The sequence below is a fragment of the Brachypodium distachyon genome, chromosome 2 (genome assembly GCF_000005505.3).
Source record: "Brachypodium distachyon strain Bd21 chromosome 2, Brachypodium_distachyon_v3.0, whole genome shotgun sequence".
NCBI classification, from domain to species: domain Eukaryota; kingdom Viridiplantae; phylum Streptophyta; class Magnoliopsida; order Poales; family Poaceae; genus Brachypodium; species Brachypodium distachyon.
The window spans coordinates 41395827-41464922 of NC_016132.3; the positions used below are offsets into that span (position 1 = coordinate 41395827).

The 69096-nt window shown below is 45.6% G+C and overlaps 9 protein-coding genes and 2 long non-coding RNA genes across 14 annotated transcripts in view; 5 read left to right on the plus strand and 6 right to left on the minus strand.

Annotated features, from left to right (window-relative positions):
• Positions 1–1494: 1494 nt before the first annotated feature.
• LOC100831232 lies at positions 1495–3017 on the minus strand. Its single transcript, XM_003566740.4, has one exon. The coding sequence runs from the start codon at positions 2918–2920 to the stop codon at positions 1892–1894; it is 1029 nt and encodes a 342-aa protein (XP_003566788.1). The 5' UTR covers positions 2921–3017; the 3' UTR covers positions 1495–1891.
• A 4023-nt stretch (positions 3018–7040) lies between these two features.
• LOC100831535 (transcription factor APG) lies at positions 7041–9139 on the minus strand. Its single transcript, XM_003566741.4, has 2 exons — positions 8812–9139; positions 7041–8661 (listed from the first exon to the last, which is right to left on the minus strand). Exon 2 carries the CDS (start codon positions 8639–8641, stop codon positions 7274–7276), a length of 1368 nt encoding a protein of 455 aa, XP_003566789.1. The 5' UTR covers positions 8642–8661; positions 8812–9139; the 3' UTR covers positions 7041–7273.
• Positions 9140–12914: 3775 nt separating this feature from the next.
• Positions 12915–13514, minus strand: LOC112270680. The gene is made up of 2 exons (XR_002963081.1): positions 13439–13514; positions 12915–13316 (listed from the first exon to the last, which is right to left on the minus strand). It is a non-coding gene; the product is annotated as an uncharacterized LOC112270680 (long non-coding RNA).
• A 4277-nt stretch (positions 13515–17791) lies between these two features.
• On the minus strand, positions 17792–24794 carry LOC100838477. Its single transcript, XM_003569179.3, has 10 exons — positions 24631–24794; positions 23436–23596; positions 22602–22733; positions 22452–22502; positions 22095–22191; positions 19667–19713; positions 19313–19529; positions 18892–19021; positions 18750–18792; positions 17792–18034 (listed from the first exon to the last, which is right to left on the minus strand). The coding sequence occupies exons 1-10, from the start codon at positions 24674–24676 to the stop codon at positions 17960–17962; spliced, it is 999 nt and encodes a 332-aa protein (XP_003569227.1). The 5' UTR covers positions 24677–24794; the 3' UTR covers positions 17792–17959.
• Positions 24795–29229: 4435 nt separating this feature from the next.
• On the minus strand, positions 29230–33218 carry LOC104582796. Of its 3 annotated transcripts, none has more exons than XR_001405886.2 (5): positions 32882–33218; positions 32428–32657; positions 31783–32309; positions 30694–30802; positions 29230–29503 (listed from the first exon to the last, which is right to left on the minus strand). It is a non-coding gene; the product is annotated as an uncharacterized LOC104582796 (long non-coding RNA). The 3 variants fall into 3 exon arrangements; XR_730806.3 differs by having other exon boundaries at positions 29256–29503; positions 31783–32017; positions 32882–33217; XR_001405882.2 differs by having other exon boundaries at positions 31783–32657.
• Positions 33219–35904: 2686 nt separating this feature from the next.
• LOC100832325 lies at positions 35905–36918 on the plus strand. The gene has a single exon (XM_010235118.1). It carries the CDS (start codon positions 35905–35907, stop codon positions 36916–36918), a length of 1014 nt encoding a protein of 337 aa, XP_010233420.1.
• Positions 36919–43780: 6862 nt separating this feature from the next.
• On the minus strand, positions 43781–45779 carry LOC100832946 (sugar transport protein MST8-like). The gene is made up of 3 exons (XM_003566745.4): positions 45606–45779; positions 45183–45505; positions 43781–45070 (listed from the first exon to the last, which is right to left on the minus strand). Exons 1-3 carry the CDS (start codon positions 45736–45738, stop codon positions 43973–43975), a joined length of 1554 nt encoding a protein of 517 aa, XP_003566793.3. The 5' UTR covers positions 45739–45779; the 3' UTR covers positions 43781–43972.
• A 416-nt stretch (positions 45780–46195) lies between these two features.
• LOC100833258 (kinetochore protein Nuf2) lies at positions 46196–49665 on the plus strand. The gene is made up of 11 exons (XM_024458379.1): positions 46196–46518; positions 46603–46917; positions 47008–47187; positions 47491–47580; positions 47949–48056; positions 48381–48434; positions 48526–48640; positions 48744–48901; positions 49164–49259; positions 49353–49458; positions 49598–49665. The coding sequence occupies exons 1-11, from the start codon at positions 46348–46350 to the stop codon at positions 49663–49665; spliced, it is 1461 nt and encodes a 486-aa protein (XP_024314147.1). The 5' UTR covers positions 46196–46347.
• A 3257-nt stretch (positions 49666–52922) lies between these two features.
• Positions 52923–53788, plus strand: LOC100838787. Its single transcript, XM_003569180.4, has one exon. The coding sequence runs from the start codon at positions 53133–53135 to the stop codon at positions 53496–53498; it is 366 nt and encodes a 121-aa protein (XP_003569228.1). The 5' UTR covers positions 52923–53132; the 3' UTR covers positions 53499–53788.
• Positions 53789–54036: 248 nt separating this feature from the next.
• LOC112271172 lies at positions 54037–57141 on the plus strand. Of its 2 annotated transcripts, XM_024460251.1 has the most exons (3): positions 54037–55664; positions 55742–56157; positions 56329–57141. In XM_024460251.1, the coding sequence occupies exons 1-3, from the start codon at positions 55304–55306 to the stop codon at positions 56938–56940; spliced, it is 1389 nt and encodes a 462-aa protein (XP_024316019.1). In that variant the 5' UTR covers positions 54037–55303; the 3' UTR covers positions 56941–57141. The 2 variants fall into 2 exon arrangements, with proteins under 2 accessions (XP_024316019.1, XP_024316018.1); XM_024460250.1 differs by having other exon boundaries at positions 55742–57141.
• Positions 57142–68931: 11790 nt separating this feature from the next.
• Positions 68932–69096, plus strand: part of LOC100839092 (carbamoyl-phosphate synthase large chain, chloroplastic) — a 5170-nt gene continuing 5005 nt past the window's right edge. The window contains exon 1 of the mRNA XM_003569181.4: positions 68932–69096. This exon is cut by the window's right edge and continues 1356 nt beyond it. The gene's annotated coding sequence lies outside the window, so the exon portion shown is untranslated.

Here is a 69096-nt window from a genome sequence, read left to right on the forward strand (position 1 = left end):
AAATTCATGTTAACCAGGAAGGCACAGCAATTGGTTTTTTTACTGGTATTGCTACCGCCGTTTTTAAATACTATAAGAAATCATATCTTTGTGCCAAGTCCAATTTTTTTCAAGTTTGGAGTGCTTGACCAAGTTTAATCTGAAAATCTAGCAACACCTAGAACTCCAGATTAGTTTTATTAAAACTGTCAATATGTACATTAGTATACCCATTTGATATTGCCTTCTCGTATTGGAGATGGTGTGAAGTTGATGGTCGATGGGAGGAGGGATTGAGTTTCTGTAAACATATGTACAAACATTCTTGTATATTGGACCGTGGGCAACACGACCCATCCCTGTACCCAAAAAACTGTCATTGGATCTCATCATGCGGGCACGAGAAATGAGAGTTGAGACTGGATTGGAAGTTCTAACGGTTAGGGACTAGGTCCAACGTTGGGTCGCGCCACGCTGGGTTGTATAGGATTTTTCTCCGGTTCGGCGCTAGCGTGCGTCGGGTTTGCGAGCAGTGTCCACAACAATTGCCCGGTTTGCGGCCGCGGCGTGCAAAAGCAATCAACGCTACTTAGACAACCGCTGGCTAATGAGACACAAGAACAACACAACACCAGCACAAAGCAGGCCTAGCCTACACCACACACAGGCATTGAACCCAAACAACTGGAGCGAATTCAGATAGTGTCAACCAGGGGATCTAACAGCCGTCAGGGTCTCAGGGACATACCCGACGCATTTATCCGACCAGCATTTTGCTTTCAACAAGTGCGTCCGTTCACACATTTTACATTCAGTCGGGTAATAAATTTACTCAACAATACTTCAGATCATGGTATGAACTGGAACATTCATCGGCACGAAACATTAGCCGGAATCAACACATGCATAGTAATAGCACAATTCCAGGTGTCCCAAGCTAGGTTGAAAACATCAAAAGATAAAGAGAGATAAAGCCTATCCAAAGGCTTCCTCATGGTGAGCCTAATGGCAAGCACTACAACACGAGAAGATGATCGACTTCGTTCAATCGAGACACAAATACTACCCCATATTGCAAGAGCACACCTATTAACTCACACTTCAACACTTAATGCCATTGTATTACTCATTCATCTACAACAATTCATCTTATAATATGCAACAAGTAAAACCGGGTGTTAATCTCAAACCAAGAACGTATAAATTTCAGGCACAATGAAATTTCGCCAACGTTGCTTGCTAAATCCAGTAATTAACCGCACCAATAGTGAAACCATAATTAATCCCAGGGAGTGAACTAAAATAGGTAGGAAAATGCACACCTCCTTTAATGATAATCCTGAATTCTCGCAAAAAATAAAATAATGATAATCCTGAAGCAATCGAGCAATTATGGAATTGCATCATAGATGGACACAGTCACACAATTAAGACTAACTCAGTAAAAGTATCTGAATGTTCCACAGTGGTTGAATGACACTAAAACGAAATTGATAAGAGAGGTAGTATTACATGTACGACTGAAACTGGGAGAAAATGAGCAAGCAAGACTAACAGGATTATAAGAACACAACCTTGTATTTGCAACATAGATCACATATAGAAGAGCTGTAGACTAGTCACATCTCAGATCAAACAGCGTCACCATCCGTTTCAAACAAGTATCACCAACAGTGTTCCATCACAGCAAAGAAACTAGAAAACACCAGCTAATGGAAGACAAGAACAACTCAACGCAGCATCGGTCGGCAGAGAGATTAGCCCAAAGCATTGAACCCAAACAGGTGTAGCCAAAGTTCAGATAGTGCAAAACGAGTACGTGAGATGTAGACCATCGAGTTGCCCACCACGTCAGGAGTCGATCGCGAGAGAGACGGCACGTACTTGCAGGTTGCTGCGGCTTGGAACGATCTCAGGCAACTGGCAGGCCGATCCTCGGGAGGCAGTGGGCGGCGATGTCGAAGCAGAGGTAGGCATCGCGCGTGGCGTACATCCACTTGTCGTCCGCGTCGGGCAGGTCGCGGCCGCCCCAGTCCGCGTCGGCCAACTTGGCAGGCAACGGCGCCAGCCGCATGTCCGGGCCCAGAGCCACCCGTGCCATGTACTCCATGCTCAGCCCCTTGATCGCCTTCGGGATCCACCTCCCCTGCTTGCTCTTCTCCTCGTACTCCTGCAACTCTGTATCATAATGTGCCTGCACCTTGGCCCTCGCCGTGTCGGCCATCTCACGGCTCATCCAGTAGTAGTTCTTCTCCGGCATTACCGGCTTCCCCGGAAGCACCTCGGGTTCCACCCGGATCTCCTTGCCGTAGGCGCGGGCGAACAGATCCGTCAGCTCCGCCGGACTCGCTACGTGCAGCCCCCACTCCTCCGCCAGCTTCTTCGCCACCTCCGCCGCGCCGAGACAGGCCACGAAGACGCGCTTGTCAGTCAGAAACTCGCGGAGCAGCCTCATCTTGTTGTCTTCCCTGAAAGGGAGCGGGCCACCGGTGTAGTTGTAGGAGCAGCAGTCGGGCTGGTAGACGAGCGCGTGGGATCCGCCGACACAGAGCGCGAGGCAGCGGATGGGATTGTCGGGGCTCTGCGGATTGCCGCGCGCGCCCCGGCTGCTCCATGACCATCGCCAGTCCTTGGGCGGGCGGCCGCGGAGCGCGACGAGGCCGACGACGAGGGGAGCGCGGAGACGGCGGCCGCGGAGGAGGGAGGAGACCTCCTTGAGCCACGAGGTGGTGACGTCGTCGCCCTGGGAGTAGGTGGTGTCGACGACGGCGAGGCTGCGCCAGGCTCTCCAGAGGTCGATGCGGAAGACGCCGACATCGCCGTCTTCGAGGTAGTCGTCGTCCGCGCACCACCAGGACCTCCAGCACCGGCGTTCGGGCGTGATCTTCTCCATGGTGAGCCCCGCGGGCGCCTTCTCTCTCTTCACCTTTCCTCTCCTCATCGCAGGGGGGTGGGAGGGGAGGCGGTGGTGGGGTTTGGGGTTTTGGTTGCGACTTGGGGAAGGAGTTGGTGCCTTGGTTCTCGAAAATGCGACGGAGAATTGGAGATGGAAGGCATCAGTGGCAGGGGAGGCGGTTTTATAGCACAGAGTTCTACTGGCTGCAACTGCGGATCTCGCGGTGCGGTGTCCAAAATGGGCCTTGTTAGGCTGCTCTTGTCCAACCTGTTTGGATAACAGCCCATTAGATCCTTCGGCCCATTCAAGACGGCAGAACAAAAGACTACACGTATCGCTTCTTTTCAAAAAAAAAAAAGACTACACATATCGCAGGCTGGCAACTTCCTCATGTTCTCAAAAACAAAATGGCACCTCCTTATATTAGCAGGGAGTACTAAAACTCCATCAATGCTTAATCATGGATGAACTTATAATTATACAGTTAAATTTCAGAATTTAATTTAGTCCGTGGCTGTAAGGCCATTTTGCATACATCTTTGTCCAGGAGGCACTCAGTCACCGCAACTTCCTTTTGCACACAACGGAAAGGTATCCGTGGCACACGCCGATCAGGGCACGAAACTTTTGTCCCTGAATAATGACAAGTACGGAGTACTCTTTTTTTTTTCGGGCAACGAGTACTCAATGATGATCATATCTGCAAGGCAACCTTCACACAGGACCTTGCACTGCAAACTTACAGCAATCGATACGGGGAACTTTGAAAGTGCCGGTATATGCTATACTTGCTCTGTTCCGGTTACGGGACTCCACGCTACCTAGGTCGAAGATTTAACTATTGGTACATGAGTTTTATATAAAAAAATTATATCATTAGAAACTTCAAATGTTCTATTTCTAAGGATATAATTTTTTTATATAAATATCATGTTAAATTAGTTAAATCTTTAACCTAGTGATGCGTTGAGGTCCCGTATACCGGAAAGGAGGTAGCAGAGTTTGTCCTGGGTTCAGGGAGGATGATTGGGGGGGGCACGGCTGTCACGGGTTCAGGAAGGATTATAGTATCATAAGTTTATAATTCATTCTGTTGGCCGCGCGTAGAGCAACCTTGGTCCCGCTCGAGAACATGATGAACGCTCTCCGTTTAGCAGAGTTTGTCGACTAATACAGCAATACTGCGAGTCTGGGACATACAGTACTGGGCGTGTACAACGGGGTGACGTCAGTCTTTTCTTAGCGATGTCACATAGGATAAAATCTGATGTGGAAAAGAGAGAAATGAAGAAGAAAAGGCACAAGCCTTCTCTTAATTAAGAGATGATCTCTTCACAAAAATGATAAGACAAAGATAAGACAAATTTACCGTTGTAATAGATTTCACCTTTTCTTAGCATTTATTTAGTTAATTTTATTCATCTAAACATTAATTCTAAGATAGAACACTAAAAGATAACCCATTGTACAACATGTTTTGTTGTCTTTTCTAATTGACGTAAAATGTCTAAGATAATACAGTCTTATCAAACATTGTACATGACGCGGCGTAGAGAGACCCTGGGTCTAGAAGTCACACCTCCGCAAGCAGGCCGCGGCCCACCAGGAAATGTCAACTTATTAACTACGGAGTACTACACTACGATTCTCAGAAGAAGAAAAAAAGTACTGCACTGCTTTGCCTTGCCGCTAATTCTGTACTTCAGCATGTGAGCGTGACTGCGATCGATGAGAGTGCCGAGGGTCGGTCATCCGAGATTGCCAGGCCGGAAGCGTCGTCGTGGAGCGGAAGTGGCGTCGAACCACTAACCACTCTTGCTAGAATTTGTACGGCTTCTTAGGAAATTTTCCATCCATTCCAACCACTCGGTAGAATTCTTTTGGTGCAATCAAACAAACTTTAAATTTAGGCAAACAAAATTTTATAGGGTTCAAGTGGACATGACAAGCAATCATCCATTTTTCCTATTCCCATGTTCTTCCAATCCTATGAATCAAAGAGGCCCTGGAAGCTTCAATGCATCTACTATCTATCTCTCTCCTCTCTTACTCCATCTAATCTCAAAATTGTTGTATTCTTCCTATGTTAGCATCCAAACACACTTTTCAAACAATTCATATGTTTTTGGTTCACATAGGATTCAAAATGCCATGGCATCCCAATTCTATATTTTCCTATTCCTATTATTTCCAATCCTATGATTCAAAGAAGCCTAAAACATCTTATTACCCTATTTAGGAATGGACAGAGTAGCTAGCAAAGTCCACATTTCTGTCAAAAATGATACATACACATGATTTGTTTGTTATAACCTGCAACTTAAGCGTAAATTAATGTTATCGAATATAATATACTCTCATGAATTCCCAAAAAAATTGTAAGCCACAGTCAAGTAAACAATATCACACGGTGCCAAAATCTAAATTGCCCAAAGAAACTGCAAAGTTGCTACAATACATTTTCAGTCTTACATTTTGTTTTCCATATCAGAGTTCACTCTCAACTAGTTTGTTCTTATTTCTTTCGTCTTTTCAGTTTGCACCATGGTTAACAAATTCCTCGGATCTATTTGACATGGATTGATGTACCTAGGTAGTTCATTAATTTTATACATGAAGTGGGATGATGTTGCTCCCAATTGCAATGCACGGGATCTATAGGTGAATTAAAACCCATTGCTTACGCAGGTAGTGAGTACTCATTGGCATCTTGACATGCATGATGTTTTCTCCTTGCCCAGTACATCATACCCACCTGCCCTACCTCACTCAAAACCATATGTTTTGGTGGTTTTCATGCCATCTTCGTCTAGCCATCAAGCAGAACAATAGGAAAATAGAGAAATAACACGTAGGCTACCTAAGAACGTACAACCATGGGGTGAAAGGCTCGATATTTTATCCTTCACCAAGAAGTGGGGAATTGTTTGGATACGGTTCAGTGAGATGGGGCAAATGGAGAAGCTGGCATGGTGTCTCGGGTGGGGAGAAAACACCGTGCATGTTTAAACTTCAGAGCTGACGTTATATAGTGATCAGGCACATCGGCCCTGATGGGTGGGACCAACTAGTCAAAACCAAACAAAAATAAAATCAGGTAAATTTTGACACGGTGTAAATACGTTACAAAGTTTAAAATAGGTTAAACATGTCACGAATTTACAAACATGGAAGTAAAATATAATTCACTCTTTTTAATACTAATATACTTGCTATTTAGTTTAGTTGTGCATCGGTGTGGATACACAGGGAGTCGAGGGGTAACACGTACGTACCTTGAAATATCATCGAGAAATCTCTCGTCAAGATTCATAGCCATGACACAGCATCTCATCAAGAATTTTCACCACGCAAGTCGAGGAGCAAAAGGTGTGCATTTTTGAATGAAAAGGGAAAGGGAACGATTCCTTTTAGACGCATGCCTTTTGATGCAGCGAGGCCTGCCCCCGGTGCCGGCCGTCTAAAAAGCTCACCCCGCCCAACCCTGCGACCCTGCCTGAGCCGAGTGGGCTCAAACTCCCTCCCCCCCCTCACACTGCACGAACCACGTCGCCATGAGACCACGCACCTCTCCTCCTCCATCGGTCGCACACCATGCACCAATGAATTATATCATTAATTAACCATTTGCTTTCCCTTCCTTCCTCTGCTATAGCTTTGCTTCGCTTCCCTAGCAAAGACGACGACCGGAAAGTAAGCAATGATGAAGCTATGATTTTCGCCGTGTACTCCTTTTTCTCTTCGATCGATCGACGCCCCCTTTTGCGTTTTGCATGCACAAAGAAAGGCTGGCCTTTTTCTCTCTGTTAAAGAGTTTAATTATGCCTTAGAAAGTTGCCATGATGATGTTTGGAGCTGCTGCCTGCTGCTCTGTGCTCTACTCCATTACTCCATATGGATCGCAACTTGACTCAGAAGAACTACACGCGCGCGCTGGGGAAAAAGCTTTGGTAGCTTTTATGCATGTTTATGCATGCTCGCCACATGAAAAGATGGAGACGACGACGACTAATTTAGTCGATCGGAATAAAGAGGCGCAGACTTTCCAACTTGTCACTCCTTTTCTTGTGTGTGCTCGATAGGCTAATAAAGCGTGTGTAATTTCTAAAAGCACGTACTATACAGGCCAGCCGGAGACATGCATCATGCATGCAAATCCTCATACTTCAACATGAAAAGCAATTGAAGAAGAATAAGAAGAACGGATTGACCAACATGATGGTTCATTCCATATATCGATATCATCATCATCCCTAATCAGTAGCTAATCATCATGCGATCGATGCATGCATCAGCATGCATATGCATGGTCTCACTCACATTGGATTGGAGACAAAAATTAACATGAAAGAAGAACACTTGCGTGCAATGCATACATGCATGTCTCAGATTATTAATCTATCTAAACTGGCCGCACATGAACGGCGGCTGATCCTCTCCTCTTCCTCCTCCCCCTAGGGTTCTTGTTTCTGCGGCTGCCGGCGTGAATGCGAAGTTCGGCATGCCATTGTTGTATCCCATCAACGGCGCCGCCGTACAGTTGTTCAAGTGATCGGCGGGGTAATTCCGGCGGTCTAGGGTTTGCAGGTCCCTGATCTGCGCCTTGAGGAAGCGGAGGTAGCTGGCGGCCTCGTCGAGCATGGAGGCCGTGTCCATCTTGGCTCCTCCAGGCACGAGCCTCTGCAGCACGCGCAGGCGCTCGCTGATCCGCTCCCGCCTCTGCCGCGCCGCCACCGTCTGCGGGTCGGATGAGATGCGCACGTTGCGCCTTCCCGGCGCCGGCGCCCGCTCCGTGTCCTCGTCCCCGCCGTTGCAGCCCAGGGTCACGGGCCGCATGGCCGCGGCCCGGTAGATCATCTCCTTCACCTGCGCCAGGGCCTCCGTGTCCGGCTCGTACTGCTGCTGCTGCTCGTTGTTGGCGACCCTGCCGTCGAAGCTGATGCTCGACGACGCGCTGCTGCAGATAGTTACAGGGGACGGCTTTGTCCGCTTGCAGGCGTTGGTGGAAGAAGAAGAACTGAAGGCGATCTGGATGCCGCCGTTGGCGTTGGCGCGGGCGGCGCTGGTGGAGGCCAGGAGGCTGCACAGAGGGTTCTCCAGCTCGTCCGTGCACGGTGGTGGCTCGGCCGTGGCCTTGCGCTTCCTGCTCGACCGGCGTTGCCTTTTGGCAGCAGTACTACTGCCGTTGCCAGCTTCTTCTTCCGCCCACTGGCTCCTCGGAGTCGTTGTTGCCGCTCCTGCTTTTGCCAGCGCGCGCTTCGGCGCCGCATCGTTGCCGGAGAAGACATCGGCATCGACGCGGTCAAAGGCAGTAGTACTAGTAATATTGGCGTTTGCGAAGGAAGGTGCAGTAGCGGCCAACGTGACAGCCCGTACTGCAGCTGGTGCTGGTACGAGGTCGTAGTCAGCGGCTGCAGGCATCCCCATCGCTCCCTGATGGCGATGCTGCTGTACTCGCTGCACGACAACCCCGTCAGCGTCTCCGTAGGCAGCAGCCGCAGGCATACCGCCGAACGCCTCGACGACGCCGCCGGCCATCATCGCCGGGAGGGAATGGGCCGCCTTGCACGGCACCTGGATGCCCTGCAGCTCCAGGATGGCCGCCGCCAGGGCCTCGTCCAGCACCAGCCTCTCCAGCACCGTCATCCCGCTGCCCCCGTCCACCACATCCACAAGGTCACCTGCCGCCCCGCCCCCGGCGCCGCCGTCGCCGCTGTTCCACGCGCTCTCGCTTAAGATCATGTCGTTGCAGAACCCATGTTCCATCTTTCTTTCTTTCTTGCCACCTAACAACAAATCAAACAGGTATACCGCTTGGACGGATTAGCTATACATATATAGCCTCTGATCTATCTTAGGCCAATCTGATGACGATGCACATCCAACTATCAATGGTTGCAGGAAGATAAGTTAATGAAGAAAGACAAAATGGGTACCTTGATTTTACTGCGACGCAAGTAAGCTGAGGACTGAGGTAGAGCTGCACCCTCCTCCTGCTGCTATGTGCTAGAGATAGTGTGGATTGCAGCAACGACAGAAGGAGCATTCGCGCATTAAACACTTGCCGCTCGAGGCAGAGGGGAGGGAAGAAGATGCTAATGGCGCAATAAGACAAGACACGCCTGCAGTGTTGAGGCTGCTTTTAGGGCCCTGCGCGCAGTGTGTCTAGTGTGCTCTACCAAAAGGCTGCAGGCCGCGGGAGGGAAAGCAAGCAGGCTCTTATAAAGAGGCAAAGCCAAAGAATAGTCCCAGACAGGAGAGAGATGGATAGGTAATATGCATATGGTTGCATGTATCATATACGATCGATGGTGTACATACATAGTACACTTGTGGAGTGGTGCACTACTGGTCCTCACACTCGATCGATACTGCAGAGCGTGCACAGTGCAGTGATGCAAACATGTAGCTATAGCCTCTCATAACTGCTAGCTAAGCTACTGGCTATTATCACTCACTTTGGTATGCCTATCTAATTAATGCTCATGATTGTGTGGGTTCTGAAAGATAATCTTGCTAACATGCCTAGGGCTTTTACTCGATCGGCAGCGAGAGTAGGGGTACTGGTCTCATTCCTAGCTCTAGCTAGGGGCAAGGCTCAATTATACAAGTATATATTGGTGCATCAATGTTGGTATGATAGTTTCTGTGTTCCCATCCGGATCCTATCATGTAGGGCGAGAGATTTATTTTGGATTACTTTAATTTTTTCTCCTATTTCTTTATATTAATTTAATTCCTGTCTAGAAATACCTCCACCCTATTTTCTACGTACAAAGGCTGACGAATTTGATTTCGTTACGACAATGCTTTGACCAAAATATGTTGCTTTATCAATATGAGTTTCTTAAAATATGAAATTTATATCAATAGATCGTTTTCAAAACTTCTTGTTGATAATTGTGCTTTCCTATCATATAAATTACATATTAATAAAGTTATTACCTTTGTGAAAAGGAGGAAGTATGCACATACATGCCCACCACCCCTATTTGGCTTCAACTACGTGTGGTTGGAAAAAAAAACTTTTTTGGATCTCCATCCATAGATCCTTTACTCATATTTCTAAAATATGGAATATACTTAATCTAGTACAAAATTATGCTTCGTGACTATGTACTCATAATCACTAACATGGTGCCTATCCTAAGACTGGCAGAGCTTGGACATTGATGGTACCATTAGTCCACATCATCACCTTGTAATCGATTGGTATGTGCATCATCTACCGTTAAAAATAAGAGTGGCTATGACTTAGCACCTGATTTTTATACAAAAGGCTCAAATCTCAATCGGCGTACCAGAATTGTCAGATTAGTATCTGGACGTATTGTTCGTTCCAAATCTTAAAGCACAAACCAGATCCGAACAGCTCAGCAATCGGTTAATCTGTAACTAAAAATGACTTGGGTATAACAAAACCTTAAAAATAATCCAACTCGATAGGCACACATGACGTTAAATACGGGGTTTGGTCCCTAGTAAGGCCGAGAGTACAACCACTCCTAGCTCCTCTAACCCTCTAAGCAACATGGAGGAAGTTTTCTTCGGATACTTTAGTTGACGTCTGAGGAGGGGGCAAACTAAAAAAGGGCTGCCTCTAATTACTTAGCTAGCTGCATCCGTGGTGCTGGCTATGATTTGATTATGATCAAGTGTGAGAAAGAGATAGAGGAGATCTCAAAGACAGGGCTGGCTTTGAGCTCATGAGCACCACTGCCCTTTGTCGTCTCACATACTCCGTATATAAACAATACATGCATGTGTGCATATATGTGTGTAGTGCATGCATTCCTTGCTCCCAGCTAGCTCGCCCTAGCAATACATGGCCTCGCAGTAGCACTTGTCAGAAGAGCAAAAAGATTTTCACTTTTACTGGCAGCTTTAACTTTGGGCACTTTCATGCATATGCATGCATGCCATAGCTGCAGGCTAGCTAGTGTATGTGCCATAGCTGCAGGCTAGCTAGTGTATGTGGAGTGTATATGTAGGATTACTAGATAAGTACACACATGTAGCTAGCTAGCCATGCATGATGCAGCTCTGAGAGAGGATGATGTGATACATAGTGCCACAACGTACTGTTAAAACTGGAGCTATCCATCCTATCAGGGTAGCTAGCATAGAGATAAGCGTTAGTACAACTGTACGTACTCGTCAGCGTAAATATGAGCGGTGCATGACAGGTGTGTGTGGGCGACACCAACGGCTCAGATCGTGTATAGCGATAGCTAGTTACTGCCTAGACGGGCGCTGGCTTTGTGTAAATGCCTGGGATGTCACTGGCCGCCACATGTATATATGTATGCACCATCTAGAGCTTTCCATGATGTCATTTCGCTACATGAGTTTCTGCCGCTACTGTGGAGTGGAGCAACCGGATGCGTGTCCTAGAATTTGGGGAATTTATGGTGCTCAGTAAGTTCATTACTGGAATTATGTATATGCTGGACTTTTTATGGTTACTATCGTTTTCAGGCACCTTTTAAATTGAAAATGACACCATCAATTCATTTCGTAAATATATAATTAATTTCTTTTCTTGCAAGAGTGTATCAACGGCAATTGGGGAAGCGATGTGCATATTCAAGATATATTAGCTGTAGGACGTGTTTGTAACAGTTCCACCTCCACGGAGTTGGTGGAGCGGTCATTCGTAGCTTTACTTTTTTTTATAGCTGAAGCCGTAATTAATTCAAGAATGAAGTAAAATATATGAGACTCAAAACATCTCCCAAGTATTCATAGCTCTAGCTCCACAAAAAAATGGAGTTATAAATGACCAGCTCCACCAAATTTGTGGAGCAGGAGTTGTCCCAAACACTCAGTTTTCTATATATTTTTCCTATTTATTTACAGACTTGAAGATTGTGTGTACCAGCATAATTAATAAGATATATGTCTAAAGAACTATTTGTCTTACTGGTAAAACCCCTCATCTTGGAGGGCTTCTGAGCCTGAGTGTTGTGCTGCTTTGTCAATAATAATCATGAGATGGTCTCTGATAGGCAGAATACATGTCTTTGGTGAGACACCACAGACGTTTTAGGTTTGTACACGTATATGTTATGAGAATCATACAGAGGAGAAAAAAATACAGTCGCCACCATGCTTGTTCCAATTCCTTGATCACACCTCCCACACCTGCCTGGGCAGCTGTCGCCTCCCGCGCCTCATGCAATGCTACATGAGGGAGGGATATGACGGGAATAAATTCTGGTCTATTTTCTCGTCAAGCTGGACCCTATTCAGCAAGTGCCACTTGTCCTCATCAATCTCAGAGCATTCCTTCCTCCTCCTCTGACCAAAGTTTTTTTTTTTACACAACCTCTGTCCAAAGTTCCTTATTCCTTTTTCCCCTTCTTTCACAATATCCATCAAGAACACGAGAAGAGTAGATTCATTGAATAAAAGTTCACCAATTCAAAGAGAATGAAATCGAGGAGGTGATCGATTAATAGATCTCATACCCCATCACATGCTTCCCCGTTCAATCTGTTGTTGCGCTTGGCTGTGCAGAGAAGAAAATGGCAGAATCAGATTGTCACTTGTGACTAATGGTGATTGGAATGGCTCAAGGAAGAAGAAGGAATGCTTCGAGATTGAAGAGGACATGTGACACTTGCTGAATTGGGTGTCCAGCTTGATGAGAAAATAGACCAGGTCATATATGATTTATTTTTTTGACGATTGTGGGGGCGTAGCCAGAAGAGAGGGAAGCACAGAGAGGGGGACTATATTTTTTCAAAAAATATAACCGATATTGAATCCCATTAGTCCTGTGCTAATGGAATCACGACTTATTTATAAGGTGTACGTGCATGCAGCGGACTAGACATGGCCAAATTTGAGGTTTATTTTCAGTGCAATCAGGATATTGCCGAAGATAGATCGATCATCTTTCTCGCTACCAATATAGATGAGTCATCCTTTTCGTAAAAAACAATACGCATTTAAAATACATCACGTGTGATTAGTTATACTATAGTAAAAGAAGGAAATGTCAGATTAATTGCTGTAATCCCTATTAGACAAGGAGGAGAGGACAACCTTGGATGTATATATCATTGCTTTCCACTGATTGATCGAGTGAGATAACAGGAAAGCAACAAGGGAGGAAGCGCAGAGCTGCGTGGAATGTCTTGAACAGTGGCAATGTGAGCAACACGACACCTAACCATCCATCCAGCATTCCACACAGGCCATGACAAATTGACGATCGCCATCCCCTAGCTGCTGTCATTTTCCTCAATATGGCAGCAGTAAACCGCGCGGGCGAGCAGAAGCACACAAGAGTGAGATTTGTAGGCGCGTATAACCACAGAAACAACCTCTGCGGGCGTTTTGTATGTATGCACACCCATTTTCCTACTGCAGAATGTGTGGTGGAGTAGGTGACAAAGCTAGCTTGGACATGGAGGCCTGTCCTGCTATGTAGCCTCTGCAACGTTGGGAAACTAAACTAAACAAACAGTGAAAAAAACAGACAAGTTTGTGTACATGTGCGCGCATGCAGGCAAAGAGAACAGTTGCCGTTAAAAAACAAAGGGGATAATATAATACCATCACACGCTTTCCATCCGTAACAAAATATATTAATTAACTTAACTGGGCTATCTACGTTTGATCAGTTGGCGTACATGGCGTGGGTAACTCGTACTCCTAGCTAGGGTCCAGGGGATATATATAGCTCTTCACAAAGGCTCTGCAGCCGTTAATTTTTCCTGCTGGATTTTCGTAACGAACTCTCGACTGATCGCGATCGATCCAACGTCCCCGGCCTTCAACGGATCGATCAGACATGTGGACGATGGACCAGTATAGTACCCTCCCCTCCAAGTTGCAGCGTGCAAACAGGCCTCATAATTTCATACGATCCACGGCCCGCACGGAAGCGGTCCCCGGCCGATCGATCGACCCCAAGTACAAATGCTCTCACGATAATGCAGATAAGCTAACAGAATTCAATGTATGTGTGTGTCTATATATATATATATATATATATATATATATATATATATATATATATATATATATATATATATATATATATATATCACTGATAATTCTCAAGACACTAGCAAAAACCCGTGCGTTGCTACGGAAGAATGAAAAACATATCAACCAATTTTTTTTTGGCTTAAAGGAAAACTAATATTTTGTACCTCTAGCTCGAAGCCAGACGGCCAACCGCATCACTTACTGCGTCTCTCTTCCTCATGAGCAGCCATGCTACTTAGAGCATCTCCAAGAGTTTCCCTAAATCTCATATATGGGGATTTTCTATCCCACATTTGCTTCTCAATTTTTTTTTCTCTTCCGCAGATTCTCCAAATCTCATCCCTGATAGTTAACTTGTCTATATTATATCCATATCTTCCAACCGATTTTGTAAACAACTATATGAAATCATATAACGCTTATCAACTTTATCATCTATATATTTGTAATAAGTATACTTTAAATTACATATTCTTATTTTAATTTAATTTCCCGTACATGCATGAGTCTCCTGTATCATGTATTAGTGCATCAATTAGGTAAAAATAAATTAACATTTGTGCATCAATCTCCCCGTCGTGCTCTCTCTCCCCTCCCGTGCTCTCTTTCCTCTACCTCCCTCCGGCTCTTCTGCTCTTCTTGTTTAGTTGTTTGCCCGATGCGATCATCTCGTGGGATGGATTCCCCGACTCCAGCGGCGTCGGGGGGCGGGTAGAGCTTGGGGCGGCTGGCAGAGCTTGGAGCAACAGGCGGCGGAGCGTACAACAGTTGGTGGCGAAGCTCGGAGCAGCGGTGTGGGAGGGGTTGGGGGGGGGGGGGAGATCTTGGAGCGTTGTCGAACAGAGCTGCAAGCGACACCGACGGGCTTCCTTGTTTGGGCGGCAGCACGATGGCAGTGGGGTCCGGCAGGCGTCCCTGTCGGGGCATCCCACGCCCACGGTCAGACGAAACGTTTTTTTTTTCTCGTGCGGGAGTGGCATATCCCTCGTAATTTAGATAAAAAGACCTACCGCGACGTCCGTACCATCACCATCAATTCCAATTTAATATATTGGTATAGATATTGTCTTCTGCCTGCCAGGTTAAGTCTGTACAATGCATCACCTTTTGCATCTAAGAATTGTGATCTTAGAGATAGAAAGATCGAACTGGATTGATTCGATTTTTATGTATCAAAACTGAGCATATAGACCGTAGCGATTAAATTGTATTGATTCATTATCCTCCTTTTCGAAGAAAAAAACTGGATTGATTTCATTGCAAAGTATCAGAATTCAGCATATAGACCGTGAACTGAAATGGCAAGACCAAAGTTGGAGATCAAGAAGAGCAAGGTAGTTTGATCTCACTACCAGAGATATGATATTTAGCTACTCCCTCGATTCTAAATTGTTGTCAAAATATTACATGTATCTAGACGTTTTTTAAGAATAGATACATCCATATTTGAGCAAATTTGAGTCAAGAATTTAGGATCAGAGGGAGTACCAAATAGGTTGGTTGCCATAAGTAAAAATGGGTTACAACTGATCTATTATTATTATCACCAAAAACTACTTGGTTGCTAAAGATATCTAGCGACCAACTTTGGCACCGTTGGTCACGAAAGACATATCAATAGCCACAAAAGATGTCTATAGTAACCAATGTAACCGTAGTTTGCTTGCAATAGTTATCATATAACTACCAAACAACTTTTCACAATCACAGCTGGTGGTTAATACTATGTTTTCTCCTAGACCAATGCATCTTTTTACTATATGTGCAGAAGTTGGAAGAGTTTCTCATGGAATACTACCTACAAAGATTAGTGTATCTTTCGTCCCTCAACTATTACAAAAGTATGGATTTCGAGTGTGTTTGGTTTTGAGCGCATGCTTCCATATAAAAAATTGGTCATGGTTTTGTTTGCACATGAATTGCCAATTTTGTCCAAAAAAATTGAACTGAAGTTGGCTAAGGGTATTATCATGCCTGGCAACCATCCAAACAAAGACCAATTGTTTGGTAATGGCAAAAAAAAATGGCATGGTCCATTTTGCCACCAATCCAAACATACCCTTTGTTTCTCAATTTGGTTTTATGCAAATTTCATCCCTAAAATATCAATAGCGGGTATATTTGTCCTTGTGCCAGATCGATTGTTAGCTTCCTTGCCACGTCGGTGCGTGATGTGCCCTTTTTTTATGAACCCCACCTATCTCATGAAAAATCGCCACATAGTTGATCGGCATGGTAAAAAAATGACCGTATGTCTGCCACGTCAGGTCAAATACATGTTTGGTCGCCCTACGCTAGCATGAGAACCAAATTTATGTGATATTGATAGTTGAAGTACGGAGTTTGTAAAACAAAAAGAGTCGAGGGACGCAGTCCACCGTTTTGCAACAGTTAATAAAGGACAGAAAATGCACTATAACAGTACACCTTATCTGCCGTACAGGTACCGAATGTGCACGGAACAGTGTTTCACCTGGTATGCATACCATTTGCAGCATCATTGTCGCTCAGATCGACTCGATCCGAGTACAGCGTCCATTTAAATCGGGTTTAAATAGTAGTAATGATGATTATGCAACACAAACACACAGTGACAAGTGATAAGCGGTCGATCTACCTAACGAATCATTAAAAGCCTCCTCCGGCCACAGCGTGCCAGGCGATCGACATGGAAACCAAACCGTCTAGAATTGGCGAAACAGGACGCCGTCCTTTTCCAAAGAGAGATGAGGATTCAGGCACTCAGCTGATGAGCTCCCGTCTGGTCTGGTGGCTAGCTGGCTGGACCACGGGCCGGAGCCGTAGCAATCGGGTGCCCGTCGGCCGCTCGGCGGCATGCGAGTTACGCGCAAGCGTATTGGGCGCGACCCACATGGGCCGCACGCACACGCGGACCCACGTACCCCTGCCAATGCCGATCCGCGCCGGCCCGTCGCTCTCGGCCGGTCTCCGAGTACGTCCATGGCCGCCGTCGCCGTCGAAGTGCGGCCCGTGGGGTCGGGCGAAGGATCCCCTTCGCCGACTCGCCGAGCCCGCCTCTCCGCCGCGGCTCCCTCCACCGATCCGATCGGCGTGAAAGCGCTACGCTCATCCTAGTATCAGAGGCAGAATTAGCAATTCTCTAGCTAGAGTCTAGGACCGGCCGGCCGGGCATGGATGGATTCTGAGGCGGCTACCATATATCACGACAGCATTCATCGTCTTAACAGACGTCCATTCGGAGGACAGTTCTGTCGATATTTTGTTTCTGAACTTTTATCTTACCATAAAACACCGAAAAATAAAGATGGGATAAATGAAAACCGGTCGTAGGAAAAGATAGATAAAGCCCATGAGGAAATTCGTTCCACGAGTGAGACGATGAGCACTCGACAGTGATAACAAGCCACCAGCAGCACACGAGGGAGAGCGACGCAGGGGTAACAAGAGGTGGTCCCGAGAAAGTGAGGAGGGTGCATCCATCCGCCATCGCCGTGCCGGGGTCCATCCGCTTGGTTGCCAAGTCTGAATTTCTTTTTTGCGGGGGGCCAAGTCTGAATTTGGGCTTGCATCAGCTGATGGGCAAGACTCCTGATTTCCTTCCCCCTCCCGGCTTCATTGATCTTTAGCCGGACTTGGTGGCAAACCATGGTAGTTTGTGGCCAGAGCCCGGGTTGCCATCAGCCCATCACCATTCAAGGCAAAATCTCCAAACTGAATCTCTAGCAACGGACCTAGCGGTGGTGGTAGGACACTCCCGTATCGCCTAATGGACCAGGAGACGCTGAATACACATCACCAGATTAGCGCAATCGCTATGTTTAATGCACAGGTCAAGTCGAGCCTAGAGAGTGAAATCTAACGGGTCTCCAGATTCGGATGTACCAACCAGCACAAGCCAAAGAGCTAAGCGGTGGCATCAGAACGTACTGCAGGTTGGGAAAGAAAGCTTGGCAGGACGAACATGTTAAGATAGAGGAAGTTGCCTTCAACACTTTTATTTTTACTTTGCCAAGGATCAGAGATCCGGAAGGCAGAGTGCATTTCTCCTTTTGTGTTCACAAGATGGAGGAGTTGAAGCATGTCCCACAGAAGGTGGTTTCTCTAGAATTCCAGCATTCGGCCCCTCAGGATAGCCTCCGCCTTTCTAACTTCCTTCACTGGTCCAATGATGAACACCTACATTACGCAGCCATGTAAAGAGGGGATTAGTAAAGCTAAGAAAATCAGGAATATGTTCATTTGATTCAGTCACTGGAATAAATAGGCTTATTGACACAGAGAATTGAAGACTATTCAATGTTTCTGCGGGTACTAAACAACAATTCCTTTCTCACTAGGTGTTGATCCATACAGCTGGAAATAATTGAAGGGTAGTGATTGAGACGTGCATAGGCTTGCATAGTGTGATAACAGGACAGAAAAGTTCCATACGCATCCGAGACCAAGCACAAACCAGCCTACCATGGTAAGCTTAGAAAGAAGTTGGACATGTCTGTGGTTGCCTCAAGACAAGTACACTTAGATTATTGTAGGGAGTGGAGAAGACTAAGGATGAAACAAGGCAAAACTAGTACAGTCAGATTTGTGCAAAAACCAAATATCATTTACATCTTCATTCTTCAATTGTAGATATTAGTTAGCAGCATGATGTGAGCTTAGTGATTGACAAAAATAATTTTCCAGTAAATAAAGCTTGCTGGTAACTCTACAGACCACATGACTACAAACTGCAGCTACTATTAAAGCCAAGAGGCTGGATCTCCTCAGTGGGGCAGTTTCAGCACTCTAGAAGGCACATGACTACAGAACTGTAGCCATTTGCTGGCTATATTTATGCATGGAGAATGAATAAATATATCAGCTAGGGCAAACAATGTTCAGGGAAACCTACCCTATCTGGAGGTCCCTTTGCACCACCAATATGGATTTCAACGCTGCACATAAGAGTGAAAACAAACCAGGTAAGAACAAGTTAGGTTTCACAGCATAGAGATCATGGGATATTTTAAAGAATCAAACATAAGATGTTTTACTTGCAAGATTCTTTCACAGCCATTATTGATGATCCCTTTCTGCCAATAACACGTCCCATTTTCCCAGGAGGAACATCTAAGAGTGAAAGGATATCCACTTCAGGAACATGAACTTCAGCTTCAAAGTCATCTGCATGACAGAAAAATTCATCAGCACAAATGACACGTCCCATTGCTCTGCAAAGCAAACAATGTTTCTTCAGAAAAGCTGAATATCAAAGCTTTGTTAAACAAACTAAAATAGTGCAAGCAAAGACATCCATGCCATGTTAGTATTGCTTATATGAAGACTAATCTAGATTGTCAAAATACGAAGTTACACGAACACTCTGCACTTACAATGCCAGGCCATAAATTTTAAAAGTAAAATGGGTTCGGGCATATAGTTCCATTTTTTATCGGAAGGGGAGAACACACTGACCAGGGACAGTAGGAAGAGGTGGCCAATCTGCATACTGGTTGTCATTTATGCAAAAGCACCTGCAGTATAGCTCACTTCGAACAGCAAGACGCCATAGAGATACTTTGCTTAACTTCTCCATCATTTTCTCATGTATATTGAGAAGGAAGCGCACATCATCTGTGGCTGCTCGAATCATCATTTCAGACAAGGGCCTATTTTTCCAGAAGTTTGGGTCCTGAAAATTCATATGGACACAATGGAAAATCAGTACCCAAGTGTTTCCATGGAAAGTCCACAAAATTTTAGGCCTACAGCAATAAAACAGTAATATTCTAAACAAGAGTTTTACAGTTTTCATCAAACGTTGCTAACCTGCCTTAGAAGGGTACGGACTTCTTCCTTTTCAGGATATGGCATTCCTACATAAAGAAGTACAACAGTATCATACCACACGATCAATTGAACACAGAACACAGAAAAAATAACCTGTAATCCATCATACTCAGTAAAAAAAATTGTACAGTGAGAGTAAGATTAATTGACATGATGTTTGACAGAAACAACACACAGTTAGCAAGAGCGGTGGAACCACAATATATTAGTTCCATAATCATTGTACTCACCAAATGCCCCCTGCAAACCTTGTACACTCTACACTGTCTTGGAACCCAACCCATTATGTGAACCGGTTCAGGTTTGTAGTGGAATTCAGACGAAAATGTGACTTACTGCAAACCCAAAGCGCTAACACGACTTGGATTAAACATATGTTTCGGGTGGCTGACTTAGTTCTAGTTAAGAAATATGTAAGTGTGTACTCAGGTGTCAGGAGGCATGACATATAGATTATGGATGGCTTAACCAAGATGTCAAAACTATCACTAAGTTGAAAAGTACTCCCTCTGATCATAAATTCTTGACTCAAATTTACCAAATATGGATGTATCTATTCTTAAAAAGTGTCTAGATACACGTAATATTTCGACAACAATTTAATATCAGAGGGAGTACAAAGGAACAAAAACCATAGTTTACTCCCAATTAATAGCACCTCAAGCATTAGACCTTTTTTTTTAGCATTAGACCTATTAACGGCACACGTCCTCAAACAAGGTATTCAAGGCAGCCAATCATGGGATCTCAAGAACATCCTACAAAAGTTCTGTCAAGTTTTCTACATGTTTGCAAATTGTTAGCAGATTGTAGAAGTAGCCAATTGAAGAAGACATATAACACTGTTAAATCCACTTATGATCACCTGTGTAAGAACATTGTGGGACCTAACTACACCTTTATTTGGAAGGCTAGACTGCCGCTGAAAATTAAGATTTTCCTGTGGCAATTATTCTTAAACTCTGTCCTTACTAAAGATAATATGGTCAAAAGAGCTTGGCCTGGGAATGCTATGTGTCTTTGCTGTCATAAAGATGAAACCTTGGTACACCTATTCTTCGATTGCACTGTTGCTAAGTGTGTTTGGGGATGTATTGCTTATACACTTGGAACTGATTTTGTTCCTCAATCCTTGTGGCAGTACTTTGTCTGGGTGAGGAGATTCCTACCTGGGTTGAAAACTATCTTTGTGGAGGGCCTGGGAGCTGTCTGCTGGGCTATCTGGAAAACTAGGAATGCTGTTTGCTTCAAAAAGAAAGTGGTTCATCATCCTACTTCTGTGGTTTTCTTACTTTTCCTGCGTTACTGGGCGGAGCTGCAGAAGAATCAGACGCTGAGGCAGGGGATGATGGATGGCGCAACTGGTCTCTTGCAAGCTACGGTTCAGCTGAGGCGGCGTCACCAGGCTACAAGACAGGCGACTGAAGCTTCACATCATCTGGTGGCAGCGTAAAAACTTCATGGTTTCTGACTTTGGTTCGGTCTTGGCCTTGCTAGGTCGGTTGCTCCGTTGTGGGCTTGTAATTTGGCGATGATACTTTTGTGCTCTTGAACTGTGTTGATACTCTGGGTTAGGCTAGTTTCTCTAAAATGGTGGCAGCAGGTTTTTGCCCCATAGTAACCAGACCAAGACGGTCTCGTTACAGTGGGTTTCCTGCTGGTGCCCGAATCCGCTTCTCCTCCCCGCCCCCTCTCTTTTACTTCGATTGTAAGACTGTAAGACTTTGTTGTTTCCGTTTCGTTTTGGAATGGAAAATGGGGGAGAGGCCCGATTCGAAAAAAAGAAGACATATATCAAACAAATCGAGAGAAAGAATCGCTCCAGATTGTTTTAACCACAAGCGAACAAATACATCGCAACTTCATCATATTGGTGCTACACAACATATAAAAGATGAGATGGAACAGGATAATAGACTACCTAATAACCATATCGTGTAAAACATATGTTAAAACATAAAACACACAAACAAGAGTTTAGATTGCATAAGAATATTTTCCCAAATTATTAATAACTGGTTAAAGCACTAGCTACAACCCAAAGTAAGGCGTGTTCATTAAATAATTTTATAGTTGAAAATGACCCCATCTTTCTTTGGGACAAGGCTTTACAATTCCAATTGGATTTCACCGAAAAAAATAGCGAGGGGGATACTTTAGAATCATGCTAATGTTACATGTTGCACTGTGTAGATAAATTAAAGCGCTTGCAAGCCAACACAAATAAGTTACCAACAAATGGGGACTAGGGGGTCCTATCTATGTAAGTTATGCTCTTTAATAAATGAAAAAAACGAATAAGCTTTATATACCACAAGAAAACAAAGAAAAAGTAATAATATGTACAACGGTTCTCTACCATTCATGTAAAACTCAAGAATTAAACCCAGTAAAGTATAGTACGTACCACAATAACGAGGATCAGCCAGAAGGCTCACAAAAGATATATAAACATCATATGCTCTCTTTTTCCCTTCCTGCTCTTCTATCAGAGAATAGGCGATCTGCACATGGAGGTGGTGATCAAATGCTTCCTTTACAATAATCATCATATCTATTATCTATAGCTGTTATAATAATTACCATACAGAAAAGGAGGGTCAGTATATACATTGAACATTGCTAATAATTAGTTCAATTTTAAATAAATTTACAGTGGAAACAGCAGACACTATTTTACTCATGTACTAATGGGAAATTACTGATTTGCTCAAAGGTAGTGACTACGTATGCCACTATATTATAGTAGATATACTCTGAATACCTGTGTATCCATGACATTATGCAATTTGATACCAAACTGGAAATACAGCGCCTGGAACAAAATAATTTATTTCTTAACAGTTAGTCAGAGACAAAAAAGTTAACTAAAAAAAATACTCCAAAAGAATATAACGGACTCGTAATGAGGCACCTCACTATCCCTTTTACAGTCGTGAATAACTTTGATGACATATTCTGACTCGAGTGCAGGTTTGCATGCTTCAATGAGCTCTTTTCCACCCTCGATAGCATCGACCAAGTAAATAGCATCAGGAAATGCAATCTGAAAAAAAAATCAAAATAGCCAACAAAAAAGTCCTGCCTGAGCATCATAAAACAGAGACCACATAATCAATTTGACTGAAATTAATAAATTCAATAGTAAGTGCAAATACGCGGATGCATATGCAACCAATCACGAAGGAATAACAGGATACAGGTACACTAAGTCTAGGTTCATCTAAAAGATGTATGTGGGTGAATCATAGCACGTGATGAAGCAGCATTTCAAGCAAGAAATGCCTGACATGGGAGATGGTTGAGATATACAGTTTGTGAGGGCCACCATTAATCCATGAAGTAATACAGTTTCATACCTTAAGTACCACTTAACTATCACCCGTAACTCATTTTCTTCCCTAAACGACCAATCTGACCCAAAATTCTCCGTGGGGGAAAGAGGTCAACAATCATGTCAACACAAAAGAAATGCGGCACAGTGCAGTCTTTAATTAACGATTAGCTCAAAGGAGGAGGGTATTTTGGGGTTTCACATGCACAACGTGTCCTTAGGCCTCCTACTGCTGAGTTAGCATGCCATGCCTACCCCCAGTGAGCCAAAGGGTTTGGTCAATTTGATAAGTTTAGGAACAAATATGAGCCATGGAGTGTAATTGAGGGACAAAATTTTATACTAACTCTTAATCATTACAAAACAGAATCCTAAACGAATATTTCATGCTGCATAAGCTTCACTTCAGCTCACCTGCATGATACAGAGAGCACCATTGCGGCAAAGGTCAACACCTTCGCAGTCAAAGCCAATCACCAACTTGTGGGCAGCAGAGGGCTCGAGAAACTCGACTGGGAGTTGACCAGGTTTGGTAACAACATGAAAGGGCAGGGATGGCAACTCTGAGTTATTCCCTGCAAGATAACTCATCAAGTTACAAGGAGACAAACAAAATAGTTCCAGTTCATGGGTACATATGTAATAAGTAATGATAACTAACAGAAAACAACAAAATAGGCGGAAGTAAAGTAACAAATAGACAAACACAAAAAAAGAAGTGCTGAATTCTGGCCTACCAAATCATTAGCTACATGTATCCTAGTGCCACCATCAACTAGGGCATCCACAAAGGTCAACCTTAGCTGCTTCTTATTTGAAAATTGCTGATGTGAAGGAAAGAGAAAGAGGAGAGATAAGAGAGCTGACTCTTGCGAAGACTCAGATTCTAAGCCAAGAGTTGACTATGAGTCAGCTAAGAATCAACCTCCTTACAATGTACACCATCACATTTAATGCTAAGTTGCTAACAAATCATGTAGAGTCAGCTTAAGACACGGCCCACTGTATGGCTTTACAGTCGACTCTAATTGACATGGGGGAGTACTCTACCTTTGTGGATGCCCTTAGCAAATTGAAAGGATAATCTAAAAACAAATGGGATCAACATAATCACCTTAATTTGGTATATCAGTTACATGACTGTTTGTAACAAGGCCAGAGTATGGACTGATCAATTATCACTATGATCTCTAAAGGACGACTTACACATCAACCAAAACAGAATCGACCCATCAACCAAAACAGAATCGACCCACCGCAGAAACATTTTACATGGAAACTAGTGCTGTTCATTCGCTTCAAATCCTTGATCAATCGAAGCAAAATCCTGGACCCGTAACAGCAAGCTGTGCGACGCAGAGAGCGGCTACATGCCGCCCCCAACATTATCCGCCCTAAAACCCTAGCTATGATTAAATCATGACGGGGAAACACGAACCATAAGCGCAGGGGGCGCACATACAGACGAGAGAACAACGATTCAACTTGAACACCGAGAACCCTAAGTTCACGCCGACGCGCACGCGCCGAGCAGAAGCAGCAGTCGCTCCACTCCAAGCAAGCGCAGCACAGAGAGAGAGGGATAGAGAGAAAGAAAGAGAGGCGCAACCTGCAGGGACGTCGCCGTCGGTGGGATTGGGGGGATGGGAGGCCATCCCGCTCCCCTCCCGATCGCTCGCCGGGAGAGAGAGACAGGACGCGGAAGCACCGGCAACGGAAGAGGGAAGAAGGAAGGGGACGGGGAATCCGTCTGGCCCGGTGTCAAGATTCTAGTCTGGACCCTAGTTAAGTTGTACCTGCCCGTTGCTCCGTCCAGCTGTTACTCTACTGTGTAGGCTGGACTCTCTTTCTGGGCCGGACCCTGTGGGTTGGGGCTGGGCCGAATTCACGTGTTCTTCTCCCTTTTTTTTTTGACACCTCAAAGGGGCAGGGAGTTCCTATATTTCATTATAGAAGAAATATAGTTGCCCATTGAATAAGGAAAAACCAAACAAAAACAAGATACAATCAACAGAAGGACCGACACAATGAACAAACGCTCCGCCTACACATGAACACACCAACGGATGCAACTGAGAAGCCAGATCCGACTTACTTCCCAGACAGCGCCGAAGGACCTTGACAGGATCCAAAGGAGCACGGAAGAAGCTTCACCAAGGCACCGCACCGCACTCGGCGCCACCTATGAAGGGGAGAGAAACCAAAACCGCGAAAAGAGGAGCAGGTTTGGGCCACCCTGACACAGGTGAACGTGAGGCGTGCCTCAAGAACCTAGCATTTTCCATTGCATCCAACCGCCTGAGGACCAACGCTGCCCGGGGCCGCCGCCCCGGCATCCAGAAGCCGACCAAGCCCAGCGCAGCAACCGCCTTCACCCCCTTTCGAAGCCGCCGCCTCGACATCCTTCCTCTTCTTGACTGAGACCAATATGCGCCCCAAAACGCCAGATCAACTGCCCAGACAACCAAGACACGTCCCGGGACCGCCGTCCCGGCATCCACCGCTGCAGCCACGCCGGCAAGAAGCCACCGAGCCAACGCCACACGCACGGGGAAGGGAGACGAGCGACTACACCAGATCTGCAGCCAGAAACACCCCTGAGAAACCCGCTGCCCGCCATAGAGGCTGGCCAAGCGGGCCGCCGACCCGATCCAGCACCGGATCCACCATCGGGCTTGGCCACTAAACGCCCGCTAGCACCGGATCCCGCCGCCACCTTCGCCTACCGAAGACAGCGCCGCCAAGGGTGCCGCCGCCAAGCCTCCTGGGGCCGCCACGCTAGCCTACCCCACGCCACGCCCGGCCCCTGCCAGACCGCGCCGCCTCGCGCCACCGCCCGCAATGACGCCCGCCACCACGCCTGCCCCGTGAGCCAAGCCGACCGATAGGAGACTGCCCCGCTGCCAACACGCTCCCTTTGGAGGCGGCGGCGCGGGGGGAGGAAGGAGGAGGCCCTAGGCCGACGGCGGCTAGGATTTCCCCGTGTCAGCAGAGGAGGGCGACGCGGGGGCAGGAGCTACTTTGAGCGGCGTACCTGTTCTGTCAGGTATCGCTACTGAGGGGATGGTTACAACTACTATCAACGTTCAGTTATGAATCTTGAACCGATATTCGGGTATTGCCATGGATAGCCATGGACAATTTACCTTTGTTGCTGTTACTGTTCAGTCGTTTTCACCTGTTACTGTCATAACTGTCTTCACGAATATTCCAGTTGGCTCACGTGATGTAGGGGCTCGCTATGCCTTCCTTTCCCTCTTCGATTGATCCGTCGGGGGAGCCCGGCCGATAGGAGTAGAGCAAGGCCTTCTTTTGCGTATATGGATCATACCTGGTCTAGGTTTGGCCCACCAACTGAATGCATTTATTGAGAGTCCTTTCTTTTTGGCCCACCAACTGAATGCATTTATTGAGAGCCCTCTCTTTTGGCCCAAGTGCACCTGTACTACGTGCAGCAGCGGCGCAACTGGGAAAAACGAGATCATGGAAGAGCAGCGGGATTTACGTGAGAGAGAGAGAGAGAGAGACAAGATTGGGAGATGGATGCGTTCAATAGTGGATGCCTGGATGGGTCATTCCATCATGGGCCACTGGGCCGGTTTTGCAGTTTGGTATTTGGTCCGATCTTTTTACTACGGTTGGATTTATTCATTAATTAAGCACATGTCATTTAATCATATGAATAATAAAATACCACCCAGTTGCCCTTCAATCCGTATATATTTTATCTTTTATGTATATGCATAATTTTGTTATTCGGTAGCAACGCATGGGTCTCTTCCTAGTAAGGAAATTAAATATTCTGTACAACAATGTTGTATCAATTGTTTTTATGTTTTCCTGCTTGTTGTCCAAAGTAGTTCAATCCCCACAAAAGATTCAGGTGAGACCTCTTTTCTAATTTACAGCTTGAGGCTAGGCTCTAAAATTTTGTAAGTGCTATTCGTTCGGCAACCTGATCTTGTAGTGATTAGAGAGTCTCCCTTGCATTCGATCCTGTAATCTGCCTAGTTCTATGTGACTGGGCTGTGTATCTGCTCCATAACCACTTAACCAGCCTTGTTAACCTGCTAGACCTGCTACATTAGTTGTTCCAACACAATTTGATTAAACAAGGTATTGCTAGTAACAAGTATCTATACCTATCTAAAAAATATGAAATATGGACCGTTTCATTCAACACGCGTTTTCATCGCTTTCCTTCACTCTCGCCTCGCGCAGTACGTCCAGATATGCCACCGCACCCGCCTGCCTGATCGTACCCCCTTAGCCCCACTAAAAAAAATCTCACGCCCCACCTCTCTCCGATCCCCTTCTCAAGCGCATCTGCTCCGACGCATCCATGGCGGACGTTGCACCTTCCTCGTCTCCATTGGATTAGGCGGCACGTGGGGCGACGGCCTTGATCTACGGCCATGGCCCTCCCCCGTCCGATCCCGTCGATCGTCGGTCAGCGCCCCCGCACCTTCAGGCTGCACCATGTTGCTCGCACATGAAACAAGGGTTTCTCTCACCTTGGTAGTCCCAACGGACCGAATCAGCTGCCACGGCGGATGGCGTGGTGACGCCGGCAAGGGGCGTGGCAGCATAGTGGCGGGCAGCGGCAGCCTTGGCCTGGAGGCGGGGGCTACTAGGAACGGAGGCCGCCGCCGGCTGCCTGGCAGGTCGCGCGGCAGCAGTGGGGAAGGGCAGGCGGTGGCTGCTCCGAACGGAGGCCGCCGGCATCTTCCTAGCAGGTCGCCCGACAGCGGGGGGGAGGGCAGGCGGCGGCCGCAGCTTCGAATGGAGGACGGTGACGGACTGGCGGTCGGCGGCAGCGGCTGCCTCGAATCGGCAGCAGCTTGAGAAGCACGAGCTGCTTCGCGAAGGAAACGGCAGCGTTTCCGTCTGCTTGCCTTTTTCTGAACTTTCTGACTGCAACTGCTATTTTTTTCTTCAGTATACAAGGGAACTGATCATCGGTCTCTACTGGATCTCAATCGGATTTGTACATGCATTAGTTGCCGACAAACAAACAAAAAATTTGCCAAAGAATGGGAAGGGAGGAAGAGCATAGGTAGAGTGTGTAGTAAAGGGACACATGTGAAGGACATAGTTGGTTGTGTCTACATCTGCAATAAAGTACGTAATTGAAATTGGCAGCTGCGCTGTGCTCGGAAGTAACGTTTGTGAAATAAATTCATTACCTATATATCTTTTCTCAAGATACGATGGGAACAAATTAGACCGAAGATACAAACCGATGGCGAGGAAGGCTGGGAAGGAAAGCAAATGGAAGACATGTTTATATCTTAAGTATAATTTTGTTAGGTATATATCTTAAGTATAATTAAGTACAACCAATGGATGTTCATCGAAATTACCAGCATGCCTGACTGCTTGTCTGGTTGTATGTTCACCTGATAGTTGTATAAGAAAAATTGATTTTATATCATCACAGGATTTAATAGTCAGCCATGATTCTCTTACCAAATTTCATATCAAGCGACATGTCAATTTTTTGCAACGAAGGAGACAGTGTTTGAAATTTCTCAAAGAGGAGCAGACGCGTTGGAGGTTCATAGTCTTGAGGTCAATTTTAAAGTTCCGTAGCAACGCACGGGCCCATCTGCTAGTTCTGGTTCCAAATTTCATTAAACCGCCAATTTAGAGATATATACAACAAGATATTCTGGTTCCAAATTTCATTAAACCACCACTTTTTATATATATATATATATATATATATATAATAAAAACAAGTTATTTCAGCCTTTTGAGAAAGAAAATGGTAACAAATCTATTAGTTCTCCTACATGTGGTTCTCTGAGGTTCATTTAGTTTCCTGATGTGATATATCCCTAGGCTGCTCTTAATTATTTGTTTTTCACAGCTGGTGACTAGTGGTGTTGGCTTGGATCAGAGTCGCACTTACTGTTGTTCCTTTCTGTTCTTGCATCTTATAGAGCTATACTATCTCAATGTTGCAGGCCTTTGAAAAACTGTCGAAGCAATTTTCTAAAATCCAGGATTTTCAAGAACAAGTATGGGTAGCTACAGAGTCTGATTGCATTCTGTTGTCAGATTGATTAAATGAAGACTGGCTGCTTTATTTGTTACTAAACCATGAAGGTGCACGTTGCCGCACCCGTCTATTTTGACAAACAAAATGAATGTCATGTTCTGATAAATAAAAACAACTTGTTATAAGCATGGGCACATATATTTGTCACAAGTTCTAGTTATAGAATGAGATGTTCCAAAATATAAGTTAACCAGGCGATTTTGTTTTCATCAACCTAAGTGATTGTTTTACATGGAATACCATATATCAAACAGTAATGTTTTCAAATAGACCATAAAGAAGCAACGATAGTCGGTGCAACAAATATACATTAAATTAAGGTACAAATATTTGCATGGTCAAGCACGTTTTCAGAGGCAGTTATTTTAATTTCGTGCTACCGCCAGTTGGCTCTCCGCGGGGGCAAATCATTTCTGGCCTGCAAAGCTAGATTGATCAGCAAAGTTGGTTATATTTTTTTATCATTCAATTCAACTATATATCCTTGCATGCTAAGCAAGTTTAAGGCTAGCTAAATCTGCTTAGGTCCAAATGCACCATTGGCTTCTGTAAGCTAACATATCTATGTATACAACAACACATCAAATATTGCACACCTCTGAAAGAAATATAAATCAATATACTCCTCTCCTCTGGTCGAAGAATTCCATATGATCTACAGTAAGGCAACTGTTCTTAAGCTACAGACGAAATGGTAGTATGTTATTGTAAGACAATTGCTTAAATAGTTTTACATGCAAAACAGCTTACAATTGCTCACTATTAGGCACCAACTTAGTGTATTATAAATGGATCATCAACCAAGGAAATACTACATAATTAATGTCGCAAGGAAAACAACTGTTCATCTCCATGCTAAGCGATAACATGATGTATAGCAATGAAGCGAAAAATGGCATCACTAATGAGTGCTTTTGTTTTAATATCCACAAGAGAACATACTATATCAAATCAAAATTGGAAACTGAATATGGTTACAGAACTGTCCTTTCGACAATCCAACATCTTTGAATTTGGGAAAAATAAAATCTACATATCAAATTAGAATTGCTTAAATTGATTCTCAGTGTATGCGGGTGCATATATATATGTGTCCATTGTTGAAGTGTATAAGTAGATTGCCTAGCCCTTCCATCAGATAGGTCTTTTGATTGCGTTGGCTAGTGCATGAAGCTTGACATGGTATCAAAGCTTAGGTCTCGAATTCGAGTGTTGGCTTTTGCAATTTATCCTAAAATTGCTCTTGGCCCCTCCTATTGGCCTCTTGAGTCGTACCTCTGAGTTTATATGTGTTGACTTGTCTTCCCCGTCACACGTGAGGGGGGTGTTGAAGTGTATAAGTGAATTGCCTAGCCCTTTTCATGAGATCGGTCTTTTGGTTGTGTTGGCTAGTGCATGAAGTTTGACACCCATAACAATAAAGTATGATGCTTCCCCGCATGTTACTGGTGGAGTAAACTTAGCCACTTGCCTCAAGAGACGGCAGGGTATTAAAATAAATCATCAACATAATCTTGTGATTTCGCTTCTTTCAAAGGAAAAAGGCCATGTTGGCACGTCACTCATGGCAGCAAATGTCAAGGTGAAATAGATTAGAATATGTCCAACCTGTAATTGAAGGTAGGTTGTGCATTTGATAATGATCCTCCCTAGTTGGTTCATGTCGCTATTTCTGATCTCTTTGCAGAATTTTTCACAAACCCACAGAAGGTGCAAGCTGAAAATAAATTAGATTAGATCACGGTTAGAAAATGCATATTTCCCTCCAAAGGTTCTTGAGAAATAATTGGCAATAAAATTATAAAGCAAAATTAAGCAAGCAAGATGAGAACGGAGAATAGCAACTTCCGTCAATATGTATGGAAAGTTAGCTAAAAATTACTCCCTCCGATCCATATTAATTGTCTCAAAGTCAAATATGGATGTATCAATGCCTAAAAAGCGTCTAGATACATGTAATATTTCGACAATTAATATGGATCGGAGGGGGTAGAAGATATCGAGACACGAAAAAGAGCTATCTTATTTATTTTGTTTGCCAAACAAGCGGAATTACCCTGTGCTTGTATTTGTCATACGACTCTTAGCGTCTACAGGAAATATGGTTGTAATTACAGTTAATATATGCTGAACCAACACAAACACGAGATCTTCATGTGGATTCTTTTTGTATAGTTTTACACTATACTGGAATAAAATAAGCTCAAACATGGAAAATGCACCTTAAATAAGACGACCATGAACAATTAGTGTACTAATGAAAAATTACTGTCGAGGAGACCTACACTCTGAATAATCAGTCTCTAGTATACAGAAACATAACCTACCATTCAAACAGAATTTTACTTTGAAACCAATGGGCATGAAATAATATAGCACTATGATGTCTAATCAGAGAAGAAATGGTACATGAGAGCAATCATTTTGTCCATCCCTTAGTGTCTACAATAGGATGCTCTTCCCGTCGAGACTTCACAACATATATCAAGGTGAGGTAAGCCAGAACCTATCTAAGCACAAGATCGCACACTTTCTTACGCTACCCGGACAATCTGCGTACTAACAAAAATCTGCTTACTTGGAACAAAATTTCGTGCTGCATCAATAATATCAAGCATGTACAAATCGACTGAAGGGATCTGCAGCACTGAGGCCATTAATGATGAATCTCAAACAGACACTAATGTAGAGACATACCGCTCATTAAGATGGATTGTCAATAAGACATCTTTGATAATAACTTTGGATGGTTGAGATAAATGTACGAAGATATCTCATGCAGCACACCATCTCTTCTGAGAGTTAATTTGGATTGTCGGATGGATTTCTGTTCATGCCTCCTTTTATTTAGATTAGCTTGGCCTTGGTCAGATGATGATGTACCTACTTTCTGATCTTTGCTTCGTTTTTCCATAGTTAATGACTCATGAATCTGCAAGGACAAGTTGAGTGTTGCTTTAGTGACAGCTTCAAATATTTTGCATAGTGTATAAGCTCTCAAGCATACCAAATGCTGCTGCATTCGTGCTAATTGATAGATACAAACTTGTTTATGCAAGTTCATCAGTCAACATTAGTCTTGCTTCAGACAAAGATAGTGCACTAAATTAGGAATCTGACCAATATTTGTGATTATTCCTCACAAACCAACGAAACATGCCTGATTTTAAGGGAGTATCAACCAATCTATGGTGTTCCACATGGCTAAGAACACAATGGTTATCCTGCAACTTTAATTTGTGAGATTGATCAAAAAATGTGTCCTTGGGTAAACACCAAGTCAAATAGTCAATCAAGGCAAGAGGGCACCTAATGTGAAATAATACTCCTGGAAGCACCAACCTGTTCCTGTACAGGAATCGGGTCACATCTATCCAACAGCTTGTAAGCCAACGGCCTGGCGTGACTATCCAGAAATGTTCTCGTGACCAAAATTGTGTTTCTGATAGCTTAGCTAAGTTTGCTAGAACTCAAAGCCTCACTGTTTGCTGGCTGGGTAAAAAACCTGATTTCTTAGTCGACGCCCTGCGTCGTGATTGTAATCGTACAAATGTAATGAAGGTTTTATTTACCTGCAAAAAAATAATGTGAAATAATACAGTAAGAAATACTCACAACGAATGCACGTTACAGTATACCATCCCAGTTATTTGCAGTTTCCACTACCCCGAAATCGCATATATAGCACAAGCGCTAGGGTGAAGATTATGGAAGAAATTCAACGGGTGCTTATGTGGAGTTCTGCAACCAGCCAACCAGTATACATGGAAGTGTGGAGAGCATGCGAGAGGCTTACCATCGTCGACGAGGAACTGGAGTAAGGGGAGGCCGCAGGGGAAGGATATCTCACTGGGGAGGGAGACCAGCCTCACGACCGCCGCACGTTCTTGACCACCATCTTCATCGCTGGTCGTCTGGATGGGAGAGGAGATGCCAACAGATGGAAATTTTCTGCTCCCGAGGCTGTTTAAGAACTGCGAGTGGCGGACGGCGCGGTGCTGGCAGGCCGGAGGAGAGTAGGAGCGGCGGCGGTAGAGGAGTAGAGGGGAGGGAGACGGCGGGCGGATGGCGGCGCTGCAGCGTCCAGACGCGAACCCGCGGGTCCTGATCTAAATCACCTGTGGACTAACGGGTCTGCTGTCCACCCGTGAACCCGAATCAACGACAGGCCTTCGATATTACCACGGGAATAGATTCCCCTAACGAAATCGGCCCAATTAGCGGCTCACTTTGCAGAAAAAAAACCAATCTGCAGCCCATCCGGAAATTGGCATCAGATCGGGCGGCCAAAAATGCCGGCAAACGCGACCGGACCACTCCGGTGTCTGGTGCCTGGCCTGAGAGAGCTCCCAAGGGGCTCAGTGTTACTGTCCTAAAATTGCTGCTAGGTTAGTGCTGCTAAAACAGTTGAAAAGGAAGTTAAAGCACTCAAAGCTAAGCTTAATGGTGAAAGTGCCTCAATTATGTCCCTTGATGCGAAGATTGTTGAATGGCAAGGAAAAGGTAGGCTCACACTCTAAATGGTAACGCATATATGGTTTCTTAGGATTTCTCAAGTATTGTACTTTCCTTTTTGAAAATAATTTCCCCCTTGCACTGCTGCATGAATCCGGAGAAGCTATCGTGTTCCCAGCCCTTAGGTTGTGTTTGTTTGAGCTGCAGCTTCTACAGATGCAGATTCTAGAATCAGTTGTGGCTGCAAGCTGCAGCTGAAAGCTTAGAGTTGTCTTATACTTGTTTGTTTGTGCAGCTGGTCCGGCTGCAGCTGCAGCTAAAATATGCTGAAATGATCCTGCAGTTCTGTAGATTTGGTATTAGCGGTGACTGTACCGTCATAACAGTAAACGACGTGTTTAAAACCTATTTTTGCTTCAGATGACTAATTTTTTTTTACTGAATTTGACAGTTTGAACTGTGCATGCACTTATGTGTAACAAAATTTCTCATACACAAAAACGGAAACCCCAATTTTTCTTTTTTCTTTTTTGCCTTCATCTTGTGGATAGCTACAATCATTACAGTGTTGGGGGAGCAGGGGCGGCCGGACCATGGGAGCTCGGGAGGCGAGCAGGGACTAACGGCGCGGCACCATTTCACCGGCTGGAGGAGGGCGGCGGCGCCGGTAGCGGCAGGGGAGAAAGGACAAAGGAGAGATGGTACGCGCTGAATTCCAAGGGAGAGGTGAGGGCGGCGGCGCCGGTTGCCGGAGAGGGAGGTGGCGACGTCGCCCGGGGAGAGAGGTTGCGGCGGACCCTAGCCTGAGACGTTGTTCTGCTCGGGTTGGGGGAGAGCGGGGTTTGATGCCGTTGGGCCTGGGTGGGGTGAGAAGAATAGAAACAAACCGCTTTTTTGGCATTTTGAGTGTTGTATGTAATTTGGTGGGAAGGTATTTCGGTAAAGATGAAGTTCGGAATCTACGGCGGCTTGGAGAAGCACCATAGCCCAGATTCTTGTCGCTAGTATAGTTTCGTGGAGCGCTCCAATGAAGTGGATCTGAGAAGCTGGTCCACCTGTTTGTTTGGGCTACAGCTTCCACAGCCCAAAAGCTGTTGGAGCAGTTACTAGGAGACCAAACAAACGCACCCTTAGGGTGTTACCGTGCTCCTACGCACGATAGCACTCCAAAAAGTTTTTAATTTTTTCGAAATAAATTAAATAGGTTCATAAGATATGTGTCTACCATGTCACAAAATTTTAAATTCAAATTCATTATATGCATAGAGAAACAAAAAAGACAAATACAAATGTGAGTAGGTCGGAAAAAAAAAGACAAAAATTCTGACACTATTCATGTGTGCATTTGTCTTTTTTGTTTCTCTCTGTGTATAATGAATTTGGAGTTAAAATTTTGTGACATGGTAGACACATATCTTATGAACCCACTCAATTTATTTTGAAATTTTTAAAAACTTTGTAGGAGTGCTACCGTGCGTTGGGAGCACGGTAGCACCCTAAGGGATGGGAGCACTGGATATCTTCTCCATGAATCCGGTTCACCTAGTACATGAAGCAGAGGAACGTCTGAAGGCGAAAGTGAAAGAAAGGAATCAAATAGTTGCAGTGGAAAATCAGAAGCTGGTTGCTTTGAGGTCGGAAGTAGAGGCAAAGATCGAGAAGGTAATGTGTAATGTGTTTATTCTAAAATTTTCGCTTGTTTGAACACGGAAGGAGTAATTGACCAACTGTTTACCATGTTGTGATTCTTTGAGGCTCATTGACATAATTGTATTCACCAACGCTGTTAGTATAGAAACACAGTAGTAGTTGTTCAACTCTTTGATGGTTAAAACCTGCAGGTTTAGTCATGTATTTTTTGTTTATTGTCTTCTCTTCCTAAAAATAGTGGACCATTGTATTTGACTAAATTTCATAAAACCACACTTTTTGTGGTAGTGCTCTCACAAAACCACAACTCTTGGGGCAGTGAGTCTCAAAAAACCGTAATCTCGATGATTAGGCGGCTTCATGGTGTTTCTGACGACCCGGACCCACAAGTCAGTTGCCACGTCAGCCTCCCCGACCCGTCTCCAATGCCACCCGAGCGCACAAGTCAGTTGCCATGTCAGCCTCCCCGACCCATCTCCAATGCCACGGCCCACATGTCAGTTGCCACGTTAGCCTCCCCGACCCGTAGATGATGGTGATCTGTTTTCTGAGTGGGTTGATCCAGATGCAGAAAATGTTGCTGCAGGAAAGAAGGTGAAGCTGACAAGTTTCAGACCTGAGGCATGCAATCCCCCAAGTTTACATTAGGGATGGTATTCTCAAATTTTGGTGACCTAAGGAAAGCAAATAACTGAATACATCATCCAGAACAGGATGCCAATCAAGTATGCCAAGAATGACAAGCAAAGAGTGAGGGCTCATTGTGCAGATGATTGTCCGTGGTATCTTTTTGCAGCACCTGACAGTAGGACCAAGAGCTTTGTTGTCAAAACTCTTGCGGACCGTCACACATGCACAAGGGTGTGGGAGCTAAAACAGTTCACATCTAACTATTTAGCTGCCAAATATATGGAGAATTTCAGAGCAGATGACAAGATGACCCTAAGGAATTTTGCAAGATTGGTGGAGAAAGACTATGACATGACTCCATCAAGAAGCAAGATTGCAAGAGCTAGAAGGCTTGCGATGAGAGAGATTTATGGTGATGAAATAGGACAGTACAATCTGATACGGGACTATGCAGGTGAGATTAGAAGATCAAATCCTGGAAGCACAATGTATGTGAATGTGATTAATGGTCACTTCAGCATCACATGCATCTCATTAGATGCATGTAAGAGAGGCTCCATGACAAGTTGTAGGCCATTTATTTGCTTAGATGAGTGCCACATTAAGACCAAATTTGGTGGCCAGTTGTTGACAGTTGTGGGCATAGACCCTAATGACTGCATTTACCCCTTTGCCATGGCTGTAGTGGAGGTGGAAGACACCAGTTCTTGGACTTGGTTTCTTAGCACTTTGAAGGCAGACCTAGGAATTGATAACACAAGCCAATGGACAGTAATGAGTGATAGGCAAAAAGGGCTTATCAATGCTGTAACTGCTGTGTTTGCTGGCTCAGAACAAAGATTTTGTGTGAGACATTTATACCAGAAATTCAGCGAAACTTGGAAGGGAGAAATTTTCAAGAACAAGCTATGGGCCATTGCTAGATCCAATAACATGGCTGATTGCACTAGGAATATGGAAGAGATGAGGGCTATGGATGAGGAAGCTTATGACTATTTGGCAGCTATTGACCCTAGTTCATGGTGCAGGGCATATTTCAGTGAGTTCCCTAAGTGTGATCTGCTGCTGAACAACAACTGTGAAGTTTTTAACAAGTAAGAGCTCATGCCTACATCAGTTGTCTTATCTCATTTATGTTGTGTCTACATCAGTTGTCTTATCTCATTTCACTTGTGTTTAGGTACATCCTGGATGCTAGAGAAATGCCCATTTTAAGCATGCTGGAAAAAAATATATCAAGAATCAGTTGATGACCAGATTCTACTCAAAGGAATCTGGAGTGTCAAGTGTGGGACAAAATGTTGGAGGAAGTCAGCAAGGTACTCAGAGATCAATGTTGTATGCACTGATGGAAGAAGTAAGTACAAATTTTTCACATTTCTCATTTGTTCTTAATTACGTAGGTATCACAAGTGTAAGATGGGAATTTTCTGTCAGGCTGGTATCACAGGTATCACAGGGCCCTCTGCCTGAGTCTAGCTTCATTGCTAGCAGCAGAGATGCTTTGCCTACAGCAAGAGCTACCACTGCTACTGTTAATCTAGTAGCTGCTGCAAAGAAGAGGAGGGCAGCTATTAAAAAGAGCAATGCAGTTGCTGCAAAGGCTAAGGCACCTGAAGGAAAGGGTAAGGCAGCTGCTGGGAATAAGAAGAAGTGATTGGCAGTTGTGATGTGTGAAGAATAGCAAGAGATATGTGTGCATTTTGGACTGGAGCTATATGTGTGCATTTTGGATAGGAGCTACATGTGTGCATTTTGGACAGATGATAGTGTTTGCATTTTGGATAGATACCTTTAGGTGCTGGTAGTAAACCACATGCATGAAATATGTTGCTGTGTGTTTGAAGGATCTATTGCAATAGGTAGAAAACTTCTATGGTGCTAGCTTATTTGGTATTGTAATGACCGTAATGTCATGGATTCCTGGAGCCTGACTATTTAGTACTGTAATGTCATGGATTCTGTCATGCTGGAGTCTTCAATTCTATGTGCTGCTGTGAATTGAAATTTGATCATGTTTCATTCTTAACAAACCAAAACAAACAAATGACTGCATACACCATGACTGAATGAATCATGTTTCATTCATAACAAACCAAAACAAACCAGAGCGACTGCATACACATCTGGAAGCAGCACATTGCTCATTTCAGAACCACTGCATACACCATGACGGCAAGAAATGCAACAAACACACAAAGACTCATCCTAACCAAACCTCTGAGCTCTTCCATCTTCTTCACAATCTCTGACATATCACCATTCGAGCCAACACTCTGAACTCCAGTCCTCCGAACTCCAGTGTTCTCCCCACTGTCCTCTCCTTCTTTGGTCATTTCCTCTTCATCTTCAACTTCAGTAGCCCCAATATCTGGACCTTGGAAACCAATTGATACCAAATAATCCACATAATTGTCTTCTCCATCTTCCCAGTGGAAGAAATTGCACCCACCCCTCTGCCCAAACAACAACACAAATGGCAACCAAATTAGAAACAACAAAGACTCAAAACACCTAAATCGATGACAAAGGTGCAAAATTACCCGGTGATTCAGGCACTCATAGAAGACTCTGTCTGGATTCATCTTTGATTGAGAAATGAGACGAACTGCAGTCCTAATCTGGCAGCACGGGCACTTCACCAGTGGTAACGGAGGCCGCGGCAGGCGACCTTCTTTGCTTGGCTGTGGGGGCTGCGGCGGTGGAGGGGATCCTTCTTCTTGCCTTTCTTCCCCTCTGCAGCAGCCGAACTTGCGGTCGAGATCCCAGACATGGCAGCAGCGGGGCGGCACCGACGGGGCTCGGGCAAGGAGAGAGGAAAAGAGAGGATTGGGAGAAACTGAGAGAGACTGAGAGAGAGCCTTTTTTATAGGGTTTTTTTTTGCAAAATTCCAGGCCACAGCTTCCGCAGGAAAACTCCCGCCCAACGACCTCGTCTGGCGTGTCATCGGTCAGCAGCCGCGCTGGCTCGATTAGGACCACGCGTGAACAGCTTTAAAATAATCAGGGGACAAATATGCACTTTTAAAGAATTAGGACCCATTTGACACCCCTCAAATAGTTTTAGCACCTACGGTGCATTTTACTCTATTTCTGTCCATCTTAGCATGATGTTGTAATAGTACCTCCTCTGCAAGCTGTTATTTATTGAATCATGTGCTTGTTTGCATAGGGAGTTCGGGACTAAGTACTAGTAAATACCGCATGTTGTTTTCGGGAAGGATGACTGAAACTAAACTACTCATGTTCTCTTTTGAGTAAATAAACTGTACTTTTGGCACTGTTTAATTCTTGTTTAGGCTGTGATTTGTGATCTGAAACAATTGCTTCATGGTATTACTGATATAATAGAAACCTGGCACTGTCCTCCTATTGGCCTCTGATAGTTCGTTCCTATGTTTTTGAGGAAGAGTTTGGTGAACAGATCTGATACAATCTTGGTATTCATTTCCCGATTTTTTTTTTATTGCAGTAGCATGTCTATGCTCACAATCTCTGAGTTTCCACATCCAGAACGCTTGAGCATCAAATTCTTTATTGTACGAAAGAGAAGAAGAAGAGACCCAATCCTGACGAAGAAGGAAAAGAACTGTTGAGTGGATGACATGTGGGACTCTTAGGTCAGTGTGATGAAATAAAAGATATAGGGAACCGATTATTGAGAACCTACCGAAGAAGTGGGATGATTTTTCCAAGAACGTTTCTAATCATCTTGAGGGCGCTGGAGAGAGACTGGAGACACATGATAGAGGAGCTCGAACGGCCGACGCCCTCGCCGTTACCACAAATCAAAAACTCCCAGTTTTGCAACATACGGAGGGAGCGGAACGAGCAGCATGTGGACGTTTTTCGTGATTGTCCAAGTTGATGTTCTGCGTGATTTTCCCATGCGTGGATATGACTCGATCTGGTGACAACTCGATGGGCTGCCTCCTAACGTACCCATTTTGATCAACGCCTAGGCGCGTGTTGCCTCGTTCTTGCTTGTGGAGGTTTCGCTTCGAGGGGCGGCACTACCATGCGTCCCCCTTCTCCACGGTGAAGTCCAAGGCGAGCGGCGCGAGCCTAACGACGAGGCATGCTCGACACCGTTGGACAGGACGTACGCTTGACGTCCTTGATTGGAACAGCCGCGCAAGCCAAATGGAAGCGCGTTTCGGCGTCTCATCGCTCTAATCACTAAGGAGCCCATTGTAAATATGTTAAATGTGAAAAAAATAATTCATAACCCGTGGCTTGCCACGGGCACTGTACTAGTCTCTACTACTATAAACACACAGTTTACTCATGGCTCACTGTCCACTCGATGTGAACCGTCGGATCAAAATTGTACTGACATCTCAGATTGTCCCGAACGAAAAAAACTCTCGAGCAAATGGAAAAAAAATCTGAAAGAACCCGCATCTCTTCCTCCAGTCCCCCTGACCCCTTCTCTTCCTCCAACCGCTGTTGGTCGCTGCGATCCGCACGCCGCCCGCCCACCGTCACCGCATGCGCGCCTGTCTCTTCCTCCAGTCCCGTCGCCACCGGTCTCGCCCGCAGATGGATGGCGACTGCCACCGCCACTGCCCCTTGTTGCGGACCGCCGGCCTCGCCCGTAGATGAAGGAGTACCACCGCCCCGATCCCCGACTCCCCGTTCTCAGCCTCGGTGGCCACAACCCACAGGTGTTCCCACCTCGGCGATGGCGGCGAAGCCGGCGAGTTGGCCACCGAGGTGTGGGCTGATGGAAAAGGGGACGAGTGACCTGACGAGCGATGGCACCATGCCGCCATGGCAAGAGCTTAGACCACGTTGCCTCTTCCCCAACGACGGCCTCCTACACCCGGCGACCTGCGACCTCTCTGCCGACACCTCCTGTCCTCTAGCGGCGCAGAGCGCGTGCGACGGCAGTTCCAGTGACTCGCACGTTGGTCACGGGAGTTCCTCAGTCTCCGTGGATGGCAACTGCCGAAGATGTTCGGGCGGTTAACTCCTTCCTCTTCTACAAAAAGGCCCAGGTAAGCACTTCTTCTCTTTTCTCGCCGCCTGCATTTTCTCCTTCCTCTTCTCCTATGCATTGAATGTGTTTGATGAAATGGTCAAGTCGTGAATAGGATATGATTCATATATAAAATTCCATTTCAATACTCTGTTTTATTTGGTAAAGGATGCAGCATACATAATACCCTGGTGTTTCATGTTCATGTTATGTCATTTCAAATTGGTATGTAAGTGTTCCGAAAAAAAAAGAATTGTTACATCTTCGCATGCAGGCTGGTGTCGGACAATGGGCATAAGATTTCGTTATAGGCATCCTGTGTTTGAGCTCAGTCAATCTCATCCCTGTTACATGTCCATTTGTAGGTAATCTTTTCTCTAATCTAGCTTGTAATTTCTTATGCCCGCTAGATCTTGCATACATGGAATTGGTATTTGGAATGTCAATTGCTATATGCATCCTGCAATGTGGGGTGCAAGTATCATGTAGTGATGTAAATAGGTGAACCATCAATGCTGAACATTGTGTATTTTGTTCTGCTTTAGTTAATTCTTGCCAATTTTGCCTCATGTATCTGTAGGTATAAGATTTAAATGTTTCTTGTGTGCATGGTTGATTCCTATTTTATAACCTGCTACATAAGCCATTAGATGTTTGACTCTTATAGATATTCACAGAATTAGCATCACTGTCCTGAAATTCAGTTGTATTCAAGTTCTGTTGACACACTTCACAAAGCTACCATCACCACATGCATTGCAAATCAATGCAAGTGTGCCCCTAATGCTGTTTTCTTATGGTGCATATATTTTAACTCTTGGACTTTGGAGAATCTGAAATTGCTTCTTGCTGCATTATTTTAGATGGAGGTTGCTGTTTGGAAAGAGCTCAACCACCCAAATGATATAGAGGTGATCAGTTCTGCCGTCATGTGTTCTATCTCAACTTCCTATGTTGTACTACAATGTTGTTTGAAATGACCGCATTGCATATACACAAGAAATGTACGTATTACAAATATCACTAGAGGAGGCATATGAGAAATGTATTGGCATTTTTTTTTTTACAATGTAGCACCATTTGTTACGTCATCAATTAGTTGTTATGTAGGGCACTTTGTTATTTAATAGCAAAATGAAACGGTTTGTCAATTATGTTTTGGAAAAAAAAACGGTGGCTCAATGAAAATGCTTAACCTATACTATTTGACACTAGCTTGATCGCTGAAATATTTGTGTCTCCGTTGCAACGCACGGACACTCATCTAGTTAATATATAATTGCAGTAGATCATTGATCTACTGTTTCCCTAAGAAAAGTATTCCACATGACACATTTAAGTAAGCTCTGAGTCCCGCCTATTCACTACCTTGCGTCGTCCGTGTTTACCGTGCACCCCACTCGCCACCTTTCCCGGATCAGAGCAAAGGAAGCCCATCACCTCCCACACCATGCACGTACGCACCCCATAACTCCCCCGTTCCGTTCTCTTGCAACCCCTCACATTCTGCAGTTTCACTTCACCGTACCTAAGCCACGGAAGAGTCAAGACGATCATTACATTAGGCGTCGTGCTAGCTTAGATAGAACGGGCCGGCCAACGAGCGATCGACGATGATCCTCCCTTCCCCCGCGCTCATCCACGCCGCGTGGATCACGGCTGCCGTCGCCGCCGTCTGCCTCGCCCTCTGCACCATCCACTCCCGCAAGTCCTCCACGTCCCTCCGCCGCCGCGCCTCTTCGCGCCCCGGTTCGGCGCCTCTTCACGGCTCCACCAGGCCGCCCTGCAGGGATCCGATCAACAACAACGGCGTCGCGGCGACGCCCGGAGCCACGCCGGCGGCCAAGGTGTCCCCGACGCCGAGCGACACAGCCAAGAGCTGCTGCGTCGTTGGCGGTGCAGACCTGATCCGCGTGGGGGACGACAACGACGACGCCGCGACGCTGCAGGACGAAGGCGGGCCGGTGACGGTGATCGAGGTCGGGACGCACGGGCCGATCGCGCCGGTGTTCCCGCCCGTGCCGGACCCGATGCCGCCGCGCCGGAGCCTGTCCGCGAAGCACGTCCGGTTCGCGGAGCGGCTCGGGAGGATACGGTCCAGGCGCTGGGGCCTGCTAGGAAACGACGGCGACGAAGACCTGGAGGCGGGGCCCGCCAACGGCAAGGCGGACCACGATGCCACGCTGTGGACCAAGACGATCCTGCTCGGGGAGAGGTGCCGCGTCCCCAGCGCCGGCGACGGCGGCGACTGCGAGAACGGCGACGGCGACGGGGTCGTCCGGTGGAAGAGCTACCGGCCGAGGCAGCCGCGGTCGGTGCCCGTCACGCGGAGCAACTCATTCGCCGGCGTCGTTGGCGGATCCTGCAGGCCTGCTGCTGGCCGCGGTGCACGCTTCTAGTGAAATAAAACGTGTTGCGTTGATCAAGGTTGCGCGATCTGATGTGTTTCCATTTCTTCTTTCATCTTTATGGACGTACAAGATGTATGGCATGTGACACAGTGCTAGTTGTTCGTGGGATTCATTACTTCTTGATCGATGTTTCTTCAACGTGACGAGTTGTTGATGAACATTCTCCCTAAGTAACCACTCCAGGATATGCAGTTTGATCGATTGGACTCACTGTTTGGTTTTTTACGAAATTTCGCAAAATTCCTTCTTCATTTGTTGGGTCGTACGTCTGTTTGGTTCCTTCTAAAACCATCAAAACATTGCTAATGCCAACACAAATGGGTCCTTGTATGCTTCACCACGAAAATTTCGTAATGCCCACATAATTCAATGCTCAGCGGAAGGTGACAAAATCATCTGCCAATTCTTGACTGCATCTTTTTATTCTTTTTGTTTTTGCAATTTGAGGTAATCAAAGTGAACTGTGTGGAAATATTCTCCCGAAAAAAGGATTACTCCTACAGGAATGTGTTTTTTCCTTGACTAATTCCTATTGAATAATTTCCTGTTCTGTCCAGAAACATGTGCCTGTCAAGACGAAAATCCTAGCTAGTGGAGTATTATTTACCCGAACCGGTTGTACATAGTTGAGTCGTTTCCTACAAAAAAAACTCAAAAATGCAGAGACACAAGTAACGCTAGCTAATTAACACTCTGATGAACATCAAAACCTCGGAGGTCAAAATTAACTATAACTAAGACGTGTTCAACCCGGAAGTGGTCATACGGCGTTGGATGCCATCTGGACCTTGCGGTTGTTGCCAGCGCCGGCGGCGTCGTCCACGAATCGCTTCCAGTACCAGTGCCTGCCCCAGATCCTGTCCATCTCCTCGATGGGGATCCCCTTGGTCTCCGGCAGGAAGAAGTAGACGAAGAGCGTCATGACGAGCTCGCAGGCGCCGAAGAAGTAGAAGAGGCCGAACTTGAGCTTGCAGAGCAGCATGAGGAAGATCTGCGCGATGATGAAGGTGAAGGCCATGTTGAAGACCACCACCATGCTCTGCGCCGCCGACCTGATCTCCAGCGGGAAGATCTCGCTGGGCACCAGCCACCCCAGGGGACCCCACGACCACGCGAACGCCGACACGAAGACGCAGATGCAGAACACCACGCCGATGGCGTACGGCCGCGAGATGCTCGCCACGCCGTCCGTGCCGAACTTGATCAGGATGAGCGTCCCGAGCACGAACTGCGCGACGATCATCTGGCAGCCGCCCTCGAGGAGGAGCTTGCGGCGTCCGAGGCGGTCGACGGCGGCGATGGAGACGAAGGTGGCGAGCATGTTGACGCCGCCGCTGATGACGGAGGACATGAGCGAGGCGGTGCCGCCGAAGCCGATGGTCTTGAAGAGCACGGGCGCGTAGAACATCACCACGTTGATGCCCGTCAGCTGCTGCAGCGTCGGGATCAGGATGGCCATGGCCAGCTGCGGCCGGTACCGCCGCTCCAGGAGCGTCTTCCACGGGTTCTCGATGGCCTTGGACGCCTCGCTGGCCGCCACCAGGTCGTCGTACTCGAGGCCGACGTCGTGGGTGCCCCGGATGCGGCGAAGCATGGCGCGTGCTTCTTCCTCCTTGCCGCGGGCCACCAGGGAGTTGGGCGTGTCAGGGAGGAAGAGGGAGCCTCCAGCCATGATGAGCGCTGGGACCGCGGCGAGCCCCAGGCTGAGGCGCCAGCCCCAGCCGCCCGAGATCTTGGCCGTGAAGTAGTTGATGAGGTTCGCGGCCAGGATGCCCAGGGTGATCATCAGCTGGAAGCTGATGTTGAGCATGCCGCGCGTCTTGGCCGGCGCCATCTCCGACAGGTACAGAGGAACAGCCTGCAATTGTACGTACGATCCAGTCAGCAGCATCCAACGAGTTATCGGTTGTTATCAGATCCGATATGTCCGGTTTAGATCGCGTTTTAAGTCCAACTGCATGCATGCATACCTGGTTGCTGAAGCCGACGCCGATGCCGAGGAAGATCCTGCCGACGATGAGCATGGCGATGTTGATGGCGAAGCCGTTGAGGATGGCGCCGGCGAGGAAGATGACGCCGCCGCCGAGCATGGACATCCTGCGGCCGCACTTCCTGGTCACCACGGAGGCGAAGAGCGAGGCGATGAGCGCGGCCAGGTAGAGCGACGACGTGAAGAGCGTCAGCAGCGCGCTGTCGAACTTGCAGTACTGGTTCGTCTCCACCACCTCCTGCTCCTTGGCGTACACCGACGGGAAGAAACGGACCAGGAACGGGTCCATCGACGTCACCCCACCTTCATTCATCAATCCAATCCAATTAACCACCGTCAGATTATTAACAACCATCGACAATTAAACATATATGGATTCAATGCAACAGATTGAATAAATTACCGGAGATGCCGATGTCATAGCCGAAGATGAGACCGCCGGAGGAGGCGACGAGGCAGGCCAGGAAGACGAACACCGTCATCTCCCCGGGGTAGTCCTTGCCATCGGATCTGGCAAGGGCGCCGCTAACGGCCATTGCTAAAAACCTCTTGAGATTACGAGCGCTGATGGAATAAGGACGGAGGATTAATTGGATCCAACGGGTTTAGCTCTGGGGTATTTATATGGCACAGGCCGGGAGCGTCAGGCTTGTTTTACATATCCGGAAGAGATAAGACGATAAGATTAAGTCATACGAACGGCTCGTGTTCTAAAAGATAACGAATTAACAGATCAGACGGATCTAATGGCCGCGCCTGTCCTGCCTGCCTACGAGAGTCTTGCTTTGCATGCACTTGTTATGTTGTCATTATTGGCTACGCGTCCATGATTTGCGTGCATGTAAAGCGTCGTAAACTGTAACAAACCTGTGTCACGTAAACATCCGGGACTCTGACCAGTGACCACTACTACTCCAAAGCTGGGCCTAACTTGGTCCGAAGCGGCAAGACCCTTTAGGTGGATTCATGGGCCGGCCACACAGTCTCTATTCGGCACACCCGGAAGCTCTACCCGGGTTGCCACTCGCCGCCGCTCGGCGGGAAAATGTGAAGGGAAATGCCCAGATTGATCCCCCCATTTGGATTTGGGGGAAGATTAACAGGGAGGGAGAGCAAGTGGCCGGAGGAGAGCAGGAGCGGCGAAGATGCCTTCCGGCTATTCGCACCCGACAATGCCGCCAGCGCAGATCGCGGGGGCGCTGACCCAGTACGGCGTCGCTCCCGTCGCCAACCTCCGCCCCGAGGACGTCGTCAAACCCCAGGCCGAGCTACTCCCCGCCGTCCTCTCCCGTTTCATCGCTTCATTTGTCGACGCCATCGCTTCCTCTTCCTAACCGCTCTCTCAATCGCTCAATTGCTCACCTAGTTGGGTCCATGGTTGTTTTTACCCCTGCAGGGACGACCTCGATGGTGAAGACGCGCACCTAGGGTTTAATGCGCTGGAGGCGCTCGACAACCCGGAGCACCACGCCGAGGGCATACGGGTGCTGCGCCTCTACAAGAAGGCGCGGGCATTCCTTGAATCCATCCAGTTCAAGGGCTTCACCCTCGCCGACCTCCTCCGCCCCCATCCTGTCCGCGTCGTCAAAGTCCTCAGCGCCCTCATCAACTTCCTCTTCTACAGGGAGGAAAAGCTCAACCTCCTGCATCCCATCGTCAGTGAGGCACCCGACTACCATGAGAGCAGCATGGAGCTCAAGGCCAGGATCGCCCAGGTCTTCACAGTTTTTTCCACAGATTTAAATGCTTGCAGAGAGGAGAATTCTAATTTGTTTTTTTTTGTGTGGGGGGTTTGTCTCATGCAGCTCCAGAAGGAGATTGCGGACCATGAGCTCACAGAGCAGATGGAAGAGCCCATAGTGCAGCAACTGGAAGCGGAGGTCAATGGCTTGCAACTGAAAGCTCAGGGTTACAACAAACAGCAACAGGCCTTGCGAGCAAAAGCCAAAACCATTATTGACAAGAAAGAGGGGATCCTCAGCAAGGTGTGATTCTACTTTGTTCACCTTTTGAGGGCACTTGGTTTTTCATGACGTCTTACCAGCTAAAACTCTATCATGCTATTCTTATTAGGTTCAATTTGGTTGATTAGCAAACTATGTTCTGTACCTGACATTGCATTTCTCAGATAGGTCAACTTGAATCATCTCATCAGCTACTGAATTGCATGATATTGTAGAATTCTTATAATATATATTACTCTCGCTAACTTAAGATGGTATTCTGTACGAAAAGCAATATCTAACTCCATAATGTTGTATATATTGCTTTTATGTTTTCCTGCGCAGATAACCCAAGCTGATTTTGAGTTGACAAAACATGCTCAAGAAAATGAGAAGTTGTTGTCCAAAGTAGTTCAGTCCCCACAGAAGATTCAGGTGAGACTTCTTCCTTTTTATTATTTGTAGCTGCAGGCTAGGCTCTAAATTTGGAAGTGCTATACTGCTATTTGTTCGATAAGACGGTAACTCAAAGTTGTATCGACTATCGGAATCACCCTTATTCTCATTCTATGTGACTGGGCTGTGTGTCTACATAACCAGCCTTACTAGACCTGCTATGTTAATTGTTACAAACAATTTGACTCAGGGAGGGAACTCTCATACTTATGGCTGGATGTCACCCATGCTAGTTTAATTGTTTCCTTCCAGATGTCTTTCGGAAGTACATGCAGTTTTGAAATATTATGATTGTAAATGATATGTACAAGTTTATGGCTAACTGTGTATTCTTTTTCCTGTTAAAGACGGCTCTAGAAGAGAAGAAATCAGCGCGTATTGAGTCGAAGAAATCAGAGAAAATGGCAATGCAAAATGTTCAAGAGAAAAGTGCCACTTTGGAGATATACAATAAGGTATTCTGGTTTCACTCTTCTCTAGAACATGGCAGTTCTGGAGTTATTTTGTTTACGCCAATTGGCCGCAACAAGTTATTTCAGTCCTCACGAAAGGAAAATGGTAATCTATAGTTATGCTACATGTGATGTGGGTCTCTGAGGACCATTTAGATTCCTGATACGGTACATCTCTATGTGTTTTGAATTATTTGTTTGTTACAGCTGGTACCTTGTGATGTTTGCTTGTATAGGAGCCACACTTAGTCTCTTACTGCTGTTCCTTGTTGTGCTTCACCAGTACATACCTCTGCAATTGCATCCTAAACTATCTCTATATTTCAGGCTTTTGGAAAACTGTCGAAGCAATTCTCTAAAATCCAGGATTTACATGAACAAGTATGAACAACTGCAAAGCGTGATTGCATCCTTGAGCTGGATTGATGGAACAAAGAGACTGTGTAACTCCTTTATTTATTGTTGCTGCTAGGTTGCTGCTGCTAAAACAGTTGAAAGGGAAGTTAAAGCACTCAAAGCCAAGCTTAATGATGAAAGTGTCTCAATTATGTCCCTTGATGGAAAGATTGTTGAATGGCAAGGAAGAGGTTGCCACTCTAAATACATGTATGTTTTTCAAAGTACTTCTCAAGTATCGTGTTTTTGAAAATAATCTTCCCCTTGCATTATTGCATGAACCTGTCCAACTAGTACATGAAGCCGAGGAGTGCCTCAAGGACAAAGTGAATGAAAATAATCAAATAATTGCGGATGAAAATCAGAAGGTGAGTTCTTTGAGGTCCGAAATTGAATGTAAACTGCGGTGCCTTGAACCTAGAGAAAAGGAAGTAGAGGCAAAGGTCACGAAGGTAATGTGTTCATCCTTAAATCACCGCTTGTTTGAATTGAATGTATGTTTGCATTTGGAAGGAGTAATGGATTCCGTCCTTTACCTTTTGTGATTCCTTTGGGGTGCCTCAGTATAATACTATTTACCACAGCACTTAGTCCAGAAACACAGTTCCATCTTTCTGTGACTTTTAAGTCCGTAGATATAGTCATGTTGTTAATTGTATCTTCTCTTTCTAAAATAATATTTGACATATTACATTTATTTATGAATTCACATAGGCTTCTAGTTTATGTGTGGAAGCTGATTCAGCAAGGACTGCTGCCACAGCAGAACAACGGAAAATACGCAAAAAGTTTGATAATATTCTGCAAGCGGTATGTATGAGTTAGAAGACTGTTTCACAAATCATATTTTAAGTGTTTTTCTTTTCAAGAATCTGCACAACTGGTAATATATTTTTTCTGCAGTTTAACTACTACATGGATACTCTCAACCCTTTCCTGGAACGTGTTGAAGAGGTGGGTAGAGAAACTTCGCAGAGGTTAGATTGCTCAGCTTTTGAGGCTGGTTTGGGTGACTTTCCTGCACTTAATGAGAGTGTATGACTAGAAGCTGAACTATAGCTTACTTATTTCATAGTGTAGACTAGCAGTTGAGAATTTCTGATGGACTATTTTTACGTTGTTTCTAAATGTTCCTGGGCCATCTGAAGTTGCAACGAAAACAACACCCAGAGCCAGTGCATCAAGAAAGAAGTCAAAGATTCGGATAAGGACATGAGCTACTACTGATGCTGTACATTTGTCTACAGGGATGGAAAACCCAGCATATGTTTATGTTCGTCTGTGCATGATGATGCTTTAATAGTGCCGCTATCTAGTAGTACTATTTATTGACTGAATGAATTATAGTGCTGGTTTGGGTTCGAGCTATCAGAAAATTAAGCTAAGTACTACTGTTTTCTTTTATGTCAAATATAAGACATTTCTGGTACCATTCATTCTTGTTTGGTTGTGATTTGTGATCTGAATATCTGATACTGTTGCTTCATTGTCTTCGTCTTTTTTTTTCAGTGTCTACCTTTTTTTTGTATGGCTAAGATAATGATACAACAGAAACTTGACACTTCCAGTCTTCCACCATTGGGTCGCTGATACTTTGTTCCTATGTGAGGAAGGAGTTTATTGAACTTACAAAACCTTGGTACTCATAAGATGTTGGTCTTAGTTCCAAGACTTCATTTATGAGAAATTACCTATGTCGGTAGGTGGTGATTTCAATATTATTTGACAACGGGAAGAAACAAATTACTGCAAAAAAATAACAACGAGAAGATAAGAATAAGAATAATAATTCGAAGGCCCGCTGTCCTTTTATTGTTGATGCTATTATTGAAAGTCTTGACCTCTGAGAAATAGTTCTCTCTGCCAGCAGACAATTTACTTGGGCCAATTGTAGAGAGACAATTCCTAAAAAAAATTTGCAGAGAGACAGATTTATGAGAAATTAGATCGAGTTCTTGCGAGTGCTGCTTGGAAACAGAAGTTTCCACTTGCAACGGTTCATGCTTTAACCCGTCCAGGTTGGACCATACACAACTACTAATTGAGTGATTTTTTTAGAGAAAAGGCTTAATAGCCCAACTTTTTATAGAAAGCCATTGAGGTTTAACTGGGGTTTCTAGCAATACAAGAATCCAACCACCATTCAACAAACCACAAAATAGACTGAAAATGAAAACTTAGTCAGCTCCTCCACCACCTGGACACACCAAACCAGATTCAACTATTCTGAACACCCAGCCAAAAAAGAGACTAAAGCTAATTAACCAACGCCAACACGAGCTCCACCACCAGCGACTGACTGCAGCATCATTTGCACTTTCTTCATCATTGCATCCATGTTAGCCCTTCCTTTCTCAGGTAGAAGAACTCTCCAGGAAGTAAGAAACCACATGGCTTTGTAAAGAACCTGAAAAGGAGATGAACACACCTTTTGATTAAAGATTAGACCATTTTCGGCCAGCCATAGTGCCCAGGCGACTACGGCTAGCAGCGACCACCATTTGTAGTTTGCCTTCTGCCCTCCCATCAGCATACAACATGCAAAAAAATCATCCATGTTCCTAGGAGTAATAGGCCACCCAAAACAGTCCCGAAGAAAACACCAGACACACAAAGCAACCGGACAAGAGAAGATTAAGTGTTCAACGGACTCCCCAGCCCCACACAGTTTGCATCCCATATCCCCCTGCCAGCCCTTCTTCACCATTTCGTCGGTTACTTGAATACGACCTCTAGCACCTAGGCAAACAAAAATCTGTTGTTTGAGCGGAATCTTCGCCTTCCATAAATCCAACAATCGAAGGTCCGTAACCCCACTGTTGGTCATGAAAGCATAGAGAGATTTAGTCGAGTAACACTTATTCTTAGTAAGAACCCATCGCCCCACATCTCTGCCCTGTCCCAACACCACCTGAGAAAGTAACATCGAAAGGGCTCCCCATTCCTCTTGCTCTATATGCCCAAAAGATCTCCTAAAAGTCAGATCGATCATACCCTCCCGCAGGACTTCGGCCACCGAGGCACCCTGCTGTTCATTGCAAAGAAACAGCCTATGGAAAACAACATCCAAAAGAGCCTCACCCAGCCAGACATCCGACCAAAAATTGATGCCCGAGCCATTACCCAACTCGTAGACACTCCTCGCCTTGAACCACTTCTTGACTGCATGAAGCCCTTTCCAAAACTGTGAAGCCCCCGCGGATTCAGACTGAAAAAATCCTCCCTCGGGGCAATATTTGCCTAATTGAGTGATTAGACGCACCTCGGTAACAAAGCCCGGTTTTCTTTTGAAATGTCCTGGTTACGCCAGCATGGCTTCTATGATATGGGCTGTAGTTGTGTTGGCGATTCTCCGGTTGAGAGATGGCAGAATAAGATATCATATTGCTCTATTGCTTTACCTATCTGATATGTCCTGCAATTAATAGTATCCGGTTACAGAAGAATAGTAATCTTTCCGATCCATAACAAGTGTGTAAGGTTTAATATAACTTTATACTGAATCTTAGTAGACACTACTATGTACTACTAATTCGCAACAGTTTGCTTCACTAGATTTTCGTTGCTTAAACGGATGGCCGCTGCTCCGTGGTTCTGCCATGCCAACAATTTCGGAGGTCGTTGACACAGCACACAGGGCACAAATGCTTGTAAGCAAACTAATTCATAGACACGAATAAGAACGAGCGAACGTAAGCCTTTGAATCACATCTGCACTAAGAATAGCAATAGCCAAACCAGTGACCAATCATCTCTTCCTGAGTTGTTGCGAGTCTTGACAGAGCAAAATAATCTCTCCTCACCTACGACTACGAGTTGTAGAGAAAAAAGAAAATACCTGGTCGGCAGTACACATAGCCACATAGGTCAGCAGCAGCTCCCCTGATTGAAAAGAAGAACAAAGGCATGTTGCTTTCTCGGCAAGTCGGCAAATTTTTTTTGGAAAAATTGGCCACAAGAGATCGTTATTTTATGACCTTTGCTGAAACACAACGTTGGATTATGTTTTTGCTCAATATCATTACAATTTCGTGGTCATTTGCCACAACACACCGTCTGACCCAGAATAGAAAGTTTGACTTTTTTTTTCTTTCGGATGACGTTTTGTGCTTCGAAGGATGACGGTTTTGAACATTTTTTTTTCCCAAATTGAAATATTGAACAAAAAGAAGTATGTATGTGCCAACTTTGAACATTATTTGATTTAAAAAAGATGTTTCAGAAGAAAAGAAAGAAGCGAGTTAGGAAAAATCAGGAGGTAAAATGGTAATTTGTTGTGAAAAAAATCAAACTTTCCGTTTTAAACCAAGCGATGTATTGAAGCAAATGATCACGGAATTATAATGGTACTGCGCAAAGACACAATACGACGATGTGTTTCAGCCGTAAAATAATGACGTCATGCGGCCAATTTACCTTTTTTTTTCATGCGATTGCAATTGGGGATTATTCTCATCTTCCATCGATCCATATTCCGCCAAGACAGTTGACAAAACTTCGCGGTTCCACACTAGTATAATCTCCCGTGGCACAAATCCTCCCAACAAACAAAACCCTCCTTCTCTTTCTCAACTTCCTCTGTTTCTTTCTTCGATCCTCCTGCCTACTCTTCCCCTTCCTCGCCTCAAGGAAACCACCCGCAAAGGTTAGAGGAAGACCAATTCCAGCCGCTGCTTTTCCGCCATGGACGGCGGCTACCGCTCCAAGTCGTACGCCGGCGGGCGCATGCAGATCGAGCCTTACACGGGCGGCGCGCGGCCGGACTTTTCGCGGTCCATGTCCTACGGCAGCGGCGGCGGCGGGCCGTCGTACCAGTACCAGTACGAGTACGGCGCGGGGACGGTGGCGACGGTGCCGGAGGAGGAGGTGAAGAGGAGCGCGTCGTCGAAGCGGCGGTGGCTGTCGCTGGGCGACCCGGACATGGAGCGGAAGCGGCGGGTGGCGGCGTACAAGGCCTACGCCGTGGAGGGCAAGGTCAAGGGCTCCTTCCGCAAGAGCTTCAGGTGGGTCAAGGATCGCTACCTGCACCTCGTCTACGGCTGGTCCTAGATTAGCTTCTAGCCAGCCGCGGCCAAGAAAGAAACATAACAGAGCAGATCGATCGATCGACCTGCAAGATACAACTTTCCTTTCTGTTCATATTTCCTTTTGATGCTTTGGAGTTTTGATGATCATGGTCAGTGAAGATCAATCTCCATATGTGCTTCTCAATTTCTCCTCCTTAATTTTTGATGTTTTTTTTTCTTCGGTTCTTGTTCTTGGCGATGTCAATCAAGTGTGCTGTAAGTTGTATCTATTGGAGATTTTCAAGGAATCAATCATGGCTGTTGATGTGTACAGTTGGTTCTAGATGACCTTGTTTTAGCCAGGATTTTGATGGTTTATTTAGTCAATTATTGGATTGTATGAATAGGTCAATTAGCTGGAACGGCGAACGGAAATTTGTCCTCTTTTGATGGATCAATCAGTTGGCTGCTTGGCTGAGCCTGTGTCATGCTGCTAGCAGCCTTCTTTTGACGACTTCTTTGGCGGAAGGATCGGTCGTAATCGATCTTACGTGGTAAAATGGCTTTGGATGACAAATTGGCTGAAAATTGATCACAAGTCTTCCACATGTAACAGTTATACACTGCCGTCGGTAGATCGACCGTGAAAACAATACCGCTGTGCGCCCATCAATTCTAACTGATGTGTACAGTACAATTATCATGCCGATGAGCGGTAGAAACAAAAAGGATCTGCCAAAATTTTTGCGTCGTCATAGACAGCCACGTGTACACGAGTGACCATCAATCGAAGAGCTAACATCTTTTTCTCTTGTTGCCCGACTGGTTTCTTTGTTAATCAATGATGAAGATGTTTATATAGGAAATTAAGAGCCTACAAATGAAATCTAGAGAATCTCCCGTAATCGATCTTACCTGACGTATCTATGATTGTGTGTTAATCTTTCCTCTCTTTTTTGCGTCTTCCTGAATTTACTGTCACTGATCCATCCATTAATTGTTTTGCTGTAACTAATTTCATGTCTTCAATGGATTCCCCTGTTCTCACTGCATGCAATGCAATTGATCGACCAAATGTGATTTGTCCGAAAGAGTCGGTTAATAAAGCATGGAGTAGGGGCGATCGACTGATCGTTGATCGTGCTCAGACGTATGAGGCAAATATATGTTTTACTACTCCTGAATCTCTGTGTGCTGTGTGCAAGGTCTCGAAAAAGTGTCACGTTTGAATATGCATGGTATCCATTTTGTACTTTCATGATCAGATATTCCATAAATTTCAGTCAGTTCGATCGCTGTGCATGGACCCAAGTTACTTGAGCAACACGTGAATGGAAAACAAGAATAAAACCATTGTCGAATCTCTTCAAACTTGTGTTGGATTTCAGACAACCCAAATTCAAGTTAAAATTTCGATCATGCGCCAAAATTGGGAAAACCAAACTTGTACTCTCTCTCGTGCGCAATCAAAGACCCTGCTAGCTCTTTCTTGAACCATAGGACGATCGTAGAGAGGAATTAAGAGACTCAAGTTGTCTTTCAAATAGATTCCCCTGTTTTGTCCATTCAGAAATCGACAGAGAGCAAGGTAGGCTGTTTCCATGCGTTGATCTACACTGCATTTGCCGACACCAGGACATCGTGTCCTAGCTCATCTACGACACCAAGACGGCGGCGATGGTGGTCTCGCCTCGGCTCCCGGAAGGCCTCGGCTACGGCTACCAGGCGGCCATCGCCGTCGGGGAGAAGAAGCTCTACGTGCTCGAGTCCGAGTGGAGCTCGCCACACGCCAGTACGGCGGCTTGCACCGTTTGAGCGCCGAAGATCACAATCCTGGCCCCAGCAAAGATGACGCCGAGGAGGAGGAGGAGGAGCTGGTGTGGGGACTGGGAGATGGACGCGTGGGTCGGCCTCCATGATGCCGGCCACAGAGGCCACACGGACGGGCACCCCTGCGCCGGCAACCTCCTGCACTGCTGCGCCACAGCTGGAGTGTCAGGTCTCCAGCTGACCGCTTTCCATGTGTCTGCTCGCCGGCTGACAGCTGGAGGACAAGTGTCTGCTCTCCGGCTGACCGTTTTCCATGTCGGGCGCGGCGAGAACGGCGGAGAGTTCAATTCTCAGCTGGATGGCGGCGAGTGCCCACGAGCTGTTCGTGGAATTGCTCGTCACCAAATTGTATGCATGGATGTTGCCAGCATTGACATAGGTCTTGATTAGAACACCAAAAAGTACTATGCAACATTTGATCGACTGCTGGCAAGTAACTTTCCTGTGACAATGCAGAGTTTCGTGTGAGCGTGGCGAGGACGTCGAGCGCGTGGCCACGACCCTCAGACCGGCTAGCTCCTGCAGAGTGTGTATGTTCCTGCGCACGTGCAGCGCACCGCCGCGCACGCCGCGTCCCTCCAGAGCAAGCCCCACGCCCCAGCGCCCCCCCCACCCACACACACACACGCACCTTCGCTTCAGCCACGCGCGACTACCCCCGTGCCTCCGCCGCCCCAAGCCGCGAGGAAGCCCTACCGTGCCCCCCGCGCACCTGCTCCTGCGCGTCCGTCTCCCCCGCTCGGAGGAGTTGGCGGCGGTGCCCCTCGACCTCCTGGCGGCACAAAATCGTGGCGAGGGACGGATTATTTGGGCGGCAGACGACGACACCATGGGAATGGACGAGGCGGCCTCGGTCCTCGATTCGGTCGGGGGTGAGGCTGGCGCGGAACAGTAAAAATATTCTCTGCACTTCACACTTTGAGTCATATCCAAAGCAGATTGTTCTCCTAACAAGTGATGAATTGCCACTAGAAATCCTCCAGAAATTCATGGCTTCAGGCAGGCAAGCAAGTAGCTATCTCACGTTTGGAATTGTCGAGCAGGCAGGGGCGCGCCGGGTCATAGAGGAAGTAGTCGAGCATCTTGAGGTTGCTGCTGAGGAAGCGGCGGCCGAGGACGACGGCGAGGAGGACGAGCCCGTCGGAGGCGGCGAAGACCCTGGGCTCGGTGGCGAAGCGTGTGGGGGTTCAGGGTGGGGCAGTGGACGCGGATGTGGGAGAGGAGCGGCGGCGCGGCGAAGCGCAGGGTGGCCGCTGCCACGACGAAGAAGAACCAACTACACCATTGCCATCCTCGTGGGCGCACAGAACACGTTTGGCTTCAATCTCCACCGGTCCAGGTCCGAGACCATGGCCTGGACCAGAACCACGCTGCAGCTTGGTGCCATAGACCCTCCCCCGGGCTACACCTACTTCTCGCATCACTCGGACAAGGCGATCGCCCTCGGCGGCGGGTTCGTGGGCTGGGCAACCTCCGGCGCGGCGCCACCCAGAGATGAGGAGAGAAAGGAGATCGAACTGGGTTCGGCCTTTTGTTTTTCGGTTTTGCTATTTCTCTTTGTTTTTGGCATGCATCGGGTGAGAACGCGGACGGAAGCGATACTGCTTCCACTGACGATCGAACAAGGAAGCGTTACTCCTTTTATTATTAGGTAGAGATAAAACAAAAGTTATTTACAAGGCAGATAACATAGTATATCATGTCAAAACTAGAACTATCTGAAACTGTCAAGCCAGTTTTACATTGGCTATAGTTCTTTCTTTTGGTTCTGTGGAAAACTAGATTCAGTTCTCCCTTGAAAATCTGTCTGCATCTATATATAAAGTGATGGTCTAATGCTATTGAAAATAAACTCATTGCGAGTCTTCCAAATGCTCCAACACACCAGTGATGTGATCTCCATATGGAATGGGGCACCAAGTCGATTCTTGAGATCCATAATGTTCTGGTGCACATTATTACGTGGATCAAAACCTGGACAGATATATCTCCAGCATGCCAAAAAGAAGCGACAGTGAAAAAAAGATGATCTCTTGTCTCCAGTGGAAGTCCCTAACAGAGGACACATGTGTATGCAGGCAAGTGAAAATGTGTGATGTGGAATTCTTAGCCTACTCCTTTGCATATGATGCAAATTAAGGATTTGTAGTTCGCAATAATTAACCGCAAAAACCACACATGATAGCTGTAGACTCTAGTGATAGTTGGACTTTGTAGACATGCAAGATCATATTTCATGAAATATGCTGAAAATAATTTGCAAGATAGAAAGCAAAGCATGAAATATGTCAAGTATCTCGGTTCTGTTTCCTACCAGCATCAGAACACACACTTAACCTGATTTAAGTGAGGATTAACGAGATCCAAAGTTGTCATGCTAAATAACCAAACTCTGTCTAAAATAACGCGAGCCAACGATCCCATGAGAGTGCATTCCAGGTACATAATACAAAAGAGAACAACAATTTCCATAGAAATTAAGATTACTCAATGAAATTAAGATGCCCCGATGAAATCAAAAGCTCTAGGGGGCCTCCTAAGAAAATCAGATTCCTTCCAAGTTACGTAACCTCCTGTTTTCCAATCCAAGAGCAGGATGCCTCACAAAAGGATCCTTTATAGAAAAATCAAACGCACTTTCGATGTTCAGCAAAAACCTGTCGTCTTTAACTGCACTCTCGACGGGCATCAGTGAACAGTCTTTATTGGCCCATTTTCCAGTAAACAAAGGTTTCAGCTTCTTGTTCCCCTTGGTCTTTGAAGTGAAACTTCCCTTGCTAAACACAATAACCAGCTTCGTCAACATCCGCGCACTCTCCAGGATGTACTGGAGGAAGGAAATCTCATTGGGCGCCCCTCGGAAGCCACAGAAGATCATCACCTCCATGTGTGATTGCACACATTCGATGGCACCACCTTCTTGCCAGAACTTGACGTGGAGCTTGGAAGTCTGCTCAACGGTTTCATGATCTGGCTGTAAAGCGGATAAATTAGTTGAAACTTCAGTTCTAGATGGATGCATCAGACAGATATATTGATAATGTACATGCAAGAGCGCAAAGCTGGAAATTTATGTTAACTTAAGAGTGAGGGAGTTATCACCTCCAAATGCAGCCTCTTGACGTTTGGAAAGCATCTGAGGAAACTTGACATCATCTTAGCATTGTTGTGAAAGCGCACTCTTAAAGCAAGGATCTTGACACTTGGTACCATGGTGCTCCAACTCGCCCTTGTCCCATCCTGCGGTGGCACCCAATGAGACAATAATGTTCACTGATTTATCACATTGCCGAATCTATTATATAATAAAGGTATATGGCGCGGTTAACCAGAAAAATTGTGACAAAGTATATACTTAGTGTTGTATATGACAAAAGTAATAAGCGCATTCATGCATGTTATTTCTGTCTATAAATGTAACCAAGATCATGGCATTGGAATAGTACTAAAGTTCTACCGAAGAATTCATGGTAGCAAAAGCAGTGCACTTTTATAGACCTACGCTATATAATTTACGCAACGAATTAATATACAAACACCAAAGGATGGCATATGAACAACATGGAAAGCATCAAAAGAAACTAACTATACCAATAGAGTGGTACAATATGATGAAATATCATTATCTATATTAAGCAAACATTTCTAGCTAGATCTCCAAACATGCCGTACATTTCTATGGAAATAAAATACTACAACAAACTAGCAGTCCATCAAAATCCAAAGAATTGCCAACGGAGCCTATGAGCAAACAAAATTTATAGATAATCTACAATAACCAAAGCAAGTATAATGGATATGAATAAACAATTAAAGCAATATATGCTTTTAAAGATCTAATACATAGTTGTAGGCATGTAAGAAAATTCTACAAAATTTCAGAAACATTTATGTAGCAATACAGTTCATCATGTACAGGCTAGAAATACTCCAGCAACCCACAACATAAATCTTACTCGCAGAAATAAGCTATACCAAACATATGCAAGAATGGTCATTTTGTTGTAGTCTGCAAAAAATAAATACATTTGGCAACGATTTAAATAAGGCTGGATTAAGTAATATGTTCAGAATACTCCTAAAAGTATCTAAGATGTCATGTGATGCAATTTGTGTGGAAAAAAATCATGCATATGAATTTCTGAACCTAATGATGAACTAGAATGCAGACATTGCCTTTTTAAATAATTTAAAAGTTGCCCACAGAATGGAGATTCAGAAGTGAATGTCTAACTAACATGAGTACAAGCAAAACTTAACTACTAAGATGATCTTAGAGATATTTATGAGAATGTTATAGAGCAAGAATAAGTATGATCAAAGTGACTATTGCACATCGAATTCACATCCCAATTTGATTTAGCTACTACTAGCAGTCATGACGTATAGTATTTTTACTAACTTTATTTTTCCGATGATATATATTAGGTGATATGAAATATCTATGTAAAATATTTCAACATAACTTCAATGACACATTAAAAGCATTGCAATTGATAGGTGATCTAAACCTTAATTCCACGTGCTGATCCAATATTACTGATCCAACAGTAACATAAAAATGGTTTTAATTCTAAGAGATAAAAGGCAGAAGAAACTACAATATTCAAAAGCAGTGAAACAATTTGAAAACGGATGGAAAATCAAGATATTGAATTTAATCCTATGATCAACACATATATGGTGAAAAACATGGTGAAAACCAATGGAAAACATGGTGGACACCGATGAAAAAACAAGGAGGAAGGGGGAAAATGGTGAATAATAATAATAATCTTCTTTTCTAAATGTGCAGAGCGGTACTGTAATATTTTTTTTTCCTTTTTATTCCCATCTAAACACACCAAAAGTATGTTGTGTGCTGGCCACCCCCCATAAGACCAATTGAGTCTGCTAAAAGGTTTGGTTGGACCGTGTCTCGAAAATGAATGTATGGCATGGTTGTCATATGGGTAGCGATGCACATGCATGGAAAAACTGGTCTCCAAAATGACCTGCAAAACTTATTTAGAAACTATTGTCCAACCGCCCCTCTGCCATTATCTACTGCTACATATACAAGTGACATATTAGCAAATATAACATACATATTTAGATCAGTAAATAAATATTGTAAAACCCCCTTTGCGGGGCACAGGACTTGGCGCAAGACAAAACATGTTAGTCCAATAAATGAAAACTTGGGAGCAGTGTATGTATGCACCTTGATGACGGTGTTGCCGATCTCCAACGTGTGCAGTGCCGGCTCTAGATAGCCAAGTACAGTTAGCGCGGGGGCAAAGCCAATCTTTACCTTCCTCGGCAAGCCATTACGGACACACGATGACCACATGATTAGCCTCTCTAGCTGAGGGGCGTCTTCCATGACCACATCTAGATCAGTTCCTCCGATGATATGCACGCACCGAAGGCTGCGACTAATGATGCGGAGGCACGTCAGTAGGATGTTCATCTGGATGCAAAGGGTCTTCAGCACAGGGGTCCTGGCTAGGACGAAGTCCATGTCCCGGTTCTCCATGGTCATGCAGAAGAGGCCTAGCTCGCATAGGTGTGGGAACTGTATGGCAGGAAGGAGAGCCGCCGTGTCAGGGAAGGTGAAGACACCGAGGTACAACCGTGTCAGCGTCGCGATGCCGAAGAAGCCCACAGGGAGTTGCATGTTGAGTGGCCATGGGCGGTTGAAAAGGAAAAGCTCTCGAACACCGTTGATGGAAGGAGATGGAGCCAACGCACGAGCAGGCCGGGGATTTCCTTCATGTAGCAGGAGATGAGGCGGGCGCAACGGATGGGGCCCTGATGCCCAGCTAGGATGCCGCTGATGGCGGAGGCGACGGCCTAGGACTCGGCGGGCGTGACCTCCAGCATGTCGCGAGGCCTGGTAGGGAGAAGATCAACGTCGGCGAGGACGAGCGGCGCAGCGCGCCAGACCCCGCGCCAGCAGCGAGACAGCAAGGCAGTGCAGGCGCCTTCCTTGACGGGGAGACTAGAGACGATGCGTATGAGTAGCATGTCCGGTAGGCGGGAGATGCGGTCGACTTGGGGCAATGGAAGATTATGCAGCGCGGAGACGCCGTTGCTGGAGACGAATGACGTCGGGTTGGGGAGTATGTAGTTTAGGCAGGTGAGGGCGGTGATGAGGTTGAGCTCGAGGATCCATGGGTCCACACCGTGGTCCTGGTAGTACGCCTCCGTCTCGGCGTCCATGGGGAAGGGCCGCACGCGAGATTGGGAGTGGGAAGAGGCGTTGTTGTCCATGGCCATGGGAACGGGCAAGGGTAGCCGCCGGAACGAGAGGAGGAATGGAGGAGAGGACTAGGGTTTTGGGATTTGGAAGTGCGGAGGGTGGTTGTTTGTATACTCCAAAGGCAAATGATTGCTTTGGGTTTTCGGCCCATCTTTTCTAGTGGTTTGCCGGAAGGCCCATCTGCGAGCGAATGATTGCTTTGGGTTTTGGCCCATCTTTTCAGGTGGTTGGCCGGAAGGCCCATCTGCGAGACAACCTTTTTATTCTTTTAACTTTTATCTCCTTTGGCGTGCCCTGTGCTAGTGTCCTTCTCTTTCCTGTCCCGCTTTGTTGGTAGAATAATCTCCAAGATCATTGAAGCCAAATCTTTTTTCTTCCGATCTTCCGATCGGGTTCCTCTTTCAGCAAAGATAACGGAGCAAAACAGCAGTTCACACCACACACGTAGTTCATTACACATTTGTTGCTCATAGTGATATCAAGAACACACCCAGAGCCTACCACTAGAAGTTCGCAACAACGTCTTTAGTGAATTCCATAGTTTACCCCTAGTTTGATTTTTCTGACACAAATTACCCTATTTAACATAATTTGTCTTCTTTTACCCCATTTAGTGAAATTTGGACCAGTTTTTACTCGATCTAAGGTTTTTTCCCATTCTGACAAGCGAAACCTAGATTTCACATAGACGTGAGGCTCCTGCTGCCGTTGCAATGCCAGATGTGCTAGCCTTGTTGTGCAATTTCAAAATAGCCTAACAGATAGCAGCTAAACTACAAATTTGCATAGTTATGGTAATCTGGTACGCCGAGCCTAACAGATTCATGTTCGATACGGAAAAATACTATGTGGTACTTCAGCTTTTCCTTCCATTGATACCCGAAGTACCAAAACATACAATAAGTTCCTGTTGAAGCTAGCGGCTAACCAAAAAATAGAATGTAAGTCCTTGGTCTTAATGTTAATACTCCGTATATGTCAAGTTTCATAGTTCCATGCTATCACGCCCAAAATGGCACACGATTTTGTACATATGGGATTCATCTCCTATCTCTCTGGCCTATGATGCAAATGATTTGACTTTCTATACGTGCATAATCAACCAGGGTGCAAGATCAAAGCAAAGCTAATATGCTTGAAGGAAATTTGCAAGATAGCAAACAAAGCATGAAAAAGCTCAAGTATCTCTGTTTTCTAGCAGCATCAGAGCACACATTTAACATGAGCAAAGTCAGGTCAAAGTTACATAAACAGACCATACGAAAATAGCATCTGAACAACGCTTTTCCTTTCCCTCAACATCTGAAAGTTTTCATGCTAATGAAACCAGCAACTCTGCCCAAAAAGCAAAAGCCAACGACAGTGGTTTGAAAGGTAGATAATGCAACAGAGCATTAAATCTACAGAGAAATTAAGCTCGGCCGATCAAATCAACAGGGGCACTCATAGGAAGATCAGATCATCTATCCAAGTTCAGTAACCACCTGTCTTCCCAGCCTTCGGATGCACCCCCCAAACAGTAGAGCACATGAAAGGATCCTCCCTGGAAAAATCAGACCCGCTTTCGAAGTTCAGCAACCACTTGTCATCTCCTGCTTCATGTGCACTCTCGACAAGCTGCAAAGAACAGTCTTTGCTGGCCCATGTTCCAGCATACAGAGGTTTCACTTTCTCGTTTGCCTTGGCCATCGAGCCATCGAGGGGAAACTTCCCTTGCTAAACACAATCACCAGCTTCGTCAGCATCCGCGCACTCTCCAGGAAGTACTTGAGGAAGGAAAGCTCACTCGGCATCCCTTGGAAGCCATAGAAGATCACCAGCTTAATGTGTGACTGCACACATTCGATGGCACCAGCCTCCTGCCAGAACTTGACGTCGAGCTTACCAATGGAGTCATCAGTTTCATTGGACTGTAAATGGGTTAAAATAGTAAGAACTTCAGCTCCAGACGAAAGCATCAGGAATATATATCGATAATAGTACTAGCCGTGAGGACCAACTCCTTATTTGCCTATTAGTCAAGAAATCCATGAGCTGTTATTTTAATACAGAGAGCCTATACTCGACTCCACCTTGGCCCATCTTGGTCCAAACGGCCCAATCGGCCCGATTAACGTGAGGCCTTCAATTTTTCTCTAAGAGCAGCAGATGGTAGATCCGATAGCCGAAAATGCAGGTGGCCTGAGAGGGCTGGGATTGTGCCCAGTTTTACTGTCCTAAATACCCGTACCCGCTCTACCCGATGGGTATCAAGTTTTTCCCATCTACGTACCCACGGGTTAAAATTCTTGCCCAAACCCATACCCTAATGGGGATTTACCGGCGGGATACGCGGGTAATGGGTAGCGATCGCCATCCCTACCTGTTCCTCCAGGATCCCTAAGCATCACATACCGCATCGCCATGCCATGCCACGATGCCATCCCTACCTGTTCCTCCGGGATCCCTAAGCATCACATACCGCATCGCCACGCCATGCCACGACGCCATCTACGTCCTCCATGAAAAACCTAGCTCTACTCTCACGCGCCTCTCGCGATTCTCGGTCACAGCCTCTCCCTCTCTTAGAGCGCAGGAGCTAGCGACGGCAATCCTTCCGGCATCCAACATCGACCGTAGATGTGGACACGGGCAACTGGAGGTGCGGATAGGAGGCACTGCAGGACTTGTGCAGCGGCGGCAATAGGACGGAGGATGTGGCCACGCGGCGCGTCACCTGTGTTCTTCCAGATCTGTTTCGACCTGCTTCTTCGTGGATTCCCGTCGTTTTCCTCGCCCTGTCAAGCACGGACAGGATTTGAGGTTGCCATTGGTGAGTCCCTTTGAAGCGCCACCGCCCCCCTCCTTTAAATACCTCTTTTCCGAATGTTGATGGCCTCGTGCAAGTAACTAATTTGTGCTGATATTTCTTAGGTGCACGATGGAGAGATCGAAGAGATTAGAAGAAATCGATTCGTGTACGAAGTTAGCATGCAAAAGAAAAAAGGTTAATTTCTCCGTGTGTTTTTTTGAATGAGATTTTTTTCCTTTCATTGTTCTCCAGAGATATTTCTTGCAGTCTCTTGTATCATGTGAAGATTTTTTTCCATACAGATGGACGTTAACACGACAATTAGCATATTCATCAATCTTCTACCATGGCATGTCCCGGTGCTATTCTTTGATTGTCTTGAGGGAAAAGATGAAACATGTATTTCGGGACACAATCAGGTTTCCTTCGTCACTTATGTTGTATTATCAATATCATATATAACCATAATTCTTGTTTCCAACGTTTATTCTTCTTCTGTAGTTGTAGGGAAGAGTTGATGATAACATTGAGATTATCAGGAAGGAATTAGAGCTTTTGTTGTATCCAGTTTGCCTGACATTGAATGCTCTAACACAAAGGCCAAGGATTAAAAGGTCTGCACACTAGATTATACAAAAATGACAACAACAGAAGCTATGAAAGATCGATGACATTGTTTATGAGCTTGGTGTCCCGCGCAATCGCGCAGAAAATACCTTTATACATTTTTAATATTGTGACTCAAAATGATATATGTATTATCATATTATTTCAAAAGTACCAACTAAATGACAGGTGTATGTGTCATTTGTATGTACTATTTGGACCAGTATGGAAATAAAATTTGCGTCCAAAATCAAGAGGAAGATTGGTTGTTAGAAACACAAAATTATTCAGGTATAGGTTTCCTTTTAAAACTATATTCTAGATCAGTGTGTCTGAGTTGCTTCGTAGAAAAAGGCTTATCCATATTCCGTACACTCTTGAAGTGAATATCTAAGCATCTGAACAATATATAAGAGAAGAATTTGACCAGTGTGTGCTATTTCACCCTGCAATTTACTTAACAATATGGCAAGCCTGCTTTGTAGGTAGATAAGTTTACTCTTCATGCTTTGAATTATAGTGGTAATTCGAAAGGGAAACCTTTAGCCCACGGGATAAATTCTGCCTTATGTATGATCAAAATTTCCACAGAGTAGTGAAAGATGGGATCACGTTGACGCAGGGGCTTCGTTAATGTAGTCCTCGTTCCTGTAATCGAGTAGCATCCTCCTTTCAAATAATACGATTTAATATCTACCCTTTTTTTTTATTAAACTTATGCTCTCATGTGAAATAGTATCTACAGTACTCGTGCTTGCCCTGCTGCTGATGTGCTACCACATTAGACAAACAAACAAAAGTAAACCTTGTTCAGTTGCTCAGAAAGTGTCAGTTTAGGTATGGCCAAAATATGCAAAGTTACATCTAAAAAAATAAGAAGTTATGCAAATATAATTTTTCATGTTTAGTGGATTCATATATTTATGGAAAATACTATCAACGTTACTTTCTGTTACTTCGAAAGTAGCTGCTTCAGCTTCAGCCACGCGAATTCTCGATATTCCTTATGGAAAATACTATCACTAACGTCAAAACGGATGGTCGTAGCAACGCGCTGATGGCCTAAGAGGGAACACCTAACTTCATGCAAATTTAACTTTCATACCATGTGTCCTCGTATTGGTGTTATTCCTATCGTTTTATTAATGTCCAAACTGACGGGTGCGGCAACGAGCGCCAACATGATCTAGTCAAACTTTAAAATGCTTCGGACGACGGTCGAATCGCAGCATGCCCCTTGCATCTTTCTTTCCCCCTGCTCCCATGCACCCCCGTCTCCTTCCCTCCCTCTCTACCTCGATGGCGTAAATGTCCAAGCTTTGCGCGTTTGCCAACCTACTCCTCTCCTTGTTGTCCTATCCTTTGCCAACCAAGAACAAAAGGACGACATGGAACAAATTTGTTGGCCCCAACGCTGCTGGCCGCAACGGCTTCTTCGCCCCTAGCGCCCCGCTGCCGCGTTGCCCGACCTGGTGGCACCTGCTCCGACGCCCTCCCGTCGACATCCCCCAACAAGGATCCCAAGCCCGTCCCCGTCCCCGCCTTTAGCGCCTGCCCCTACGTGGCCCGACCCGGACGCACTGGCCTTGACGCCTCTCGCGGGCGTCCCCCGACAAGACACTCGAGCTCGTGACCATCCTGGCCCGCTGGCTACTTGTGTGCACATGGTGGAGGTCGTCGTCGAGGTCATGATCCGTGATGCCCAAGTTCTACCGCTCTCACCTGCACACAGAGTCGTGGCGCATGTTCTCGGCGTTCGGGCGTCGGTGCAAGCTCGCATACAGCCAATCCCACGGTCGTGGTGGAGTCCTTCTTGAAGAGCTAGATCAGTGCCTACGTCGTGCTCGGCATGGACCTGGTGGTGTGGCACGGCAGGGCAACCGGGCTCATCCGCTTCCCTGACGAGAACAAAGGGACGCGCTCCGGAAGGGGTTTGGCGAGGCCACGCGCCCACGTTGAAGCTGAATCCTGTGCCCCTTGAGGACCTGCCAAAGCCGGTCATGTTCCCCGTGCTCGCGCTGCTCACCTTGTTGTGGATCCCCATCAGCTTCGTGCTCACTGCCTCAACATCGCCGCTGGCGCGCTCCTGGTGATGCGTGTTGTCCACCGCGCCTTTGTGTTGTATATAAATATTTCACCAGATACACATAGTTTCATGATATGTATGTCAATTTTTTTAAGATCTGCAAATACACATATTTTGATGTTCATGTATATCAAAATTACTCCTATAGTTTTGCTGCATAGGTGTTATGAATGATAAAATTGTTTTGTCCTACAGTATTCATATTTCTTTTGCATTGAATCATATTATTATCATTTGTTCCTAACATCATCTACAGATGTGCATATAGAACTTTCCGTAGCAACGCACGGGAAATCACCTAGTTCTATTGATTTGTTCTGGCGTAAGCATGAGATTGCAAGGTTTGCGCTTGACCCGAAGAGAAAGGATGCTAAGGTAAAACTTGACCAACAGAATCATGCACGCATGGAGGCAAGAAATTAGGTTTATTTATTTCAACCTAAAATGGCAATCAAAATCATACAAACTAATGAACACGTGCATCACCGCAAGAGATAAAGAATCCTGTAAGTGACAGAATGACCCCAAATTTTAGGAGACCCCTTGACTAAGACAAAATGTTTGCCTCTTCTCATTAGATTTTCAAAACCCAATTAATTAGTGGTAAATCAGACAACAACCGTGCAACACAACCAAATGTTGTCATAAAACATGACCGTAATCAGGACATCACATGCTCATCGCATGCTCCACACACTCCACCAAGAAGAACACCCACTACACAAAAAGTCATTACTGCCGGCAAAGATTTTCTGCCAGCAATTTTCCTTGCCCGCTATATTGTTGACGGCAAAGGTATTTACCGGCAATTTTATTTTCCCTGGCAGTCTATTTCCCCTGCTAGCGCCTGTTTTGCCGGCATTCCTCGAGATTACCCACAAGTTTCATTGTCATCACACATCATTCCTCGAGATGTCGACTTTGACTTCATCGCAGACAAACACCAACGAAGCCCTCACCACAACAATCACACAAAGTTCACGCTAGCCTATCCCAAACACCATCCAAACACACAGAGGATTTGAAGACCCATTGGACTGCCTTTCACGAGGCAGCGTCGCCACCTTCCTCAAGGAGCACTCAACACGCCGGCCATAGTGTCATCTTTATTGACAACAATCCCTCTGACCGACAATTCCGACTTCACCACAAAAAGCCAAGCAAAAGCACTACAACACAATGGTTCTGATAGACACAACGAAAACATTGCTTGAGTGATTTTAGTTAATTTCATGGTTTTCCACGACAAGAATTAAAATCGGAGGGAGTATCATACAATCGCGGCATACTTTTGTGTGGACACTAGAGTGCGCGGTAGCTGATCATTCGTAACGCACGTCCCGTTCTTTCTGAAATATCAAATCTGAGTCAGAAACGAATAAGTTGCAAACATACGAGTGTCCACCCAGGGTGCAAAAGGTGCCTGTTTTCTCTGCGAGAGAGATACATGACAAACTATTGAAGTACTCCTATAAGTTTTCTTCCATAGAAAATATCGTATCGAATCCCTTCTCAATAACACGAGTGTGACAGACAAGTTGTGGTCAAGTTGCCTGATTACCTACATGTAAAGCAGCGGTGACAGGTTTGACATCGTGCTTGGCTTATCCATTGGCTAAGAAGGACCAGGCCACCAGGGGTCATCTCATCTCAGATCTCACTGCCCTCCGGCCTCTATCTCGAGCTTTATGGCGTGCGCTCTCACGGGGTCCAGTGCTGGTGATGCCAATGGCGTGGGCTGATTGTTGCTCGTTAACAAAAATCGCCCACACATTATGTCCCACCGACTATTTCGGGGGGAATTCCTTCCACAAATTCGCACAAACTGCTTCTCCCACTAATCGTGGCGTATGGAATGATCGAAACCCGAACACGATAAGCATATGAACCGTGAAAAAAAGGGAATCGGATGTCGAACTAGTTTTCTGGCAGGCATCGGAGCAAGAGGGGAAAAAAGGCCGCGAACTCGCAGCGCTCTGGAGCCTAAACTGAGCCTCTGGGCATAGAAAATTCGGAGGGTTAAACCCTCACAGTAACACGGCGGCCCTTAATCGCTGCTACAAAAAACCCTACCTCCCCCATCT

What these genes read in the sequence shown, in the direction of transcription:
- LOC100831232 (XM_003566740.4), bottom strand. Translation starts at nt 2,920, where the DNA reads ATGAGGAGAGGAAAGGTGAAGAGAGAGAAGGCGCCCGCGGGGCTCACC.
- LOC100831535 (XM_003566741.4), bottom strand. Translation starts at nt 8,641, where the DNA reads ATGGAACATGGGTTCTGCAACGACATGATCTTAAGCGAGAGCGCGTGG.
- LOC100838477 (XM_003569179.3), bottom strand. Translation starts at nt 24,676, where the DNA reads ATGGCCTCCCATCCCCCCAATCCCACCGACGGCGACGTCCCTGCAG. An exon ending in GTGCTCTCTGTATCATGCAG is followed by an intron (nt 22,734 to 23,435) that starts GTGAGCTGAAGT and finishes TTTTTTTTTCAG; the next exon opens with ATTGCATTTCCTGATGCTAT. An exon ending in ACTGTAAAAGGGATAGTGAG is followed by an intron (nt 22,503 to 22,601) that starts GTGCCTCATTAC and finishes ATTTTGTTCCAG; the next exon opens with GCGCTGTATTTCCAGTTTGG.
- LOC100832325 (XM_010235118.1), top strand. Translation starts at nt 35,905, where the DNA reads ATGCCAATCAAGTATGCCAAGAATGACAAGCAAAGAGTGAGGGCTCAT.
- LOC100832946 (XM_003566745.4), bottom strand. Translation starts at nt 45,738, where the DNA reads ATGGCCGTTAGCGGCGCCCTTGCCAGATCCGATGGCAAGGACTACCCC. An exon ending in CTATGACATCGGCATCTCCG is followed by an intron (nt 45,506 to 45,605) that starts GTAATTTATTCA and finishes TGATGAATGAAG; the next exon opens with GTGGGGTGACGTCGATGGAC. An exon ending in GCGTCGGCTTCAGCAACCAG is followed by an intron (nt 45,071 to 45,182) that starts GTATGCATGCAT and finishes GTACAATTGCAG; the next exon opens with GCTGTTCCTCTGTACCTGTC.
- LOC100833258 (XM_024458379.1), top strand. Translation starts at nt 46,348, where the DNA reads ATGCCTTCCGGCTATTCGCACCCGACAATGCCGCCAGCGCAGATCGCG. An exon ending in CTTTGGAGATATACAATAAG is followed by an intron (nt 48,057 to 48,380) that starts GTATTCTGGTTT and finishes TCTATATTTCAG; the next exon opens with GCTTTTGGAAAACTGTCGAA. An exon ending in TCCAGGATTTACATGAACAA is followed by an intron (nt 48,435 to 48,525) that starts GTATGAACAACT and finishes TGTTGCTGCTAG; the next exon opens with GTTGCTGCTGCTAAAACAGT.
- LOC100838787 (XM_003569180.4), top strand. Translation starts at nt 53,133, where the DNA reads ATGGACGGCGGCTACCGCTCCAAGTCGTACGCCGGCGGGCGCATGCAG.
- LOC112271172 (XM_024460250.1), top strand. Translation starts at nt 55,304, where the DNA reads ATGACGCCGAGGAGGAGGAGGAGGAGCTGGTGTGGGGACTGGGAGATG. An exon ending in TGTTGCCAGCATTGACATAG is followed by an intron (nt 55,665 to 55,741) that starts GTCTTGATTAGA and finishes GTGACAATGCAG; the next exon opens with AGTTTCGTGTGAGCGTGGCG.